The sequence below is a fragment of the Telopea speciosissima genome, chromosome 11 (assembly GCF_018873765.1).
Source record: "Telopea speciosissima isolate NSW1024214 ecotype Mountain lineage chromosome 11, Tspe_v1, whole genome shotgun sequence".
In the NCBI taxonomy this organism is placed as follows: Eukaryota; Viridiplantae; Streptophyta; class Magnoliopsida; order Proteales; family Proteaceae; genus Telopea; species Telopea speciosissima.
In genome coordinates, this window is record NC_057926.1 from 36,157,777 (window position 1) to 36,229,865 (window position 72,089).

A 72,089-nucleotide genomic window follows, 5' to 3' on the forward strand; every position below is an offset into this window, starting at 1 on the left:
GCAGTAAATGATCGCCTTACCTCCATTCGGGCAAGGTGCTCGGGCAGGGGTAAGGCAGTCATTCCTTGTCTTATTGTGTATTGACAGTAGGGTTCTGTCGAACAGCTTGACAGTAGAGGATCTAAATTGTATAACATGTGGTGCAATATAATTGAGGTAGTTGTGAAAAGAGTGACACAAAAATAATTCTTTTTACTGATCCATTTAAATGATTTAGTGTCGCTACTTAGATTAGGATCTATATATGACCCATTTGAACTAGTACCACTTTTACCAAAAAAAAAAAAAAAACTAGTACCACGAGATGTCAATTCAAGTAAAGTTGTGGATCAGAGAAAAGGTTAGCTATCCTGATCCAATTGGTTAAACCGGTCTTCCTATTTTGTTTTTTTTTTTTTTAATTTTTAGTTAGTAATTTATATTCCTAAATCAACAAATTTAACATGAGCAAAGCGAAAGCATATAAAAATAAATTGAATTAAAATAAAGAAGAAAGGGAGTTAATTTTCCTAAATTATTAACTTATATATGATTACCAAAATTAACCCAACTTACAAATTATCAGAAATCTGAAACTAAATCCTAGATTTCTAACATTAAAAGAACAGAAATTTTATTCATGTACAAAATATTCCTAATCAACTAAATAAAATAAAAAAATAAATCTACTTGTTATTGAAACATCCTAAATTCAACATTTTCTGATTCACTCTTCCCTTTTCAAAGTTATCTATAAAACCTGCCTCAAGACCTTAAGTATTGTTGACGAACGTTTGATCCCTAAATTTCTATTTCATGAATTTTCTATTTTTGGAAATTTCTTTCTAAATACTTTTCAATTATTGAAAATTGACAACCAGTTTAGCCAAACAAAAAAATGGATTGAAAAATCTTTTTGAAAGCAAAACCAATTAAGTCAAGATGAAATTTTTCATAAACTAATTTCTAAATCTTTTCATTTTTCTTAATCATTTTCAAATATTATGTATTTAATTTTAGGATTAAGTTTCCCTCCATCCGTAGAGGACTATTCACCCATCATCTTAGTATTCGTACAAACTCCTCCTAAGGTTTTAGTATGTTCCAAATACTCTCCCGATATCCTTTCCCACCTTCTCTAGCCCGTGGGTGGAGGGAAACTCGGTCTTGATCCACAGCTAATCATTAAGTTTGACCAATCAACCTTTCAAGAGCATTTTGGTAAATTTTGTCAATTTTCTCAGTGCCTTGGAATGATGACTCAAAACCATCATTTGAGTTACACAAGACCTCGCAAATTATAAGCTGGACTATATTCCTAGGATACCTATTCATCATTATTGCTCATATCTCTGAGGTGACAAAATGAGGTGTCTATGCGATTCTACTATACTTTTCAATCCAATTAAGAACCAGAAGAGGATTGGGTTGGGTCAGGAATAATGAATTGCTTCCAAACACTCCCCAAATAAGGAGAAGTAAGGAATGATAGAGCACTGACTTGTATTTGATAGCTTCACATGCATCATTCAAATCTATGAATTTAAGGAGAAAGACATTATTTATGTCCAACATCAATTACGGCTGCATGGTCAATTTAAGCACTCAAAAGGATTGATCTCAGCCGTAGATACTCACTTAAGACATCTCAACTGACCCCTTACGTTCATTCAAAACAGTATATCTGTCTATCATCACCTACCAATGTACGATGGATGTAACAGAAGGATTGATCAGACCCTTATATCCTCACCATCATAGACATTTCAACTGTTATGGAAATTTTTTTTCAACCGTCGGATGGTTAGAGTGGTTTAATTAGCATGTTCATTTGAGTTTAATCCCATCCTATTGAAAGGCATCAATCAAGTGGTAAAACTGATGGGAATGATGGGAATGTGAATCTGTCATATCGAGTATGAGAGTTCAGGGATTTGGATCCTTTGCGGTCATCGTGCTACACTCAATTCATAGGCCGTCATGTGGATTTGCTGCCAATTCAATGGTTGATAGACGATGACCTGATAATTTTATTTTTTATTTTGAGTGGTAGTTTTGAATTTTAAATTAAGCTCATCTACCAACCATTAGATTGGCATCAAATCCACGTGGCGGCCTATGAGTTGAGAACAACACGATGGCCGCTCAACCCCAGGCCGCAGAGGATCCAAATCTAAATTTTAAAGGTAATAAGATAAACAAGGAAACCAAATAAAATTGTAAGAAAGGAATACTTACCAATAGAGCCTGCAAAATCTACCATAATAACCAGTCCATTTTAGGACAAGTAATATCTACAATCTGTAGACGAAAAACCAATTTCGTGCAACCAGTGTTTTTTTGCCCTACATCGGATTAGGGTGAGTTATGCGAGCATTAGAAAGCACTTGGGCATTCTCTCGTTAATGGTCAGTTTTTAAGGATGAATTCTATCCAAGTCTCTAACAAGTAGTATTAGAACTGGGACATGAAAATTCTTGTTTGACCGAGGATTCTCGAGTTTGATCTCAGGCTCTACACCGCGTGGAGGGGGGTTATGCGGGGGTTAAAACAACACTAATGCATCTGAAGAGATTCAGTCAAAGGCGGCTAATGCCTATAGTGCCCGTAGTGCAGTATTGGCCTGCCCATTCTGGTGCTGGTTCATTGAATCTTGGGTTGACCAAGACAGACCGGTCCAGCTCTTGGGACAAAGACAGATGGTTCAAGAGAGAGAGCTTCATCTATTAACCAAATTCAGATGGAATGATGAGGTGGATCTTAAAGAGGAAAGTAGAAAATCTGAAGTATGGGGGGTGGGAGAAGGGAATGTGGGGTGAAAGGGATGTGAATCTTTTTGGATGGAGAGAAGTAGTTGTTTCACTATGAAAATCATGAAGGGTTATAAATGGGAAATAACCAAAGGCCAAGATTTGGAAATTAGAGTTATATCAAGTGAAAATTAGGGTTAAATGGAAAGGAGTACCAACCAAACTTTCAATTCAATCAAAGAGTAAGGAGAGGGGGAAGGAAGGAAGGTACCCTGGTAGGCCTTAGTAGTTGAGACTTGAGAGACATTTGTACACGTTAAAGCTTGTACTAAAATTTCCTTTTCTTTCAAAGAAAACAAGAAAAAGGAGTAAAAAGGAATCCAGTCTCAAGTTATTTTCTTTATTTCTTTTCATCTCTCTCTCCCCCTTTATTTCTTTTCATCTCTCTTTCTTTCTTTCTTTCTTTCTCTCTCTCTCTCTCTCTCTCTCTCTCCCAACCCCCACGTCCACAAAAGAAACAGCCCTCTCTCCTTTTCCTCTCTTCTTAACTCTCTCTCTCTCTTGTACACCCACGTCCACAAAAGAAAGAAAACTGTTCTCACTCTCTCTCTCTCTCTCTCTCTCTCTCTCTCTCCCTAAGTGTCATTTTCTCACATATACTTCACACAAACAAGCTAGAAACAACCATTTAACTTCAGACCTTGTCCTCCGCTCTTCTCTCTTCCTCTTTGTCCCCTCTCTTACCCCCAAACTTTCAAATCCCTGCAACTAAAACCATCTCCTTAGTTCATCAAAACCCATCTGAACAAAACCCAAATAATTTTCCATGAAATCACATCACCGACACCTTTGAAACTACCCAAGAGTAATCCTTCTCATCTATCCATAAGTGAGGTAAAAGGAAGAAGAGAAGTTAGCTGAGGAGAAGAAGGAAGGAAGAAAAGGGGCAAAAAAGATTTCAGAGCTATCTGTTCCCTTCCACTTATGATGGAGCTTTTCCCTGCTCAACCTGATTTATCTCTTCAAATTAGTCCTCCCAACAGCAAATCCACCACAGCTTGGAGGAAAACAGATGAAGAGATGGATTTTGGTTTTTGGAGGAGAGCTTTAGATTCCAATAACACCATTGGTTCCACCATAATAGATTCAAAGCCTGACACCTCTTTTGAGCTTTCCTTGGCAAATCCAAGGGCTTCTTCTTCTTCTTCTTCTTCCTTAGATTCTAACTCCAACCATCTTCATCATCTTCTTCTCCATGGTAATGGAAATCTTATTCAACCACTACAAAACCAAAGGCAACATCAAGTTCTTCACCAGCAACAACAACAAGGACTTCATCAAGAGCTTGGATTCTTAAGACCCATAAGAGGAATTCCTGTTTACCATAACCTTCCTTCCTTCCCTTATGTCCAACAACAACAACCACTAGATTCTTCTGCATCAACTACAACTACTACTTCTTCTTCAACTTCATTCCAACCCCAAAACATGATGAGATCAAGATTTTTCTCAAGGTTTCCTGCCAAAAGAAGCATGAGAGCTCCTCGAATGAGATGGACTAGCACCCTTCATGCTCGCTTTGTTCATGCTGTTGAGTTGTTAGGTGGCCATGAAAGTAGGCTTCAACCCTTTCTTTTGTTCTTTCCTTTCCTTTCCCCCTTTTCTTTACAATTCCTTTTCTCTACTCTCCCACTGCTTCTTTAATTTATCTTTAATTGATTTATTTATTTATTTTTAAATTTGTGTTGGGTTTGTAGGGGCTACACCCAAGTCGGTTCTAGAGCTCATGGATGTGAAAGATCTAACCTTGGCTCATGTCAAATCCCATTTACAGGTAAAAGGGTCACTAAATTTTTAGTTATCTCAAATTGGGTTCTTTTCTTAAGAATCAGAACCAAATAGGTTTCAAAATTTTCCTAGATTTTTAAAATTTGTTCTTGATTTTCTACTCTTTTGAGCTATATTCTTTGATGCATTTCTAGTGGTGTTTGTAAGCTGAAGACAGCAATTTTTTTTTATTTTTTTTATTTTTTTCTGGTTTTCATCACTGGAAAGTATTAATCCCTCATCACAGGCATTGCGAATTCCAAGGTTTCTCTGGGAAAGGGTCTTCCACACGAAGCTCTCTCAGCTCTTCTCTCTCTTTTTTTTGTTTCCCTTTGATGATGTGTGGGTTTCTGCAAGTTAAGAAACAGCTTTTTGCTTGGCAGAAGAAACCCATCTAACAAAAGAAAAGAAAAAAAATTAAGAAAAACAGATTTCAGAAGACGAGTAAGACAAAGCCCAAGACCTTCAAAAACGAGTCTTGAACGAGCCAACCCGATTCTGACCCTGTTTTTACTTGATTTAAAACTTGGGGATTGGGGAAGCTTCTTATGACCTGGGTTTTGTTTGTTTAAAAGACTTTTTTTTTTTCCTTTCTGTGCATGAAAAATAGCAAATATGTAGAAGTACGAACACCATCATTTCTCAATGATTTCTATCTCTTCCCTCGGGTTCCCTGACCAAACACACATAACCATGGTTAACATCATATACATAAATACATACATACATGCATGCATGCTTAAATGATACATCCATATGGTCCTCGATTTTGGAGGATACCTGCACACACTGCTGGTACTTGCACCTTCTTCTATAGGGAATTACAACTAGAGATAAAAAAATTTTTGGTTTTTTGTTTGGGCTTGTCTTTGTCTTTTTTGATTTCTATAATCTTTTTGACTTACTTATGTGGGATTATTTTTGTGGTTATGGTTTCAGATGTATAGAACTGTAAAGACCACAGATAGACCTCCTACCTCTTCGGGTAAACAATTATATATTTATGTCTCTACCTTGTTCTGATTGTTCTTATTAAATGTGTTTTAAGTTTTGCAGGGAGAAGGGGAGGATTTCATTCCCCTCCCCCTCCCCCTCCCCCCACCCACCTCCCACCCCACCCCCTCTCTTTTTCTTTATTCCTCAGTTTTTGGGACAAATAATTTGTGTTTGTTCCTTTCTTATTTCATTAATTTTCTATTAATCATCCAGGCCAACCAGATGGATTTGAAAATGGATCAGCTGGAGAAATTTCAGATGATATGATGCTTGACAATAATAATCCAAGATCTTCTGAATCTTCAGTTCAGCAGGGAAGGAGGGTAGACAAGGATTATTGTGGCCTCTGGAGCAATTCTTCCAGGTTAACCCATATTCTACTTTAACCCATTTCATTATCCTCTCTAATACCTAGTTTCCAGAAATGTTCTCTAAATACCCAGTTATTTGATCATTCTTATTACTTGCCAACTAGAAATTTAATGGTTACTTATGTCTTATATTTATCAGCATAACAACTCACTGAATAAAAGAGTGGACTTCCATTCTTCTGACATGGGTAACTTGAAGGATGAACCTTAGGAAAGAGATTTAATGACTTTCATTTTCTCTCATTCCCTTCTTCTTATTAGTATTGTGATTTTATATTTTATTATTTTATCAAATTTTCATTGCAATCAAAGTGTTAACAAAGGGTGCCACTGTAGAGTAATTGGATGAGGTTTTGTAATGTTTCATACTTTCATCTTCATAGGTTTTGTAATCTCTCTCTCTCTCTCTCTCTCTCTCTCTCTCTCTCTCTCTGTCTTATGTGCACAGACTTATACATCCATGCAAGTGATCACAAAAAGAAACTCTAGCAAGGATATATATCACAGCATTGTTCTATCTGTCCATGATCAGGAGAACAGTGAAACTTCATGATGGTATAATAATTCCTTCTAGAAGTTCAAAAAAGAAAGTGAAGAAATTATTCTCTTCTACATTCAAAGACATGAATCCCAATGACAAATACTCTTGAAATGGAGATATCTCTCTTTCCTTGGGATTTTGTGGGGGCACTGTTAAGGTAGAACCTTGGGTGCCAAAGCTAAATTTTATGAAGCTTCCTTGTAGTTTCTTGTTATGGATAATGGGCTATCACATGGTGGGGAGGAGTTTAACTTTATTTTCAATCAACACAAATGATAAAGCTAGACAAGGAGCTGTAAACAAGTTAATAGTAAAAGAGGGTTTCTTTTCTGGATTTGCTTTTTTCATGCTGTATGGCTTTCACTGATAGAAAAAATTATTCCTTTGTGTGTTGTTGGTTTTGCAGCAGAGAAGCTTGGTTGCATGGCAAACCCAGAGATTCTGAAGGAAGCACATCACCTTTTGAGGTACCCACTTAAAACCCTTCTTCTACCATAATAGATTTGATCTTGCAAAATTTAACCAAATTTGAAAACTGTCCATTGGAATATTGAAGGAATAATATCTATTATCTCTTTTCAGTTACCAAGATAAGAAAGGTAAAGAGAATAGAAAAGACAAAGACCTTTCAAAGAGTAATTTGATCACTTAAGGAGTTAAGGGGTACTTCTGTATTTTTCTCCAAATTGAAGTGATTTCATGGGATGTGGAAAGCTTTGAAAAATTTTTCATCAATTGACAGTAGACTTAGTCAAAGAGCATTCCAACTTCCACAGTCTTTAATGAACCCTACCCTTAGTACTGTACTACTAGAACAGGGAATCATCAGTGGTCATTCCCTTCAATTAGTTTTAGATTTGAAGGTTAAGATCTTCTTCCCCTTTGGATAGTTTGGGAAATGCCCATCAAGATGAAGGTGATGGACAACCCAGATCAATTGCTTTGATATTGAAGTGGTTCATGGTATATATTCTCTTGCTGGACTCTGTAAAATGTGCAATATTCACTGTCATCCGTAGTATCTTTCTTAACTTTTTTTTTTCTTTTTTCTTTCCTTTTCTTTATATTTTTTCAGAAAGACCCAAAGTGCCAACACTATGAAAGCATATCAGATATGAGCTCATCAAGTCTCTCAGGAACAAGCCCCAAGAAGCCCAATCTGGATTTCACCTTGGGCAGATCACTTTGATATCAACTTCAGTTAAGAGTACTCATTTTGAAATCATAATCTCTGAAGGGCTGGTGATGACAAATCAGGTGCCCACTTGAAAATCAGGAAAAAAAAGAGGAAAGAAGGGAAAGGAAAGGAAAAGCAAGAAAAAGAGAGTGAAAGAAAGACAAAGAGACAAAAGAGACAGAAAGCAGAAAAAAAAAAAAAAAAAAAAAAAAAAAGAGAGAAGGTTGAAAAAAGCATCTCCTTCCTAGCAAGCTGTAAGAACCAAGGCACCATATTATATTCCTACGTAAATATGAAATCTAATTGATTTTATATGTTTTCAACTTTAGAAAGAGGTAGAGAGAAAGAGAGAGGTCCTTTAATTATCTTAAAGTGGGGTGTGAACCTCGGTAATTGCAATGGGACCCTTTTCATAACCAAAAAAAAAATTGAATTCTAAGCAAAAGGATTGGGGAGCTCTTTGTTTGTTATTGGGCATTTGCACGTGCTTTACTTTAACATTTTTCAAACAAAGAGAAAGATCAGAGGAGAAAGGGGAAAAGAAAGAAAACACAAAAATGATTTCTTTAAAATCAAATGGTTTAAAAGAAAGAACCAAGAGTTTGATTGTAATATACTCATTTGGAGACATTCTTGATAAAGAGATCATATGATGTAACAGTGGTAAAGCTCCACCAGTCCTATAAATTTAATTGATGTTCTCATGATGGTTTGTCTTTGTCTGTATTGCACCAGTCCCTCTCAAGTCTTATGTGTCTTTGTGTTTGCCATTTTGTGGATTATAATTCAAAATCTTATCACCTGCTTTGGCCTAGCTACCTAGTTTCTTTTATTAGTGAAAGGATCTGAAGATGTATGACTAAGTAAAATTGTTGCTAAAAGTTCTTGAAATCCTTAAATTTCTATTTAGTTTGAGAAAGCAACCTTATATAATCTTTCTCTGTTGTGCTGCTTTAGTCACAATCTTTTTTTCTTGATGATTGATATAAAAGCTCTTGTTCTCATACTTAGAAATAAAGCTACCCTTCTGGGGAACTTTTGGTTTTGGCAAAGTTTTGAAGCAAAACCTCTAAATCTGAATTACATTACTTAGTTGATATTCACTGGCATTAAAATTTCAACTAAGTAGGATATGTAATCCACAATTTCCCCTAGAAATTTAATCAGACAATATTTAGCTTATATAGGGCTGCAAGGAAGGAAATTGACTTATAAGGCAACCAAATACTTTAAATTTTTTTACTAGTTCACCTGACACAAAAGATGGAAAGGTGATAATTCATCTACCATGTCATTAAAGATCATCACATTCCTTCAAATTTCATTCCAAACTTCTTTTGCTATTCACAATCAACAACAAAAGAATTGTATCTCCAATTGCATAAATGGAGAAAGAAGAGGCATATATCTTAACCAACTATGTACTCTTCACAAACAACCTATAAATAAATAAACAAAGGAAAATAAATGTTAACCTGTCACATGGTTATTACGTCCAGACATAAGATCGCACGAAATTATCGCCCAGTCTCCAATTAACTAAAAAATCCCATTTAGTCAAATGTTCCTGCTCGTGCTTTTATTGGAACCGGCACTGGTACAGCCGGTAAACGACCAGGCAGCGATCTCTTGTCGAATAAACAATTAGTGTAAAAGGAAATTATAAGCCATAAAGAGGCGGGAGTTGGTGCAACGGCAAGGTTACTTCATTGTGACCAAGTGGTTATAGGTTCAAGTATGGAAACAGCCTCTCTGCGAAAGCAGGGGTAAGACTGCTATGTACATTATGACCCTCCCCAGACCCTGTAGTGACGGGAGCCTCGTTCAATAGATATGCCCTTTTGAAATTATAAGCCATGACCCTCTTGAGGGAACTGAATTTAAGTAAGGTAATCCTCTCTTCAAATTTGAGCCACACATTCAATCCATAGAATGTTGTTGACAATGCTTTTTTTGTTTTTTTTCCCTCCTTCCCTTCTATGATTAAATTTACTGTGGTTATGTATGGCCTCTGCTTGATGGTATGCCCTTTTCTCAACTAACATTAGAACACTTTCTAGGACACATTTTAGCTTTGAACCAAAAGAAGGACTATAAAATATAGGTAATTTGGAGTCTGAAATCTGGTTGGTACCAAGCATATGGTGACAATTAATTATGATACAAAAATCTTTTATATGAATATAACAGGTATATTTTTTGTTTAATCTCTTGCTATAGCTCTTAAACCTGCTTTTAGTATGAATGAAGTAAGCCCTTGACCCTATACTTCATCTAAATATTGCCCTTGAGTCTACACCACTTAGATGGCAGGTAGGCTTAACAATGGTGGAGAAATAATGGGTTATGCTAAGAAGCCCTTTAGTCTAGACTTTATCTTAAAAAAGCCCCAATTAATCATTGTGAAGAAACTATTGCTAAGAACTAACATCTCTTAATGAGGAATATTGAAGGCTTAGGCAGAAGCTTTAAAGCAAGTAATTTATTTTCTAACTAGGGTATTAGGTTCCTTCAAATCCAATCTGGATGTCACATTACCTTTTGCTATTACAACCATTACGTACTTTAAATTGGTAATTAATGAACAACAAATATTAACGCACCACATGTACAACTGCTTTTAAGTACAAAGGATATTATATATTGTCAGACTTACTTTGTTTAAAACTGCACTAATCACAGTATTTTCTATTGTACTTTCTCATGAAGAACTCCTAATCATTCAATTCTTTCTGCTCCTTAGTGAATCTAATCCAGCAAAGTAATTGAAAAGCTTTCTGTGGTTATTCAGAGGATCAATACAGGAACAGAGAGCTTTCTGCAAACCAATCATGGCTCAACACATACCCAACAAGGAGATTCCATCATTGTACAAGAGTCATTTTACTACAAAACAAGACTCTATTAAACACTATTTCTTGACAAACTAGGGTTTGTCAGGATCTGTACAAGTCTCATACTAACAGTTGTACTAATTATCAAGCTAGGGACCCTTTTTTAGTTGGTTATCAAAAAGAATTCTGATCTGCTAAACTTATCCTTAAATTTAGAAAGCCTCCCATGGATGTATGTACCATTCATGTGTCATAAATACTCTTCTGATACTAGTGATGAAGGGCTATGAATTCTCTAGCTTGAGCTTTTTTGGTTCTAGGATGATAAGAGAAGACAATAGCACATGATCATAAGTGTGGTAGGCCCCATATGCACCAAAATTTTCTTATCTAGCCAAATGCTTTTGTACAAAACAGGTTATAGGCATTAAGGTATTCTAGTTATAATTCTTCTCCACTCATCCCTTAAGATTAATGTGTTTCTTAACTTATCTAATAATTGATCAGAGACTGTTCTGACCTCTAATGGGCACAACTACTTAGAGCAAATGCAGAGGCTGAACTATCCCTATCCTTACCATTGAGAAATCAGAAAAAAAAAATATCACAAACCAACAGGATCACAAACAATGAGACACCACATAAGACATAGTGGAAAACTTTGGCTACTTGTGTCCACACTCCTCATTGAAAAACTCCAAAAGGAAACATTCAATGAAAAATAGTGTTATGTTACTGTAGACTTCCCTTTATTGCATCACAACCACAATTCATTTGCAAGTTACCTAACTGTAACTTATGAACAAGTTGACAAAAAGGATCATTCAGAATCTAGAAAGGATAATTTTGCATCACAACTACAATTCACTTGCAAAATTTTCTTTTGATTTCCACTTATCTTATCCCTAAAAAAATTCAAAATTAAATTGAAAGTGATTTGTATGATTATCAAAAGATGTCATTGTTTTGCATATTTTCCAAGTATACGTATATGTGATATGACCAGATTTACTCTCATTAAAAACAAGTGTGTTATGCTAAAAGGGTGAAAATTGGGTTTTGACTGGGGCGAGTCACCCGAGTTGAGTCAAAATTTTGGAAATTCTAGTCAAAAGTCATGTAGACTAGGTCAAGGTAAAAAATGACGAGACTTGGTCATAAATCGTCCGAGTCATATACGACTCGGTATTTTTACCTGAGTCATGACAAACTCGATGAGTTTAATTGTTTTTTTAAAAACCATATAGTCGGTTCACTTAGAAATTGAGTTGAGTAAAATAGTAAATATGTATTCTAAAACAGTAAGAAAACCTCAACTCCTTGACTCCCTTCTCTTGTTCAATGGTACAAACTCTAAAATGCATTGATATGTAATTTCTTTCTTCTTTTTTTTGTGGTTTTCCCATATCTTTTCTGTATTTTTCTATTTTTTTAATAATTTATACATATTTATTGCATTAAAAAAATGACTCGCCTTGACCGGGTTTGACAAGGCCGAGTCACCATGTTTTTCTAAAAAAGGAGTCGAGTCAGAAAACCTGATTTTCCGACTATGATCTCAATAAGAAAATCTCATACTTTTAACTCCTAATTATAATGTTTATCCTAAAGGTGCTCAAAAAACATCAACCCCTCTTCAAATTCGGGTTCAGTCCTGTATTAAACCCAACCATAAATCAAACCCGGCCAAACTATTCACATTTGAAATTTTATATATATATATATATATATAATTCAAATAAAATGGTATCTCTATTATGAGTTTTCCTCTTCCCACACTTTTACATTTAACTAATTGTGGGTTTGTTCTGGTAAAAGCTAGGGTTGTTCTATATTTCTTTTTATTGTACCAGAGCCACCATACACTTGGAAGATACCTAATTACTCTCCCAATTGATGAACAATCCAGTGAAAAACTACCATTTGGAATCTAGAAAGGATGAATAACCTAACTAATGACAATACATATAACTCCAAATTAGAAGCTCTACATTAGATCAATTGAAACCAACTAAACTTTTTGAATTTGGAGTTATCTAATTCAAAATTAATTGTCTTCTCTAATCCAAGTTTTTCTTTCAAAACCTCCCAACCATCTAACCCATTTAGGATTTGTTCTGATTTAATCAATAGTGGTAATTCCAATTAGGTATTTGCCCATATAGCATTAAGTACTATCAAGCTTAAATAGATTTGAAAGGAAGAAAGAGATGAGTAAAAAGAGAAAATGACTGCAACTTTCTAAGCCCTCTTAATTAAGGGTTCTTTTGATACTTTGAAGGTGAGGTTGTAATAAAGATAGAAACCAATGGTTCCTAGGAGAACAAAGACATGAGCTGCTTATGGTATGACATTTCTATTGACACATGTGAAAGAAAACTCCTGCATGGGAAGCTTTTAGCAATAATTGCTGTCATGATTACTACCTATCAACTTTTTTTACTTACATTTTTAGACCTTCAAAAAAAAGATAGGGAGAAATTGGAATTTGACTTGGGCAATTGGTATAGGTGTGTGTGTGTGTATGGGTAATTAGTTTCTATTCTGACTCAAAACATGTGATGTCACGTGAAAGTCACGTGTGATGCTTTCTTCCTCCACATTCTTTCCCTTCTATTCCCCTTCCAATTCTTTTTAGAGCTATTTATGAGGTCTGAAAGTTTTGCAGAAAAAAAAAACTTTAATTATGCTCTATGTTTGTTAATTATACCAAGGAATGTATTAGTTTTGATAGAGGGTGTACATAATATACGAGGCTTTCGTTACTGTAGAGTCTGAGGAGGTTCATAATGTACGCAGTCTTACCCCTGTTTTTGCCTGGATCAAGGCTGTTTCTAGTAGACTTGAACCCATGACCTCTTGATCACAATGTGTTAGTTTTGATGGCTTAATTTCATGAATCGAGAACACTTTTTAAAGCCAAATTCAAGCTAATTCTGAATTTCAGTTCAATTGAAATCGGCTAGATCCAAGATTGATTGAAACCTTGAAATGGGATCAAGAAGAAGAAGCAAAATTTTTACAAAATCTATGAGTTTTTTGGAGTTTCTTATTTAATTAACTCAGTAATTTTTATTTTTATTTTTTTTGTTGATAAAAAATTTACTAAACCAAAAGGGTAAAGAAAAAAGGAACTAAAGCCTACTAACAAAAAGAACAAAAAACCTACAGGCCAGAACAAAAAACAAGAAAAAGGACACCAAAACAAAGCTCTAAAGAGTAGCAAAGTAATTATCAAAAACTTAGGCCAGCGAAGCAGGAGAACACTAGGGGTAGGAGGAAATAAACTGAAGGGGCACATCCCAAGTGGACGCAATCAGCATGTTTCTCTCGCTCTCCTTAATAGGGGCAAGGATTGTGAGAGCCTTCTGCCTAACTTTGAAGTTGCTAGAGGATCAAATTTGCCAATTATTTGAATAATGAATTTGACCATCTTTTCATGTTTTTCTTCCACCAAATATGATAGATGACAGCACAAAAAGTTAGTATGCCAATCAATAGCATCACTGCGACTTCTCCTTAAAATGAGATAGCACTCATGCCCACTCTGTAAAAAAGGTATGGGTCGGTTGAGGGGAAGGCCAACACGTGGCAAGGATAACCTCCCAGATAACTTTTGAACAAGGGCATCTAAAGAAGAGATGATTGATGTGTTGTTCAACATTTCGGAGCAATTGGGAATACGAATGGATCTACTTTGAAGGAAGGATTGAATTGGAAGGGTAGGATTGTAGGCCCTCTAAGCAATGAAACTATGTCTATGAATAAAACCATTCCTCCAAATTAGATACCCCAAGGAATCAGGGGTGGCCTAAATCTAATCAAATTTCAGGCAGAAGCCATACTAAATCTCCCTAAGGAGCAAAAAGTCCAAATTAGACAATCCCCACTACCACAGGGTCTCCCAGGGACAAGAGGAGGTCAGCCTAGGCTTCAGAAAGGACAGGGGAGATAAGGGGGACTAGGATCCCAAAAACCATCCTAATAATGGAAGAGACTACCCTTGCTACCCTATTCGACCCCCCCTCCCCCCACACACACACACCATAGAGGGAAATTAAAACACCTTTGGATGCCACAAATCCAACCAGATAAGGGTGTCCTCCCTGTCATTGATGGAGAACTTCATAGAACCAACCACTAGAGGCCTCAGTTGGAGTATCTTTCTCCATGACCAGGAAGAGTGCAGAGAGAAATGAACAATCCAAAGAGAATCTTTTTTTAGTATCGTAGAGTAAATCCCATCCAACTAGATAGAATCCTATTTTGTTGCAACTCACCAAAATGAGCTTAATCAAGGCAACATTATTCACAAATTTCGTTCTCCTAATACCAAGGCACCATCATCCTTTGGATGGCAAACAGATTCCCAACTACATATGTGTAAAATTTTGAGTTCTAGCCTTTTCACAAAAAAGAGCAAATTAATGATTTGAATTTTTATTTTTTTTATGATGGTTTTGGGAATCCCGAAGATGCTAACCCAATGTAGATATGAAGGTTGCATGAAAGACCAAATCAGCTTCATTCTACCAACATAAGAAAAAAGCTTGCTCTTTCAAAGTTGGAGCCTCTTACGGAGGGATCCAGATCCTCTACTGCTGAGCTGCCTGACAGGGCCATGCTGTCCAAACATGGTGAGGCGCACAACGACCGCCTTAACCCCACTTGAGCAAGGCGCTCGGGCAGGAGTAAGGTGGTCAGTGCATGCCTCACAGTGTCAAGGCAGCGCCTATCAAGGATGGAAAAATCATGATGCACAGAAACCTTCGAGGAAATTAATGGCAAACCTATATAAGTGACATGGAGACTCCCAAGGAAAATCTAGAGATGGCTCTAATTATGTTCCTCTCAACATTAGAAATCCCTTGCAATGTAGAGGATGAAGTTTTGAGGATTGATTCTAATCCCAAATAGCTCAGAAAACTTCTGAAAAGAGTCCATGATAGAAATGATGGAATCCGTCTGAGCTTTCGAGAAAATCATCACATTGACCGCATATATAAGACGAGTGAGATTCATAAGCCTAAACTTCCCCAGGGGCATGAGAGAGATCGTTTCAATCTTTTGATGGAAATTCCTAGGGAGCCCCTCTATAGAAAATGTATAATTGAGGGGGGAGAGGGGACACCCTCGGAGAATCCCCACAGAAGTCTCAAAATGTCCAACAGGGGTACCATTAATCAGAACGGAAATATGGGTAGTGGAGATACATTAAAGGACCCAGTGGATAAAATAAGGAGGAAATCCATAGACTCCAAGGTACTCTTAATGTAATGCCACCTGATAGAGTCAAAAGCCTAATGGATATCCAACTTAAGCAACACCGGCCAAGGGGATAGAATTTTCTATCAAGACCTCTAACAACCTCTAGACTAAGGAGAATGTTGTCCAATATTATGCCCAGGAATTAAAGCAATTTGATTGATGCTAGCAATATCGTACACCACCTTCTTCAATCTGTTTAAAGATAAACTTATAAAGAAGGTTGCTAAGAGAAATGGACCGAAAAGCAAAGACAATGTTAACATCCTCAATTTTCGCTTGAACATTCCATAAATTAACTCAGTGGTCTTGCTAGAAGAGGTACATTCCATTAATCTTTTGCTTATGGTTAATAAGTTAGAACAAACCCCAACTTAAGAAAAAAAGAAAAAACAAAAAAAAATCAAGAAACAAATACTATAGATAGAGTTTTTTGTTTTTTATGGGAGAATGTTCTCTGTGCCACAACGCAGGCTGTGTCCAGACACATGGATCTGTCACTTCAAGGGCAAGATGGTCATTACACCCACTCGCCGCGCTGCGGTAAAAAGAACAGTGCCACTTTTTTAATTTCTGACAGGTCTACATGTTGGCTTAGTTGTTCACAACAATAAAGATTGTTTTTCAATCTCCGAAGGAATCCACCTTAAAATCCACTGGATCAGAATCTTCTCTCTCTATTCAAATTGCCTAATAAGGCTTGAGAAGCCCTAATCATGAACGAGAGAGAGAGAGAGAGAGAGGGTCCGTACCCTGTAGTGGTGTGCAGAAGCAAAGGCCGATCAGGGCAGAGAGGTGGGGTAGAGTGGGAGAGAGAAAAGAGAGAATTATTTAATAATGATTACACCATCATTTATTCTGGGCCTGCGATTGAGTCACGTGTCGCATCTTAGCGTTTCCAACTTACGCTCTCTGCCAGACAAAGCCCCGTCAGATCACCCCTCTCTCTCTCTCTCTCTCTCTCTCTCTCTCTCTCTTGAATAAGACTGGTGAAGTGTAGTTTGACGATGACAGCGACACTCTCTGTCCCCCCACCTCCCTTCCTCCCTTCTTTTGTTTTTTAATTATAAAAAATTGGGATTTCCTTCTGGCAATATTGACGCCTTGTTTTCACCGAATCGTTCACGAATTGCAGCGGCGCGCGGCTCGAGGCGCTTTCATCAATTCCGAATAAGTAAATACGACTTTTAAGCAGAAAGAAAGAAAGAAAGAAAGAGAGAAAAAAAGAGAGAGAGAAGGGAAAAGGAAATTATTTTAGCTTTGCTCCAGATTTGTACGACCTACCATATGGTCCCCACCGTTGGATGCTTTTCTTATAGAGAGTCGTGCTCTTCCTGTTATAATAATACGTGATACTTTGATCTACTATCCATTTTTATTTTTTTTTTTTTATTTGGGGGATAAAATGGTAAATAAAACTCTCCATCCCTAATGTGTGGTGTGTGTCGGGCGCTAGTAAATCGGGTAGACAAAAAGACTTTGAAGGAAAGCTATATCTAAATTAAACATTCAATTGCCTTGATTGGGGGTTTAGGGTTTAGTTTTGATAATGTTAGGATTGGGATATTAGGGTTGAGGTAAACATACAATATTTTGGCCATGTCAAATTGCAATAGATTTTGATTTGAAAGAGAAGGGAGAGGTATTCATCGATTGGCGGTTGTTTTTATAATATACTCATCTGACTGCATTTAATGTTTATCATGTACATGTATAATTGTGCATAAAATGTAGAAGTATGAATTTTTTTATAAGAATTTTTCTCATAATGTAATTTTCTAATTTGTTTTTTGGTGAGAAAAGATCATAAAAACCAGGAAGAAAGAACGCCACCTGATAGGACCACACACAAGGGCATGTGAAATGATCATCACATCCTTTGATCAGTTCTGGGGTTGCATAGGGTGCAACGTTCATTTTGCACGCCTCTATGTTAGGGCACAGAAGCAGCATGTGTTGCACGACCAGATGGTGTTCTCTTTCCCAAAAAACTATTATATGAGTGGGTGTAAAACACCTTAGACTTAGAGACACTATTTCACCTTTTTTTTTTTGTTTTCACTACAAATGATGAGTAAGGTGGATTATCTATCCTATGTGTTTCTAATTGCAAATAAGGATTGAAAAAAGAAAAGGAGAAAGTGTGCCATTTCAAAATAATATCATGATTGTGATAACTAGTTTCTTTCCTTGCAAAATTATTATAAAAAAAAATAAAAATGTGGCATTAAGGCAGAGAAAGTTTATGATGGCGAAAAGGACCACTGAGAACTATTTGAAAGGGTTAAGCTAGTATATGTTCTCAAATTACCAAAAATTATTTTGATCTTTCCTTGAAGCTCTAACATTCCCTGCCATTGGTTTCTATTTTCTCCTTCGATTTTCAATTTCTCATCCTCCACAATTAATACTAGCAGGTACAATGCATCAAATTGTACTCCATTCCATCCATCCACATATGAAATGGTCCTATATTAGGGACCAACCCTTGTGGTCACAAACTCAATTTTTTTTATAGGTTGAAATTTATTTATAAGCATAAACACTAGTATATATATTTAGATGTCTATTGAATCCTTTGCAACTTTTTTTCTTTTTTGATAAATCACTCAAATATTTCTCATTAGGGAGAAAGAACGCCACCCGGTCATGCCGGACACGTCAGCCCTGTGTCCTGACACAGGGGTGTGTAAAATGATCGTCTCGCATCCCTGATCACTTTTCAGGTTTCAGGGGGTGCAACGGTAATTTCATGCGCCTTTGTGTCTGGGCACAAGGTCGGTGTGCACTGCACGACCAAGTGACAATGCTCCAAAATTCAACTTTTAAAAGGGTACTCCCATAAGGACTCTAGATTGAAGGCAATGGCTTGATTGTAAATAGTAACAATGCACCAAAATTTAACCAGACTTGTCGCCTACTTTAATTGATATATTCTAAATCTAGATTAAAATGACATGAGTCTACTAATTTTTGTTGTGGTTAAGTTTCTAATTGAAGTTGTCTTGTATAATTTTAACAAAGGAAAAATCTTATTGTAAATAACATTGGTGAAAATAAAGTCGTAACCTTTCTTTTTTTTCCCATTTCAGTAATAACATATTGTCTTTCAATGAGGGTAAATCTTATCATTTCACATGCCTACTCGAAAAATATACAAATTTTTTAAACTATTTTTTACCATCTACATTAAATAAATTTTGAGAATAAAACAAGTACAGTTGAAAGAAGGTTATAATTTCTTACTTCACTATTTTGGTGAAAACAAGGAACGACACTCTTTTAACAAATTATCAAGTTTATAAGTCCCCATATTGATTATGGAATAAATACATGAATAGAAATCTTGTTTCTAATAATAAAGTATATATTCAACAGTTGTCTAGATTTCCACATTGTTGATTAATTATATTCCAAAGTACAATCCTATGTATAGAAGGCTCTCTTAAAAACATGAGGATTTTGTAATCTTGGACAATATTGTACATATTTTACCCTCTAATTAATATATCAAAAAATAAATAAATAAATGTTCCAATCAATTGATTAGGAATGACCCTCAATGGGCAACATATCAAATTTCAAATATCACACATTTATTGGTACAGATTCTAGTTATAGTGTGCAACTTTTCATAAAACTTGAGACATCAGTAAAGGACCTTAGGCTCTACCTATCCATAAAATTTGGACCCACTTAATGGCCACAATGCAGATATAATCTTTGCTCTTAACTGTGTAAGTGATAGTCTTCTGAATATTTGAACTCAAAATCTCTCTCTCTCTCTCTCAAATTCATCGTCTAGTTAAGGGTGACAATTGGTTTGGTTTTGGTTTTTTGGTCTTGTTTCGGTTCGGTGCAAGATACAATATATGGAAATTGAACTAAATAAGAGCATGTGTTTCTAATCAGAATTTAACTGACATGGTTCTATTTTGATCCTGGATTTTATTCGGTTTAGGCCTTAATTTAGGTGTTTGGACAAGCCTTTTACATCTTTATAACAAAAGAATCCCTTAATCCGTGTCTTTGTATGCACCATTTTAAATTTTCTAGAATTTTGGATTTTATTCGGTTTGAGCCTTATTTTAGGCTATGTTTGGAACCCAAGAAAAGAAAACAGAAAAAAAAAAACAATTTTGAATTTAAGAAGAGATATAGATACATTAATCAATCATTGCATCATGATGATTTTTTTCTCAATATGTTTTTTCTTTTTTTTTCTTGGCATCCAAACATAGCCTTAATGTGTTGTACTGTAGATATAATCTTGATTGTTAACCGTGAAAGTGAAGCTAAGTTATGATCTTCTGAATATTAATTTGAAGGGTCAGTGTTCTTTGTGGGGCTAGTGAAAACACACATGTTGGCATCATGGAGGACACAATTCCCACCTTTCATGGGGGTGACGGCCCCACCAGTGTGTGGCATGGGCACCCCACATAGAACTTTCTTCCATATTTGAGCTCAAAATCTAACATCTCTCTCTCTCTCTCTCTCAAACGCAGCGTGTAGGTGTATTATTAAAACTCCAAACACATCCTTGGTCCTTAGTGAATTTAATTTTGAATCCCAAAATTATTCGAATGTGACAGTTTCTAACACTGCGTTACACAACGAAGAATAAGGCGAGAATCTCGCGGGAGCTAACGGGAGATCATTCTCTCTACTACAGCTCTATGTACATCTAGAGAGAGAGAGAGAGAGAGAGAGAGAGAGAGAGAGAGAGAGAGAGAGAGAGGGTGAGAAGGGTACATGAGAATATGGGCCCTTTAGTAGGGAGGGACAGCCAGTGGTTTTCATACTCTTTCACTTTGTAAATCAACTAATTGGGTGATGTGTTGATGATGGTGGGGGTGTTTGGCTTTTTATTTATTTTATTTATAAGGAGGAGGCCTAGACATGTGGAATGTGAAAAAGGTAGGAGGGAAACTGAGCAATGATTTTGCAATCCATTGCTTTATGATTGACCCCTCGCTGACCGGACTGCTCAGCTCAGCTCAGCACAGCACAGCACAGCACAGCACAGCACAGCGCAGCGCAGCACAGCAGCCTTGACTATCTTATCTCTCCATCTCTCTTCTATCTTTCTCTCTAATTAAGTAGAGAGTATGGTGAATGTGATGATGGCTCTCTTTTTAAAGTATATGGGATGGTGACCACACTGTCTCTTTGTTGGGCAGTGCTGTCTCTATCTGCCCGGCATTCAAGGCGGGCTCTTGTTATTAAATATTAATCCCCTTTCTTTTCTTTTTCCTATTTTTCTTCTAATTTATTTTTCCGTCAATGTACGGTCAGAAGAAAGCAAAAGGATGGTAAATAAGAGTTTCTGGCCTAACCAGACTAATGGAGGGTTTTGTCATTTATATGGTAGATGGGCAATGGGAGTATATTAACAAATTTTTTTGGGAGTATTGCTTTGTCAGCAGGAAGACCTCTTTGATTGCATGGGATAAGATTTGTCTCCTTGTTTAGTTTGGAGGTTTGGGTATCCGTAAGGTTTCAGTTACTAATCCTGCTTTAATCTTCAAATTGGTTTGGCGTCTGATCTTACAATCCAATGCCCTTTGTATTTGGATTCTCAAAGCTAAGTATTTTTTTAACTACTCGATCTTCAATCCTAAAATTATGTCAAAGGGAAGATCATGGACCTGGAACACTGTATTGCCAATATTATCCCAATTCTCAAAAGAATTTTCTTCTGAATCATTGGTAACGTATGCAATTCTTTTTTCTGGGATGATCTATGCATTCTAAATGTTTAATCTTATTTTTTACTATCCTCTTTGAATCAAACTCAAAGTAATGACAAGGTGAGTCATTTTTGTTCTACTTCTCAATAGAATCCTTCTTTGCTTTCATCTTGCATTTCATACTGATTTATCCAAAAAATTACTAACATTCCATTATCAGTTAATGATGATAGCTAGTGGTGTACTCTAGCAAAGGATGGTCAATTCTCTATGCGTCGTGCATCGCGGATTCTTTTGCTAAACAATATTTCATCTCCGTTCAATTCTAAGTGTCCGCTAGTGAACATTTTTTTTAGACACTCCCTATACATCCCAAATTTAATATATTCTTTTGATGTGTTTTACATGTAGGTATCCCTACTAGAGAAATAATTTCGAAATGGAGTCCTGACGACTCTGATTGTTTTGATTTGCAGACACTCTACGGAGTTGATGTGGTGCATATTACTCTCATGCAATTGGGCCAAGCACATCTGTTCCGCGGGCCCTTTGGGTTTGAAAACTGAGCATCTCTTATACCCATCTATGGAACATTTCTGCATATCTTTTTATTCCAAAAACCAACTTGGAAAAAAATCTCTTAAGTGGTTTTTCTTTGTTTTTATAATTACTTGTTATTGTATTTGGGATTCAAGAAACAGAGTTGTTGGGAACACTAAGACTGACCCTATTAGGACAATGACTCTCATCAACTATTGGATACGGATCTTAATCTTAATCCACCCACCCTTGATGATTGTAGTTGTGATAACTTTATGACCCTTGATATCCCGATCTCTATTAAGGATTTAAATTCACCTCATTTTGATTTTCCTGTTTTACTATGTGCAAGAATCTTCCAACAAAGCATAGATTCCTCTGCTTGGACTTTTTGTGTTGACTCAAGGAAAAGTGGTCTTAGCATATGCAGGTTTTTTGACGGTGTACCATGACTTGGAGTCGGAAGCAACAACAATACTTTTTGATCTTCATCATATTTTCAGTCTGGTATTAAGATCAAGGAAGTCTGGATTTCAAAAAAAAAGCTTCTTCAACATATTCCACAACCATCACAAAGCTCTTGGCCATGGGATATGGTACCTTTGTTGATTGATCTTAATTCTTATATCAGGGATGATATGTATTTTTTGGTAACCCCTGATAATTCTATCATAGTTTGGATGAACACCTTTGCTAGGAAAGCAGTCAAATGCCATCATGACTTTTTGTATGGACCAGACTCTAGTAAATACTTTGTTTATTCCTTAGTTATAAAGTTTTTTCTTTTCACAAAAAAAAAAAGATTTGGTATGGATGTGTTATTTTTTTATTTTTTTATTTTTTTTTTTAAATTTTCTTGGCACCCAAACATAGCCCAAGTCTATGCACTATAAGAGTACATAGGATACCTACATTGTTGAACTTTAATTCGGTTTATATGCAAACACTGCTATCTTCAGAATACACGCCATGCCTGAGAATTATGATTTAACTCTCCCCTTCGATATCTGATTAACCTGATTCAAATTTTAATGGAAAGCAAACTCATAGACCTTCATCTCTCATGATTTGAGCTACCTCAAATTCAAAATGGAAGGTAGCTCCGAAAATCTGAGAAATCGTTACAAGTTCGCAACAAGTATATTGAACAGCATAAACCTTGAGTGTGTACTCAACCATGCAAGCCCATCTCTTCTTAGCTTCATATGACATCTACCAAAGCACCAACAATACAGTGAATACTTATTCAATGTCGGCCCAGCACATTTTCTAACTTGGACTGGCATAAACACGGGCCCAATTCAGGTATAACCTTGAACCAAAATTTGTCTTGAATTTTGGGGGTTTGGGCTATGTCCATTCTAAAGCATGACAAAGCTAACTAACCATGATTTTTGAGAAATATATTTTATCAATTTTAATACCTCTTAAAACAACATGGAGACTCTGATCACTGCCTAGGGTACACTAAACACTTCTGACCATAAATAAAAGATCCCATCACATTTCAAACGAACTCCAACTCATCATCTTCCGACACCACTCCGGGCTGAGAAAATGAGGCGTCTACACTCCCAAGCGATTAATCTATATTTCAATACATTATGCATGAAATGGATAGGTTGTAGATGTTACAGCACATGCATGTACTGATTGTGTACAAATGTATTACAATTTTAATAGAGTGATATGGGCAGTGCTGGAAGTGTCAAACAATGAGATCATGACATAAGTCTCAATTTGATAGTGATACAGGGATACCCAAGCATATGTGACACTACTTGGCAATGTATTACTGCGTTATTCAATGATTGGCAGCATGTGGCAGCATTAGATGAAAAGTTCACATTATGTGATGATTTTATAAGTTCACGCTGATGTGTCAATTTTGGATCCAATTTGAGCGTGCCAAAATGGTGGATTTGGAAGGAGAAGTATTCATTGAAGCTTTAGTGCGTCGAGTTGGAACTCGACCTTTCCAACGCAACTGGAATCATGTCGATCTATTTCCGTATGAGAAGATTCTATTTCAGGCCTTGTGAGTGGTCGGGCGAACAGATTTTTTTTGTAGCAGGGACAGATGGCTAGTGTTGCACCACGTAAGTCTGATGTCAATTGGACGGTGGAGATTACGCCACCCTTGAAGCGCAAGATAGTGTCGACAACCTCTCTATTGGTTAGATACATGAAAAATCCGTGTAAGGTAAAGTTCTGTTTTCTCCATTCTATAAATTTCTATAAGCTATTTCAAAGGTGGGCCTAGGCTTCTAGAAAGCATCCTCAAGATCTCTACAGCAACGGTATCCATAGGGAAAAAAACCACTAAAGATGCTACCCAAAAAGAGAAAAAAGATAAAAATTTTAAAAACATACCAAATCCTCCTCTGCCTTCTGATTAGCGATTACCTTGAGGTATCATTGCTACTGATAAAGAAGAGAACTTCCTTCTTTGGCAAGCACAAACAAGCCGCCATCACCTCTTGAGATCCGAAGATCATCATCAAGGTAAGTTATCAGAAGCCAAGAACTGGACCTCTCCCCAGGAATTGGAACCTTGAGAGGTGGCTGGCCTGAGATTGCACTTGAAATGCTTGCCACGGCTTCTTGTACTGGAGTGAGAGACTGCTGTAGAGGTGCCAAATTGATTTTCTGCCCAAAAACCTCTACATCACCAGGAAGATCAACATTTGGCTTTATTTCCGGAGGCTGAAAAGTTCCTTCCTTGAATTGGACCTGCACACATAAGAACAGTGACAGTCAATATATCCCGAATAATCTTTTTTTTTTTTTTTTTTTTTTTTTTTTTTTTTGGGAAAAAGTATCACTCTGGTGATATTTCTCTTCTCTGCGTGAGCCATATGAATTCCCGAGTCCTGCAGCTTTCTTTTAGTACCATTTTATTTCATTTTCACCGTCGTAGACAATCACAAGAGCATACCAATAATTTTTTTTAGTAGTCCTCCCGAGTGGTCATCTCGTCTCATAGAGCATTCCAAGGGGAGGTTGCTATCATTACCTGGGACGGCAAGTGACAAGATGCTACACATGAATTAGTAATTTAACTACATGGAGGATCCCTGTGGCTAATCCAAACCTTAGGTTTGATATATCACCCTCTTGATTGGTAACCTGTCAAATTTCGTGATACAACTTTCTCGTGTATTTTTAGCGAAGCATTGACCATGATTTTTGCCACATGTAAGAGCTCATCTAGACTAAAATTTACATATGAATGGGGGTTGAAGGACCCTAACTGAGGCTAAAATTTGAGCACCAAACAACTTGTCACATGGCAGTCAGAACCTGCCCATGTAGCCTGCCCCCGCTGAGCAAGTGTTCAGCTATCCCACCTCTGCCCTGCCCATTTTTTTTATGGGAGTCTCCCAGCTGACAGATTAAAAGACAAATAAAGTACTTGCATCCCAAGGGAAAAGGCTGTTCACTCTTCCCAGGGACATGTAGATTTGATACACACGCGAGTTTGGAGCCAGTGATCAAATTTGCCACCTGGGAAATGCAGTGACTTACTAATTTCCCCAATGATTTCAACCCTACAAACAATTGGCTGTTGTTACCCCCAACGACCAACTAAATGTACCAATCACCATGTAACCATCACCTCATCAGATCGCATTCAGCAATTATAGGATGAACCAATGGAGAAAATCACATGTATGTATGAAGGTACCTGTATCCTTGAAGGACTTCGAACCTCAAAAGTAGCACCTGCGCTGAAGGAAAAAGTGGCGAAAGGGCTGGAGAATGTGACAGAGTTGTCTATGGTGAGATTTTGCATGTCAATCTTCTGGCATATCCTTTTAACCTTCAACAATGGAGTTGCCCCAGCTGCTAGAAGAGGCAACAGCTCAGAAAATGCTGTGTACCTGAAGAATCCGAAAAAAAAAAAACCAAAAGCATCAGGATCATCAGTCGTTATCATTTAAGCCTAGTCCCAACCATTTCAGTTTGGCCACATGAATCATATTTTCGCATTCCAATCCACATGATCCTGAGATGAGATTCGGTCTTTCGGTATCAATGGTACTAAAAAAAGAAGTAAATATAAGATTAAATGCTTCAGGCATGAACTACTGTCTCCATCTCAAAAGGTTCTCACCGTTGTACTGCAGGGTATCCGTCTTTGACAGTATATTTGTATATAGCAGCCATATTTATCTGTATATGTTCGCCCTATCTTGTATTTGCAAGAGATGCCATTGCCAATCCCAAAACACTCAATGCACAAGCTCTCAATCCCCCCTTTCTTCCTATTGTTGTTCGTTCTGCTTTCATTGTTATTCTTGTTTACGCAATTCACATCAAATCTGACTAGCTGTACAGTGATCAATTGAGAGAGGTGTGGACTGTGGACGACGGGATATGGTAGATCCACAACAGTCGATGGAGGCTAAAGGAGTTGCAGGGTGGGCGGATCATAGTATCGGTCTCAGTCGATACCGATACCACTACGGATCGGATGTATCTGGTCAGAACGGAACATTTTGCCCTCAAATTAGGATGAAAGTTTATTATTGGACCATTTTACCCTCAATAGATACCGACACCACCGATCTGTATCAGTATGGGTCTCAGCAATACCGATATGTATCCGCCGATATGCTGATATGCCGATATGATACCAATACTTATACCATGGGAAGGATAGCAAAGCTCCATCAGATGATTCAAATGAGGTGCCTCGCCTCAAAAGTATAGGACATATTGGACAGTGATTGAGGTGAAGGAAATTAAAAGGTTACAGGAGTGTTTGGGATTATTATAATGACACAAAGTCCCAAGATGGAAGCATTTGGAATGTGCCATTACCTCTCTGCTTGACGGATTTGATCCAAACGGGAAACAATGTTGGAAAAAGGTCAGTTGGACCAAGGGCCAAGATCATCAAGCTCCCATTACATCATGTGCTCCATGTTTTTTCCTTCTGGTGGCAGGGAGGTGTTTCATTTAAACAAAAGACATAAATTGGGAGAGGAACTGAGTGCCACACGGGGGTCAGGATCAAAAAACCCAACTAGATTAGCATGCCAATTAGGTCGATAAATAAAACCTTTACCAGGAGCACTCTTCAAATATCGCAACACACGGTAAGCAGCATCCTAATGAATTTTCTTTGGACACTGCATAAATTGACTGTAAGATAAATAAGTTTGCCAACTAATCTTCTATACCGATGAACATATGAAAAATCCTCACTCTCAATGGACCCAAGTTTTTTATGGGGATCCATGGGAGTATCTGCTGGTTTGGAAGCAAGCATTACCAATGTCAGTCAAAAGATCAAGGACATATTTCCTTTGAGAATAGCTAACACCTTTCTTGCTTCGCAAAACCTCAATACCAAGAAAATACTTGAGAACACCCAAGTCTCTCATTTGAAAATGCTAATGAAGATATGCTTTAACTTGGGCAATACCAAAAGCATATTACCAGATATAATAATGTCACCCACATAGACTACCATCACCACCACCTTTGAACTCTAACGGCGAACAAAAACAGAGACGTCAAAATAACACTGTGAGAATCCAACTTGAGTAACAATGGAGCTGAACTTATCACACTATGCTCTTAGAGATTGTTTCAACCCATAAATTGCCTTACGAAGCTTGCAAACCTTGGTAGACTCCCCCTAAGCAACATATCCTAGAGGTTGCTCCATATAAACCTCCTCTTGAAGATCACCATAGAGAAAGGCATTTTTTATATCCATGTGATATAAGGCCAATCAAAATTAACAGCTAGACAAATAAGGATCCGAATGGAGTTCAGAACGAGCAACTGGAGAGAGTCTCGAAGCAATCCACACCATATGTTTGAGTATTGCCTTTAGCAACCAAGTGGGCCTTCAGCAGCTCAAGAGAACCATCTGGATTGTATTTGATAGTATAAACCCACCGACACTTAACAAGATCCTTCCCAGCAGGTAATGAAACCTGAGTCCAAGTATTCTAAGATAATAAAGCATCCATCTCAGTGTCCATGGCAGCCTTACAACCAGGGTGAGAGAATGCCCCATGGTGGGTATGAGGTATAAAGTTAGTAGATAAAGCAGAAGGCAGTGGGTGATAATGGGAAGGAAGATGAGAAATGGAAACATATCGCTCAATAGGATAAATAGTTAAGGATTTGTGGGGTTTGTAAGTACAAAAGCGAGTATCTTTACGAACAGCAATAGGTAAGTCGAAGGAGCCGTCAGCATCAGAGTCAAATTGAGTGTCCGGCTGATCAGCGTCCGCTGTAACAGTGAGCAAGGCCGGAAGATCAGGAGCAAGGGGGATGGATCAAGTATAGTCGGCAGGACAGTGGAGACTGATATAGGAGTTGTGGTGGAGGGTGCTAGACGACGACGGTGATAGAATTGAATTGGTGAAGGGATGGGAATGGTGACAAGTATTGGTGGACCTAGAAGATCTTCATTGTTCACTGTGGACGGTACAGGAGTAAGAGAAAATTAAGAAGTATTTTCGAAAAAGGTGACACCAGCACTAATAAACTGTTCATTGGAAATGGGATCAAAACATTTATACCCTTTTTGAGTACGAGTAACCAAGAAAGAGACATTTAACAGACCGAGGAGATAATTTATCGATGGATGGATGAAGAAAGTGAACAAAAACACACAACCAAAAACACGTGGTAGAGAGAAAAATAAAGGACTATCAAGATAAAGAATAGAAAAAAGAATTTTATTATGTAAAACCAAGGACGGCATACGATTAATAAGATCACAAGTAGTACAGATGGCATCACACCAAAAACGTTTGTGGACATTCATGTGGAGACATTTTCTTCAAAGAATACTGCAGCTTGAGAAGAAAAAGTCCAATCGATCTTGCATTCAGGTATGTGAAATAACCCTAGTTTACAATTGAAAACTCCATCTAGGGTTTAAATTGCAATAATACGCAGCATAGGGTGCTACAACCCTTTACGAAAAATTAATTAAGAAACTTCAAAACAGAACCGTAGGAGGACAACCAATTAAAGGTTGTGCTCTGATACCATGTAGCAAAGCACACTAAACAGAAACCAGAATTGAGAATGTGAGAAGAAGAGATGAAGAGAAGAGAACTGTCGAACTTGACGTCTCCCTCCATCCTTGCTCGCCGCAATCCTCCCCTGGTTCCAAACCTTGGAAATCCCTTTACGCTTCTCCCCCATCCTCCACCCTTGATAGACACTCTCTTCACTTCGTCCCCCCTGTTATAGATGAATCCAAGGTTAGCTTCTGTCCCAAGGGTCTTCTCGATGATGAAATTTCCAAGTGGCAGTGCTGCCTGGTTGGTCATTTTCTTGGCAGCCGACCTCCTTTCCAAGTGGTCAAGTCTTCTCTTCTAAAGCAATGGAGAGCTGCCAGAGCTGATTTCACTTACCTGATGTCTAATGGTATCTTCATCTTCCATTTCTCCAACGATGCCGATAAGCTTCGAGCTCTTGAGGGTGGTCCTTGGCAGATTGGTAAGAAACCCATCTTCTTGCACCAATAGGACCATTACTCTTCTCTTTGTAAAATTGACCTTCAAACCATTCCCATTTGGATTACCTTCCCTGGTCTTCCACTACACTACCGGTGCCCCTCTGGCCTTAGCATTGTGGGTTCGATCATCGGGAAGCCTCTTTACTCGGACGAACGTACAAAGCGCATGGATCATCTCTCATTTGCCAGGATCAGTATTGAAATTTCTGTCGAGTCTCCTCTGCCTGACTTCGTCACCATTATGGAAGAGGATGGCCTAGAGAGTTCTCTACGAATGGCTTCCCCTCTACTGTACCTCTTGCAAGGTTTATTGTCATTCTTCAAAGCTTTGCCTACTTGCTGCCGTCAAGCCATCGGACCCCTCTTTGAAGTCATTTGCAGGTGCTATTGTTGGGGATGTCCCCTGTGATTGTGTTGCTGAGGATGCCATGGTTATCGCTGAGAATGTCGTGGGTGTTGAGCTTACTAGCAAGGTTGTTTCGAATATTGTTGTGGGTGTATCGAGTGTTGACGAGGGAGAAGCAATTGATCCGGATGCTGCTGATTGCTCTTTTACCACTATCTCTGGGGTCCTGAAGGCTACAAACCTCCCTAAAACCTCCCATGGTCGGAGAAGAGAGAGAAACCACCACCATAGGAAAAGGCCCCCAACTTCCGGCAACTTTCCCTCTGAGCTTCAAAGCTCCGCCGAGCTGTCCTCTGACCCTCCTGGCCTGCAGAGCTCCTTTTCCTGGTCACAACAGGTTCGCAGTGCTTCAGAACCTTGACCTTGACGCTGACTGCGACATCTCGCCTGCTCCTTCTGAGCCCTGGGCACCTCCACCTGATTCATCTGCTCCTCCTGGTGAACTGCATAAAGCCTGGTTACCACCATAGTTGTCAAGGCACCTAGGCGAACCAAGGCGAGTGAGGGGGTCAGAAACCAAGGCGACAAGGCATCGCCTAGGCGACCAAGGCGACACCAGAATTTAAGGCGTGACAAAGGCGCCTGAACGCCTAGGCGATGCCTTGACAACTATGCTTGCCAACTTGCCGCCTCTTGGTCGCCTCCTGAATACCCCTGCTACCCAACTCATCCATTCTCATAGCCCTGCCCTCATACCACCCTCTGCCACCCCCCTTTATCGCCCCTTTTCTAGCTCTCATGGCCCTTCGAAATCGCAACCTCAGATTTTATCAAAACTGAAAACCCTTTGACCCTTCAACCCCCTTTTAACCCTTACCCATCGTGCCCCTACCCCCCGTCTTCCTTTTCTCATAACTTAACCCTCTCCTCCCCTTCCAACCCCGACCCATCTCAACCACCTGACCCGACTCACCCCATTTCTCCTTTTAACCTTTTAAACTACTTTCCTTTGACCCGATTAAACCCCAATCCTACCTACACTGAACCAGACCCAGGTTCACTTTCTAATTCCTCGACTCCCCACCCATCCCACCCTGAGGTAACTCTTCTCCCCTCCCATTCCTTGGTTTCTCCTACCCCAGCAATGGATCAATCTCCCTCTCATACCTCCTCGACGTCCCACCTTGAGGTTTCTCTTCACCCATCTCTTCCCTTGGTTGCTCCTCCCCCTTCTTTGAGCCATCATCACATCCCCTCTCCCTTGGTATGCTCCCCCCCCCCCCACTCAAGGAATATCACCTTCGTCCCAGAAGCACTCCCTCGGCTTCTTGCTTGAGCTCCTCCATGAGTTGGTTGCCCATCCCCTCTCCCTTATCATGATTCCTTGGACCATCTGGGATGTCTGTGGCCTTAATGCCCTAGTCAAGCAATCTAACATCCATTCTCGGCTTAAGTCTTCCACGTCCCCCCTCTGCTGCCTCCTGGAAAACAAGGTTCCAAAATCCAATTCGTCCTGCATTGTCTCTTCCATCGCTCCTTCCTGGTCGTTTCTCTCCAACTACTCCCACTCCCTAAATGGTCGCATTTGGATTCTCTGGGACCCCACCAAGTATCATATTTCGGCTTCCTCCTCTTCCCAATTCATCCATCTCAGCATCTCTAACCATTTTGATAATCACCTGTTTTTTCTTCATAATGGTTTATGCCTTAAACTGTCATACGAATTGGATTCCCCTCTGGGATGACATTCGCTCCCTTTCCTCTTCTGTAGACTCCTCTCCGTGGGGTCTAGGAGGAGATTTTAGTGGTCTGGTTCAGCCATGAAAAAATAGGTGGCTCCCCTCTTGACCAACAAGTTGTAGAAGCATTTAACTCATGTCTTAAGGACTCTGGGCTTAACGACCTTAGATGGTCGGGTGCTAATCTTTCCTGACACAATAGACTCTCCGGCCCCAACAGAGTCACTTGTAAACTTGATCGAGTCCTCATCAATGAATCTTGGCTCTCCTACCTTCCACCCTTCTATGCCTTCTTTGACCTCCCTGGTCTATCAAACCACTGTCCCATCTCCCTTTTTGTCCTCCCCTATTTATCTTTCAGTCCCAAGCCTTTTAAATACTTCGATATATGATCCTCTCATCAGGACTTCCTCCCTGTTGTCAAAGCTGCCTAGGACATTCCGGTCCATTCCTTCTCCTCCCTCCCCCCCCCTTCTTTCCTTCTCCTCCCTCCCCCCCCCCCCCTTCTTGCCTTCTCTAGAAAACTTAAAAATGTCAAGGCTACCCTCAAATCCTGGAATCTCTCTACCTTCGAAAACATTTCCTCTCGTGTCTCCTCCTGTCGTGACAACCTCTCTTCCATCCAATCCCGTCTTTAGTCAGACCCTTTCAACCCCTCTCTCGCGGATGATAAAAAGTTAGTCGCCTCAGAGCTCTCCTCCCTGCTCTCCCAAGAAGAAAGTTTCCTCAAGCAAAAATCCCGTACCAAATGGCTCGAGCTTGGTGACTCCAACACCGCTTTCTTTCACCATTCTCTCAAAGCCCAATCCAACTCCATCCTTTACCTCACCTCCACTGATGGCTCAGTTCTCTCTTCTATGGATGCCATCAAACTTGAAGCTTTGTAGCCAAGATCTTTTACGCCCCCCTTCTGCCCATTCCCCCATTTCGAAGGATCTCATAAACAAATCCATCTCCAACCACCTCCTCAACTCCCTCCGTTCCATCCCCTCTGACTCTGAAATCCTCATTGTTATTCGGTCCCACAAAGCAAACAAAGCTCCTGGCCTCGATGGATTTAGCATGGGATTCTTCTTCTCAACTTGGGACATCATCAGTGTTGACCTCACTAAGGCCATTAAAAGCTTCTTCTTCAATCCTAGGCACATCCAATGCATTAACATACCTTCCTCTGTCTAATTCCCAAGAAAACGGGCACCTCCTCCATGGTCGATTTCAGACCCATCTCCCTTTGTAATCTCCTGTACAAATTCATTGCCAAAATCCTAGCTAACCGTCTCCAACTTGTCATTGATTCCCTGGTTAGTGCTAACCAATCTACCTTTATCTCTAGGCATAGCATTTCAAATAACATCATCCTTTGCCAGGAAATCGTCTGAGGCTTTGATTGCAAATCCCACTCTCCGTCCGCCCTCTTGAAAATCGACATTCATAAAGCTTTCATCTCCATCCATTGGGATTTCATCTCCAATGTCCTGCTCAAAATGTCTTCCTCCACACCCCCTCCCACCATCTTTGTCAATTGGATCTATTTTTGTATCTCCTCCCCCGCTTCTCGGTTCTGGTGAATGGCAGTCCGACTGGTTACTTTTCTTCTTTTGTTGGCATTCGCCAAGGTTGCCCTCTCTCCCCCTTCCTCTTTTGCCTTTCCCTTGAGGTGCTATCCCGTAACCTCCAATCCAAAATTAACCTCCACCCCATCTCCCCCATCCCCAAATGTAAGCCCACAAACCTGAGCCACCTTGCTTTTGTTGATGATCTCATGATCTTCTCCAAGGCTTACTTGCTCTCCATTGAGTCCATCATGTCCTCCCTTCTATTCCAAAACATTTCTGGCCTCTGCATCAATCTCCTTAAGTCCCACATCTTCCTTGTCAGGGTCCCTGACACCACCAAAACCCTTCTCTCCTCCCTTACAGGTTTCACCATTGGTACCTTGCCTGTCTGATACCATGGTCTTCCCCTCATCCATGCTAGACTTACCACTCACCATTGCTCCCCCATTTTGGATCTCCTTCACAAGAGGCTGCAACTCTGGAAAGCCCGACTTCTCTCCTATGCAGATCGTTTGGAGCTCATCAGATCAGTGCACCAATCTTATTACATATATTGGAGTGGAGTCTTCGGTCTCCCCAAGGCCATCATCAAGACAACAGAGTCTATTATGTGTGTTTTCCTTTGGAAAGGAGTGGATTCAGCCAGATTTCTCCACCCCAAGAGCTGGTCTTCTCTTTGCCTCCCTAAATCTAAAGGGGGTCTTAGTCTCAAAATGATTAAAGATGTCAATCTAGCAGGCTCTCTCAAGCTCATATGGAAGCTCCTCACCAACAAAGGCAGCATTTCGTCGTCTTGGGTTTATGACGGACCTCTCCAAAGGGACTCCATCTGGTCAGTTAGCCCCCAGGCTAATTCTTCCTGGGTATGCGTAGAATTCTCCAAGTGAGATACATAGCCATAGATGCCATCTCTTGCAAGATTGATGATGGCCTATCAACCTCTCTGGTTTGATAAATGGCACCCCTCCGGTGTTCTCTCCTCTATTGTGAGTTCCCGTGATATCTACTCCTCTGAGCTTGGCAAAGATTCTTTGGTCGCTTCCATCATCGCCAGAGGCTCATGGTCCCCCCATTGCAAATCTTTGGAGCTCCCTCCCCCCCCATCCCCCCTCGTCACCGAGGCAGAGGAGACATAATCCTTTGGCTCCCCTCCCCCTCCGGCAGATTTAGTTCCCACTCAGCTTGGAACATGGTTAGACAAAGTGGGACCCATTGTCCTTGGCACAAAGTCGTCTAGTTCAAACAGCATATCCCCCGTCATAGTCTCACCTCTTGGCGTGCTATCTCCAACTACCTTCCAACTCAGGCATTCCGCATTCATCGTCACATTTAGGTCTCCTCCCGCTGCTGCCTTTGTTGGAACGGTCATGAAGATACAGATTACCTATTTTTCTCTTGCCCTCTGACTTCTTCCATTTGGAAATGAGTCCTTTGCTCTTGTTGGTTGGGTAGCAAAAGACCCCTCCCTCTTCATAGGGAGTAGATTTGGATAGACATGACTTTTGGAGGGAAATCTAGTTGTGACTGTTGGCAAGTTGGCCTTTTGCAGCCATCTCCCACATTTGGATGGAACGCAACCTTAGAAGATGGACTTCCAACTCTCGCTCTCTAGACAAGATTTGGAATTAAGGGTGTCAATTGTGACGGTTCTCGGTATTTGGGACGGGAACGTAACGGAATCGATACCAAAGGTGCCAATCCCAGTACCGTCCCATTTAGTAAACAGGATCAAACCTAGGTCCCGGTCCCAATTATTAATGGGATGGGACGGTACCAGTTCCTAAACAGTTCTAGGCCCGGTAAAAAAGGGAGAAGAACTATAATGGTTCTGAAATGGTTCGATTGCTAGAAAGCAACTTAGAATACAAAACCCAGATGAATTTCATGGTTTTACTTCTTCAAACTACCTAAGATCACATGTAAGCTTCTCAAAACAACGTCTAAGAATTACTGATGACGAAATAAACAAGCCCTTTATATGGTTTTATTGCCATCACTAAATGATATTATACAAATAGAATTGAAGGTCCATTAGCTGAAACCTCTATAAGAGAAAATACCACTCAAAGACATCAAACTACAGCTACAAAACTTCAACACAAGAACGAGAAATATACCCTTTGAAAGGGTACAAATTGATTCAATACCTTACCGGCATTTCAGTACTGGTACCATTGGGAATCCCATCCAAGAACCGTCCTGTCCCATTTGTTGTTCGGTACCAAAATCAGATCCCAATACCATCCCGTCTATTAATGGGACGGTTCGGTACCGGGTTTTAGTGGGACGGTTCCCGGTTCTGGTCCCAAATTGACACCCTTATTTGGAATGCCATCTCGTTCGATGTTTCCTCTAAAATTAGTTCGCTTCCTCTTGCTGATGTAAAGGATTCCCCAAGGAACAGGCTCATTGTTGTATCCTGGGGTCTTCCTCTTTCTATTTTGCAGTCTAGCTAGCTCTAGGCTTTCTTGCTCTCTCTCTTTTTGGTCTTTCTTTGCCCTCGGGCCTGTTTATTCCGTCTTTTTTCTTCGTAATATAATTTTTATTCATCCAAAAAAAATTGAAGGATTACATTACATACAGTCTATCCCAGTTGTAATCGACATCTAAAATAGAGTTCAAAGCTAATTTGGACTTTCACATCTACGTAGCTAATAGCTTTGGAAATTATGACTTGTGTCAGAGAGACACAGACCACTCTTTATTTATAATAATAAGATATGTAGTACAATGACATTAAAGTCCCTAGGGCAACACAAGATAAAACCCTATGGACAATTATACCCTTGAACCTCATATTACAAGGCAGAGTTCTCCTATCAATTACTAAAAAACAAGGCAAGGATGGTGTTGTTGCGAAGTTTAAACTATAGCAGAGTTCCCCTATCAATTAAGGAAATCAATGGGAGAAAAATAGGTAGAATTAGCAACAAAATCCAGACTTGAAAACTGAAGAATTGATTGAGGAAACAAACAATCTAAAAAGCAAGACAAAACAATAGAGAAGAGTATGCACATGAAGAGAACAGAAACTGACCTTGGAAGAAAAGAAGAAATGAAAAAGATAGAGTAAGAGAGAAAGATATGGAATACGGGAAATCTAATAAACTTTTATGATGACTTCCAACTAATAGCTAATAGACCTCACTACTAATACTAACTATTTAATTAAAATACTAATTTCGTACACCCCTTTAGAGCCCTAGGCCTTATAATTCAGCCAATTGCAATTAAAACCCAAGGAATTAAAAACCAATACCCCCTAGATATAAACCAGTTTTGGACCCAGCTTGCATTAAAAAACACCCTTCAAAAGAATAAAGGAAACCAATCCTACCGACTTCATTAACGACACAAGACTAAAACTTTAATTAAATATCTCTCATACCAGAACCAGAATCAAACTAAAATTGTCTCCCCCATGGAATATTGGCTTTTCTAAAACTGATAAAGAGGAACAATATGGAGAAAAAGAAACACCAGTAGAATCAGTTATTAGAAAAGGAGTACAATTACTTATTAGAAGACGGGGTATAATCTAAGAGGGGAGCTAGAAAGCAAGAAAAAAAAAAGTTTGATGGGGCTTGTCCCTAAATTGCAAAGTGATCGCCATGCTATTGTTTGCCTACAGCCATGCCTCAACAATATGGGCATAAAGTCATGACCAATGGGTGAAATGAATCATATTGCCATTCAGTTATAGGCAATCAGAGGGTACAATAAGTTCAAAATCACCTCAAGAACTATGTGTCTAATGTTTGCTGTTGTGCATAGTAGATGACTAGACAACCCAAGGTGTTGGAGGTGCACTTAGGCACTTAGGCAACATGGCGCCAGCTTAGGCATCGCCCAGGCACCCTAGGCATGCAGTATATGTAATATAGCAATGATAATTGTATATAATTATGCTTATATACAACAAAGCCATATCAATGCAGTATGATATAACTATGCTAGTAATGACCTAATATGAGAAAACCAATATATAATAAACTAAACATAGGATATAATATAAGCATATTCATCAAAAAAATAAAACTACAAACATAAATCAACGTAAACTCGTGAAGTTTCAAAAAACTGGTATGATATAAGGCGTGTTGTCATATGGACAAAAGGCGGCACCTAGGCATCCAAGGCAATCGTCTTTCTTTGCATCAAACAAGGTGTGCTGGTGCCTTGGACCCAAGGAGGCATCTAGACACCTAGGTGCGCCTTGACAAGTATGCTGCTGTGTGAGACGATAAAGTTGGCAAGCAGCATTACTTCAGCTACAACAGTACAACCACTAAGTTGCAGCCTATGTGGAAAGAAAATGGAGAATGGAACCACCCCCAATTAAGAATTAAGACACCCATGGGATACAGCAAGAGCACCACTATGGCCAGGTTACCCTTAAGAGGGTCCACCTCGGTTAACCTTTATATAAGGCATGTTTTCACATGCATGAATGGCAGAATTTTAAAAAGTGAATATAATTCAAGAGAGGGAATAAGTAGATTGATGGTGGTAAGAGAGGCCCAAGCAGATGACTGCATGGGGTAAGAGAAACAGATCTCGTATAGAGCTCAGTTATAAGTAAACCAAAGTTACTATAAGATGAAGATCGGAACAGATGCCAGTTGAGATCCTGTGAACCTGTTAGAGGCCCCTACAAACCACTTAGTCCATAACAAGCTCGCAGACCAAATGAAGGAATGGCCCCTCTTATGAAACCAAGTCTGCTAGTAAATGACAACCAGATAATTCTATAATTAGCAGATACTGTTTTGGTTCTATTTCTACTTCCCTTTAGTCGGCATACCTATGTTTAGTTTCTCCTTTTGTGTAGTTTTTCGTGTTAAAATATAAAAGTTTGAATAGGTGTAAAGTTACTCCTTATGGCGGACAAACAGATTAAACCGATTCAAAGAACAATTTCCCCTTCCAATATACTCTTCCATCCACTTGGATGTAAAATGTTGTGAAGCAATGTAAAGTTAAAACAAAATTTTAAAAAAAAAAAATGGGAATATTTCTAATCATTACCAACAATAGTAAAGTAATTTAACAACTTACTGAATACAGTTATTAAATTCTCTTCCCTTTCAGCCAAATAACTTAGATTTTAGTAGCAAAGCATTTATGAAAATGCAGAATTCTACTTCACTTTACAACTACTATCTGAAATGTAGCTCTTCTCCTTCGTCACGCCATTAATCTTTACTCAAAATATTTCACATTGGCTTTCATAAAACATCAAAAATTAAGTAAAACAGTTAAAATCCAGTAAACCCACTTACAGTAAAACCCAGTTTCCGTCAAGCATAGACGGTGCCGTCACCGGAGCCAAAGTCGGATTCGAAACTTCTAGCTGATTCACCAACTCCAGCACCTCAGCCCTAACTTCAGCTGATGCTCGAAACCCCAATTCAGTCCCATAAACCGTATCAACCAAAGCCTTTTTCAAGTCATCAAGCTTATCATACACCGCATCACTAGTCGGACTTCCATTTCCATACATATAATCCTTGGCTTCCTCTTCTTTCCACTCGTCCTCATTATCTTTCGGAGGATCAGCATCCGAGAACTTCGTGTATGAAGCCTCTGGTTCAGGTTCGGGTTCGGCTTTCTCTCCCCATTCATCGGTGATAGCAACTGCCGATCCATCGTCGTCTACAGAATCTTCGGAAGATTTAGCAGCGGATTTTTCGTCAGAATCTTCATTTTGCTGCGGTTTATTGATCGGAATTCGAGCAGAGAACGAATCTGGTTCGCTGTCATCACGAGAATACGAAGAGTAGATGCGAAAAGATGAGAATTTAGAGTTTGTTGAATGATCGGAGAAGGAGAGAGAAGGGTTTACGGATCGAAGCGAGAAGAGGTTAATGGGTTTAGATCTTTTGAAGCAGAGTAAGGGTTGTGAGGTCAGAAGCAGAGCCATTTTTGTCTCTGCGGCCTGTGAAAGAGAGATTATTTTGCTAATGGGTACCCTACCCTTCACATTCTGATCTAATCGTGCAGTGGATTTTATAAACTTACTGCCGCCTCTCACGACAAAATTTAAATCTCCGAAAAATTAGAGCCCAATATATTATTTGGGCTCACATCGGGTGTGTGAGTGTGGTGTGTTGTGTATATCCGTCATTCTACGATCCTAAAAGCCAGTTAATCTATTGAGATTGGTGTATGGTTTGTGTGATTATATTTTCATAAAAAAAAAAATGGGAATCAGTTTTCAGTATGAGAGTGTGGCCTATGCCAACACTCCCATGTGTCTATCTCTCTCCTCCTTAAAACAAGGGGGCAGAGGTGTCTTTTCACATAGGGAGGAGAGAGATAGACTCATGGGAGTGCTGGCGTAGGCCACATACCCGAACAGAGAACTTTTTCCCAAAAAATATATATCGGAAGCAGTTTTCTGTATGGGAGTGTGGCTGACGCCAACACTCCCATGTGTCTATCTCTCTCCTCATTAAAACAAGTGGGCAGAGGTGTCTTTTCACATGGGGAGGAGAGAGATAGACTCATGGGAGTGCTGGCATAGGCCACACTCCCAGACAGAGAACTTTTTCCCAATATATATATAATATTTGGGAATTCTATCTTAGTGGCAAAATGTCCAAAGTTCAATGCAATGCCTTACTTCAAAGAGTAACTATGCCTCTCTATTATATGTTTTGTTTTCAATTTCCAATAAACATTCATAATGACTTGGATTCTAAGAGTCACTAAATTTTTTTAGTCAAGAGAATCTAATTTGTTCTTCACGATTAGTTGGAAAAATATATGTCAACCTAAATGAAATTAATGTATCATTTTGCAAGCTCTTGTAGCCAAGAAAGGCTAGGAGTTATTAAACCCTTCGATTGTGTTTGGTTGGAGGTTTCTTCGGAGACGGATTTGACAGGATCTAGATTTTTTATTTTTTTTTGTGTTTGGTTTCTCGGAACCCGGTTCCATGGTGGATTCTAAGGGTATGTATGGTAACCTTCCAAAAAAAATGGATTCTGGTGTTTTTCCTGATTCTGGGGGCAGAATTGAAACAGATTATGTATGAGTTGTCCGGTCCATTTTTGTGATTTTTTTAAACGAACCGGGTGATAAAATGGATTTTGGCAGGGTTTTGAGAAACACCAAAATGGTGTTTCTCATATTGTAGAATCGATTCTACCAATTTTTTTGGTGAAATGCGTTGTGCTTAAGTTACGAGTAAGGGTGTCAATTTGGGACTGGAACCGGGAACCATTCCAATACCGTCCCGCTACATCCCGGTACCGGACCGTCCCATTAGTAAATGGAGCGGTACTGGTATCTGATTTTGGTACCAAATGATAAATGGGACAGGACGGTTTTGGGACGGGATTCCCAATAGTACCAGTACCGAAATACCAATTAGGTATCGGATGGTACCGAAACTGCTAGTACCGTCTAAAAATAAAGAGTATATAAGAACCTTTTTAAAAAAAGAAAAAGAAAGAGAGGGTATAAGAATTACGACTCATTAGGGTTTCAGTAATTGCCTTTTGAATACGAAGAGGAACAACAGGTCAACAGTCGTAGCTTAAAGTCTCTCCTCACATAACCTGCTATAGTGCTACTCCCTCTTCCCTCAATCAACTACATCTACTAGGTTCTTCCTTTTTGCACTTTGTACTTTGTACCATACTTCCATGTGACACGTGCGATAAATAGAGTTTTATTTGGGATAATCAAAGAGGAAACACAACAGGATTCTTCCATTTCGTAGGACTTCTCTAGATTTAAAAAAATGAGAAACTTATTACATGTGATCTTAGAGAGTTTGAAGAAGTAAAACTATGATTTCATAATTTAAGTTGTTTTATAAAAAACAGTAGACAACTTAGATTTCATGATAGTGAAAAAACTCTATAACACTAATAAATCCGCTTTGTTAGAAACAATTAAACTTCTCTTTTTTTCTATAGTGCCTAGAACCGTTTAAGAACCGGTACCGTCCTGTCCCGCTAGTAATCGAGACTGGGATCTAGGTTTGGTCCCGTTAACTAAATGGGACGGTACTGGGATTGGCACTTTTGATACCGGTACTGGTACTGTCCCGTCCCAAATACTGGGAACCGTCCCAATTGACACCCTTAGTTACGAGGGGCATTTGATGGAATTTACCATCAAAACACAAAAATAACCTTAAAACACATTTCTTCGTTGACAGACGAGAGCGACCTCCTTCTTGCGACCTCCATCAATCCACTGACGACGGCTCTCTTTCACTCTCTCTCTCTCTCTCTCTCTCTCTCTCTCGTCATTCTACAACTTGATAAAAATTTTCTTCCGGGATGTGTAGTGGGGATTTTGGAGGTGGACAAAGCAACATAACCTTTTGGAGGTTGAATCATCTTCTTCAATCCGTGAAAGGAGACGAACAAGTAAGGTTTTCTATTGGTTTCTTTTTGGTCATGTCTAATTAGTACTACACAGGTTAATCTGGGTTTAATATAATCTAGTTTTTATATATTTTCATATTCCCTCAACTTGGTTCAACTTCCATGTTATCACGGTTTCATGTTCTTCCTTTGCAATCTTATTTCTTTATTGTTGCACACCTGGAGAAACTACTGTTGGAAAACACATTCCTCCATAAACTAATTTTGATGATAACAAACATTAAGATTAATACTAATATTCCAATCTTTAAGCAAACTTCATAGTCAGACGTTGGGAGCATCAAGCATCCAGGAAAGACTTGATCAACGGAGCTCACAATGTAAGAGTTAAGGAAAAGAAGAAATTTGAAGATTGAGGAACATCCTCTAAAGGAAGCCAAGACAAAGACTCTCCAAGAAGATTCAAGTGCATTAGAACACATTTCATTACATGTGCATATCACATTACACACACATTGCATTCACATGTAAGAGACCCTAGGAGGAACTCATTCCCATGCCCTAGACTCAAGAAACATGGCCATTAAAGTGTTAGACAAAAACCTATGAAGTCCCCAAGCAAGTGGACCAAAAATCCCCTTGACTGACAATCAAAAACTAGGATAACTATCGTTGGCCGACCTACGAATATAAAAATACAGGCTGTTTCAGAGTGCTCGCGGTTGCAACCGAGCAGATCTATCGGTCGACCGACACTGTAGGTCGATCCATAGGTCGACCGACAATCGACCTACACCCCAAACTTGGGCTCAACGGCTAGTTTTCAACGGCTAGTTTTTTGATGGTCGACATCGACAACTTTTATAGGTCGACCGACGGACTAAAAATATGACAGCTTTATATCCGTTGGAGAACAAACAAACTCCAACTTTTGGCTTTATAAAACACATCCAAACAAGGAACAAAATACATCCTTTGATAGAAAAAGTGCATTGTACATTTGAGAAAGTACAAAAGTGAGAATTTGTCATTGAGCTAAGTTATTCAATTCAAGCTCTTCAAAGAGATATTACCAAGCTCTTAACTCTCCACTCTCTCCAACTCATGCCATCAAGGAGAGTCATCTAGAGACTCAAGGTGCATCACTCTCATTCATATCATTGAGCACCATCACTCAAAGGGTAAAAGTGTCACTACTCTTTGATAGGTATTTATACCAAACCTCTATTGTATTTACTTGTTTATGCTTTTGATTTGATAAAGCATTGTTGTATTAATCTAGATCAGACTTAGATTAGTACAAGGACTCTCTCATCCTTAAGAGATTGAAAGGATACTCTTGTCCCTGGAACTAAGATTGTAAGGATCCTCTTATCCCGTTAAAAAGAGTTGTAAAGGTGTCATTTCCCACCTATTGTATTGAAAGGGAAATACTAGTGGAATTCTCTCTCAAGGTTGAGAGGAGTGGATGTAGGCTAAGTTAGCCGAACCACTATAAATCTTGTGCCTCATTTACTCGCTTTTTATATTTAATATAAGTGTGCAACCAATCGAAAAAGAGTCAAAATCCACTAGTGGTAACCTATTCACCCCCTCTAGGTTACCCAACAATTGGTATCGAGCGGAGCTCAAAACTAAGACCATATTGTCTTTATATTGTGCTAAAAACGATCCATGGCATCATCATCATCTACACACCAAATTGAGGGCTCAATACTTCTAGGCCACCATACTTTGATGGTGAAGGATTTGCCTACCTGGAAGTGTAGGTTCAAAAATTATGTGTGTGCTCATGATATTGATGTATGGATGTGATTGAGGAAGGTCCCTTCCAAATCGCAAAGAAGTTGGAGGAAGAATTGTACCTAAGGAGAAATTCGAATGGACACCATCGGATAAAACACACATACAACAAAACTACAAAGCTATTGCATTCATGCAATGTGCTCTTAGTGAAAAAGAATTCAATAGAACTAGTATGTGTAACACGCTAAGGAAATGTTTGATACTCTTGTGGTTACCTATGAAGGAACATCACAAGTTAAACAACTCAAGATTGACAAACTTGTTCATGAATATGAATTGTTTAAAATGCTTGATGATGAAAGTATTTCTAACATGTTTACTAGATTTACTAACATTGTTAACAAGTTGAAAAGCTTAGGAAAGGAATACACCAAAGCGGAGAATGTAAGGAAGATCTTGAGATCACTACCCTCCAAGTGGAGACCAATGGTGACCGCCATCAAACAAGCAAAAGATCTAGAGGTTCTACACATGGATGAATTGATGGGTACTCTACAAACCCATGAAGTTGAACTCCTTGAAGATGATAAAGTCATAGAAGTAAAAGAACCAAGGAGAAAGTCCATCGCACTCAAGACCTCTTGCGAATCCGAAGAAGAAGAAAGCGATGAAGAGGATATAGAGAAAGAAATCTCTCTAATCACAAGGAAGTTCCAAAAATTCCTAAGAAAGAGAGGAGGAAGATTCTACAAAGGACAACCATCAAAAGAAAACAAAGGTAAAACATACACAAAGGAAAAACCCTTCAATACTAACAAGGACATTGTGTGTTATGAATGTAGAAAGCCCGGACACTTCAAAACCGAGTGCCCCAAGCTAAAAGGAAAGGAAAGTAGAAAGAAAAAGGCTTGCACCGCCGAGATATCATGGGATTCAAGTGATAGTGAAGAAGAAAATAATGAATCCGATGAAGAGACCGTCAACTTGGCACTAATGGCTCACAACAATGATGATGACGAGGTAAACTCTCCCTATCATAGCTCAGTGTCAATTTACAATGATGATTTAGAATATGAAGAACTTCAAGAGGCCTTTGAAGAACTTTATAATGTAAGTCTCCAAGAGGAATCTTCTAAAAAGGCCTTAGAAAAAGAAGTAGCCAATCTTCTACACAAAATTGATGAGTTGACTTCACATGCACACAACCTAGAAGAAGAAAATAAGAATCTAACTTCCACATTGCACACCTTTACTAAGGGCCAAAAGACCTTAGATACATTATTAGGAAATCCATAAAAGGGACCTCATAATAAAGAAGGTCTAGGCTATGATGGTAAAAGACCACATCAAGCCAAAGGAAAGGGAAAGATGAGAACTCCAAGATGGAGAAAATCAAACCAAGGCCAAACCTCACATCCCATTGTATGTGAAAAATGTCATTTACCCGGACATGAAACTTGCATCGGTGCTTATATTGATGGTAAGGTGATATATAAAGAACCGGATACAAAAAGGAAGCATCATGCATTCTACTATACTTCTCAAAAGAGGACCAACAAACCTCAAGAGAATTTGTGCCCCAACGGCCACAAAGACAATATCCCAAGCCTAAGCCATTTCAACCATATAGGCAAAATGCTTCATATATGCCATATGCACCCCAAAGACCTCAAAATCACTATAGACCAAACACATACACTAGGCCCTATGATCACCAAAGGGCCTACATCAACAATAAGTCTTACACATCACAAAATTACTATATTCCATATAGACACTATGAATTTCAAGGGCCAAGAAGAACCCAAAGATCATATGGACATCGAAAACCTACATCTATCACACCTACAATACAAAGTCAAAATTTCAGAAGAGCTTGGATGCCTAAGGGTATGATCGATCCTAACCTCAATGGACCCATGAGATTATGGGGACCAACATATAATTGATTGCTTTTGTAGGTATGCTTGAAGAGCATGAAGCAATTGAATGGTATATTGATAGTGGATGCTCCAAGCATATGACGGCCAACCCCAATCTATTCACCAAGCTAAACAAGTACAATGGAGGAATGGTGACATTTGGGGACAATAGCAAAGGAAAAATCATTGGCATCGGTGAAATCACCATTGGAGGTACAATCATATCCAATGTATGGCTAGTTGACAATTTAAAGTATAATTTGCTTAGTGTGAGTCAACTGTAATATAGGATATAGTGTCATTTTCAAAACCTCTCATTGCTTAGTAAAAAATTCAAATGATAAGACTATCTTGAAGGGAATTAGGAAACATAATATCTATATCTGCTTATTGGATGAAGCAAACTCTAGTAATACATGTCTTGTGACAAATGATGTTGATCCCTACCTATGGCATAGGAAACTAGGACATGTTAATGTAAAAGTGATTAAGACCATTGCATCTAAGAATTTAGTTAGAAACTTACCCAAACTCAAATTTGGAAAAGACCATGTATGTGATGCTTGTCAAAGAGGAAAACAAACCAAGGTATCTCATAAATCAAAAAATGAAGTGTCTACCACTAGACCCTTAGAACTACTACACTTGGACTTGTTTGGACCTATTACTACACCTAGCCTAGGCGGTTCAAGATACACCTTTGTAATAGTTGACGATTTCTCTCGCTTCACATGGACTCTATTTTTAAAACATAAAGATGAAGCCTTTGATGAATTTGCATCTCTATGTAAGAGAATACAAAACCAAAAGGGATATCTCATAACAACCATTAGAAGTGATCATGGAGGAGAATTTGACAATCTCAATCAATTTGGGAGTTATTGCAGTAAACAAGGCATAACCCACAACTTCTCCGCTCCTAGAACACCTCAATCCAATGGGGTGGTTGAAAGAAAGAATAGATCACTCCAAGAGACCGCTAGAACAATGATAAATGAATACTCTCTTCCAAAATATTTTTGGGCCGAAGCGGTCAATACGGCTTGCTATGTGTTAAATCGTGTATTAATTAGACCTATATTACTCAAAACACCCTATGAACTCTATCATAATAAACTACCTAAAGTTGATTACTTTAAAGTGTTTGGGTGTATATGCTATATATTGAATACTAAGGATAACTTAGGAAAATTTGATGCTAAAGCCGATGATGGCATTTTCCTTGGATACTCTTCAAATAGTCGAGCCTATAGAGTCTTCAATAAGAAAAGCTTGATTATTGAAGAATCAATGAATATAAAATTTGATGAATCTCTTCCTAAAGATAGAAACAAGCCATTGGTTGATGATGATGATACACTTGTTGAGATTAGGGAGAACATAAAAAATCTCTCTCTAAGAGAACCCGAAAACCAACCAAAGGATCTACCCAAAGAGGTTAGACCTTGGAAAGACCATCCCTTGGATCATGTCATTGGAGACTTAAACAAAGGAATCCAAACTAGATCTAAAACTCAAGACATTTGCAACAATGTTGCTTTCATATCCAAAATTGAACCTAAAAATATAAAAGAAGCATTGGAAGATAGTGATTGGATAGTAGCTATGCAAGAAGAGCTCCATCAATTTGAAAGAAACAATGTTTGGGAGCTTGTCCCAAAACCCAAGAATCATTCTATTATAGGAGCCAAATGGGTGTTTAGAAACAAACTTGATGAAGATGGATCAATCATTAGAAACAAGGCTAGATTAGTTGCCAAAGGATATAATCAACAAGAAGGGATAGATTTTGATGAAACTTATGCACCGGTAGCAAGACTGGAATCTATTAGAATGCTACTTGCTTTTGCATGTCATAAAAATTTTAAGCTATGTCAAATGGATGTCAAAAGTGCTTTTTTAAATGGCTTTATCATGGAGGAAGTATATGTTGCACAACCTCCGGATTTGAGGATACACAATATCCGGATCATGTCTTCAAACTTAACAAAGCTCTCTATGGACTCAAACAAGTTCCTAGAGCTTGGTATGAGAGATTGAGTGAATTCCTAATCCAAAGTGGATTTCAAATGGGTAAGGTTGATACAACCTTGTTTGTGAAACATAAAGGAAAAGACTCTATCATCGTGCAAATATATGTTGATGATATTATATTTGGATCCACCAATGAAAATCTTTGTGTTGAATTTAGCAAATGCATGAGTGATGAATTTGAAATGAGTTTGATGGGTGAACTTAATTTTTTCTTAGGACTTCAAATTAAGCAAACCAAAAATGGAATCTTTATATGTCAAACTAAATACACTAAAGAACTTCTCAAGAAATTTGATTTTGATAGTCAAAAGTCATCTAGCACCCCCATGAGCACCTCTCTAAAGCTATCTAAAGATGAGGAAGGTACTCCCATAGACCCTACACGCTATAGAGGCATGATTGGCAGCCTTCTATATCTCACCGCTAGTAGGCCAGACATCATGTTTAGCGTGTGTGCTTGTGCTAGATTCCAAGCCAACCCAATGCAATCCCACTTTAGTGCCGTTAAAAGGATCTTTAAATATCTTAAAGGTACTACAAATGTAGGATTATGGTACCCAATGAACCAAAATTTTGATTTAATAAGCTTTTCGGATGCCGACTTTGCAGGGTGCCATCTTGATCGCAAGAGTACAAGTGGCACATGTCACTTCTTAGGATCTTGCTTAGTTTCATGGTTTAGCAAGAAACAAAACTCGTTGCTCTTTCCACTACATCAAGCCGAGTACATTGCGGCCGGCAGTGTTGTGCCCAAGTCCTTTGGATGAGGCAAACTCTCATGGACTATGGGATACATTTTAGTTCATCTCCAATTAATTGCGACAATACAAGTGCAATCAATTTAAGCAAAATCCCATTCTCCATTCAAGAGCCAAACATATTGATATTAGGCATCACTTTCTTAGAGACACAGTTCAAAAGGGGAAATTGTTCTAAAATACATTGAAATCGAAAAACAACTTGCGACATACTCACCAAGCCATTAAGTGAAGAGAGATTCGCTATTTGAGGAGAGAACTCGGGATTTGCAACCCTTTTGAGTAAAGTGAAGTCCTCAAAAAGCCCAAAAATCAGGTTGTTAGAGAATTGGCTAAAATCCCATTAATCCCTGTTTTTGACTGTGCGACACAGACGACTCGTATAGGTCGACCGACACGGAAAAATTTCGTTTTTAAACATGAACCGAGAGGATTTTTTCATTTCTCTCCTCTTATGTTCGAGACCTCTCCTCTCCAAAACCCTTTTTCTCTCGAACTCCAAGGCAAAACCCTGCAAAAACCCTTGAGATTTCACCAAATCCAAGCCCCAAATCACTCTTCCTACACAATCTACCCACTTCCAACCCAAAAATCTCTATTCTCTAAAGCCCTAGGTTTCAAATGGCTCCAAAGCAAAGCAAGGGCAAGCAACCAAAGAAGAAAGCCAAAGTTGGAGAGAGCTCTGCAGCATATGACAAGTCTCTCTTCATCTCGTAAAAGCCTCCATTCTCTGGGGAAGATTTGAGAAGAGAAAGGTTGACAAGGAAAGAACATGAAGAGCTTCTCAATTTCTTGACTATGACATTGAAGAATATTTCAAATATTTGGGTTGGGAAAATACCTTAGTTTATGTTGATCCCTGCTATCCCGACCTTGCTAGACACTTTTATGTAATCGAGAACCCAAATAGTGGATGATAGGCTTGCCATCACATCCCTAGTAAAGGGTGTTCCCATCATGTTCACTTATGAAGATCTAGGAGAGATCATGGGGATTCCCACCGTAGGAGATATGAGCTATCTTCCTCCCAAAGGGGATGCCAAAACCTTTATGAATGTTGATGAAATTTATGGTGCCATCATGAAAGACTATGTTGGGTTTGAACCAATGTTAAAGCTATAAAACTTCATGAACTACCCAGGATGATCGACTTCATTGTCAGCTACAACATCTTGCCCAAAGGAGGCCATAGAGACCAAGTCAATCCCTTTCAAGCCTACATTACTTGGTGTCTTGTCACCGCCAATCCTATCAATCTTCCATATGTAATTATGAAGACCATGGAATACGTGCGATACCTCATTATAGGGGAAACCTTCCATATGGCGACTCATAACTCGCCATCCTTAAGTTCCATGAAGTGGATCTCTCTCGGGAATTCATTGACCCAAAGATGATTGACATCGACTCATCCACCATCAAGAAGATGAAGTTGGGATTTGTTGCGGCTCCTCCTCACACCAAGCCCGAAGGAAGCGAGCTACCCAACATGTCACGGTGACGGAAGGAGTCACAAGAAGAGGACGACAGTGAGGATGAAGACTATCTTGGTGAACCCTCGGGACTATGTCACCAGAGAAGAATTTTTAAGTTTTCGCCAACAACTTGACACCCGCCTGAAGGGCTTTGATGATCACTTCACCTCTATCCACAAAGATCAAGAAGAGATTCTTCGCATCCAACAGGAGAACCAAGTGATCTTACGACGTCTCAATCTGCATTTCTTTCCTCCTCCTCCCAGTAGAGATAGTTAACATCACGACTTTATATTAGAACTCTTGATCTGTACTTTTATGGCATACTTTTAAAACATGGAACTTCTATTTTGAAGTATGTGATGCTTTTAAAATTAACACTTTATTGGGCTTCATATTATTTGCTCTCTGTTCTTCTAACCATGCGGGACGTCATTTTCTTAGGGGAGCCACCCTAAGATTGTTTTTGTTTGCTCATGGTTACAAAGACTGGCTTAGGGGAGCCACCTAAGATTGTTTGTGCTTGTTCATGCTCTACACCTCCTTTTTGTGTTGACAAAAGGGGGAGAAGTTATTATGATTCAAATATTCATATTATGTGATAATGCGATTCAAATATTCATATTATGTGATAATGCATACCTTGAATTATGATGTATGATAATACAAATTCATCTTGAGTTACATGCCCACATGAATAATGCATATATTTATCTTAAATTGCATATTTTGAATCACATGTTTGTCATCATCAAAAAGGGGAGATTGTTGGAAAACACATTCCTCCATAAACTAATTTTGATGATAACAAACATTAAGATTAATACTAATATTCCAATCTTTAAGCAAACTTCATAGTCAGACGTTGGGAGCATCAAGCATCCAGGAAAGACTTGATCAACGGAGCTCACAACAGAAGAGTTAAGGAAAAGAAGAAATTTGAAGATTGAGGAACATCCTCTAAAGGAAGCCAAGACAAAGACTCTCCAAGAAGATTCAAGTGCATTAGAACACATTTCATTACATGTGCATATCACATTACACACACATTGCATTCACATGTAAGAGACCCTAGGAGGAACTCCTTCCCATGCCCTAGACTCAAGAAACATGGCCATTAAAGTGTTAGACAAAAACCTATGAAGTCCCCAAGCAAGTGGACCAAAAATCCCCTTGACGGACAATCAAAAACTAGGATAACTATCTCGTCGGTCGACCTACGAATATAAAAATACAGGCTGTTTCAGAGCTCTGTCGGTTGCAACCGACAGATCTATTGGTCGACCGACACTGTAGGTCGATCCATAGGTCGACCGATAATCGACCTACAGCCCCAAACTTGGGCTCAACGGCTAGTTTTCAACGGCTAGTTTTTTGATGGTCGACCGACAACTTTTATAGGTCGACCGACAGACTAAAAATATGACAGTTTTATATCCGTTGGAGAACAAACAAACTCCAACTTTTGGCTTTATAAAACACATCCAAACAAGGAACAAAATACATCTTTTTGATAGAAAAAGTGCATTGTACATTTGAGAAAGTACAAAAGTGAGAATTTGTCATTGAGCTAAATTATTCAATTCAAGCTCTTCAAAGAGATATTACCAAGCTCTTAACTCTCCACTCTCTCCAACTCATGCCATCAAGGAGAGTCATCTAGGAGACTCAAGGTGCATCACTCTCATTCATATCATTGAGCACCATAACTCAAAGGGTAAAAGTGTCACTACTCTTTGATAGGTATTTATACCAAACCTCTATTGTATTTACTTGTTTATGCTTTTGATTTGATAAAGCATTGTTGTATTAATCTAGACTGTACTTAGATTAGTACAAGGACTCTCTCATCCTTAAGAGATTGAAAGGATACTCTTGTCCTGGAACTAAGATTGTAAGGATCCTCTTATCCTGTTAAAAAGAGTTGTAAAGGTGTCATTTCCCCACCTATTGTATTGAAAGGGAAATACTAGTGGAATTCTCTCAAGGTTGAGAGGAGTGGATGTAGGCTAAGTTAGCCGAACCACTATAAATCTTGTGCCTCATTTACTTCTGCTTTTTATATTTAATATAAGTGTGCAACCAATCGAAAAAGAGTCAAAATCCACTAGTGGTAACCTATTCACCCCCCTCTAGGTTACCCAACAACTACAACCATATAAACTATAAATGCCTTTCTCTTTCTCAACTATGTTTACAGAATGGTTGGCATACATACCCCAGGTTTTTGGATTTGGTTGCCATATAAACTATAAATACCTTTCTCTTACCATCCATTTTTTGATACCATTAGTTAAGAGTTAAGACAGCCTGTTTTGGCAGAATCTTTGGGTTATCCACGAGGGCTAAAACAAAGACTGAATGAATAGATGAGGCCTAGCTAGCTATAGAAGCAAAGATGCCTCCTGCCTTTTGCTTTTTGATTTGGTTTGCCAATACAAGGCTATTGTAAAAGCCTAAAGGGTCATTGTTTTCCCAAAACCATGTGATGTGTTTGGCTCTGGCAATCTATATTTGCCATCTTTGGTAGAACACCCATCTCACCTCGCCTCATTTCTCATCCTTTTCCCTTTTCTTAGTCCAGCAATAATCATAATCATGCATGTGAGGCTTGAAGATGTGACTCTCTGTGAATTCTTGTGAATTTTTCTGTGAATGCAACCTCCTTTCTCTTCCTTTTTCTCCCTTCTCCCCATTACCTTAGCATAAATGATAGATGTTGAGGAAAAGTCCTCATACATAAATTCCAATCATCTATCATAATGATATATATGTTTTGATGATAACAAATAAATCGAATTGTACTAACTCTTATCTAAAGATGCATAGATAAGAGCATGGCACCAAGTGAGGGGGAGCACTCGATTCAAGAGATTGATGCTCAAATCAAATTGAACTTGTCCAATCTTTCAAGACATCAAAGAATCATGAAAAATGAAGAACAAGTTTTGAAGATAAAGATCAAGACAAGTTAAAGGAACTCACTTTAAAGACACTCATGTAAAGAAGTGAAGTTCAAAGACTTGAAGAAGAGTGAAGACGACTTAGAATTGTACTAAGTTGTAAAATCATTTGTTAAAGTCACAATTGATGTAATGCACACACATGCATGCATTCATTTAAATGGACTTTAGGAGGTTTAAATTAACCCCAATCTATGTGACCAAACCCATTTGGAATCCCCCAAGTAAGTTCAATAAAGGACTTAACAAATTTCAACAGAAATTTGGTGAAAAGGTATACTGGATCATGAAAAGGTATACCGGATCATGAAACAGCATACCGGATCAGCAGTTGATCTCAGTAAATAAGTCACAGTAGCCTTCCAGCCCACGCTGGATTGTGATCCAGCATACCGGATCAAAAGGCTTGCTATGTTCTACCCTGAACCGGAATACCGGATTGTTATCCAGCATACCGGATCACTATATGACTGTTGTAAATTGACCGTTACACCTTGTTTCATATATGGAAATTTGGTGAACCGGCATACCAGATTGGGAAATGGTATACCGGATTATGACTGTCTAAATCAGTCTGATATTAAGACAGTTTCCATATTGATTAGAACTATCTAACCTATAAATACCCACTTGTTTAAGGCTCTAATGACTATTAATAATTATAATTAAGAGACTTCATCACAAGCTCTAATTGCAATAGCCTAAGTGAGCATTTAAGCACAAATCATCACAAGCTCACACACTCAAGACTACTCTACCTCAATTAGCTTCAAGCTTCAAAGGTGGAAGATAGTTTTATACATCTAAGGTTGAGGTAATCCTAATCTTAGTACACTTTTCATTTTATGTGTAATTGAGTCCTCTTGCTCGGAATCAAGAGTAGTTTGAGTCCTCTTGCTCTTAATCAAGATTAGTTGAGTTCTCTTGCTCTTATAAATCGTGTGTGTGTTATCTTTGTTATTTATATTTCATTGATAACTTGTTTATTTTCCGCAATAAGTTTTTATTCCCTACTTTCACCTATTCACCCCCCCTCTAGGTGAATTCACAATAGATGAGGTCCCACTTTTATAATTCAATCTGCCGACACTGATGTTAATCAATCACAACACCCACTGATAATCACATTAAGTAATCAATCTCACTCTCATCAAGAACTTTAAATCTATAGAAAAAGAAAAAAAAAATTGATTAATAAAATAAGAAAGATAGTAGTCTTTCAAAAGGGGACTTATAATTCAATCTCAAGTGTACAGAGAAAATCTGAGATTCCACTTTGATTCCCATTTGGGGTATTTTTGCTACTAATGTGAGAACAGTGAGAGATAAAATAAACCTCACTCTGAGATTCTCAGTTAGCTATAAACATGTTGTAAGTACCTCGGTCCCCGGTGACGGGGTTTCCTCAGCCTTATTGACGACAGAATATTGGATAAAAAGTGGGGTATCATTTTGATACATCATCATGGGGTAAGGGTCATACTTCATAAAAATATTAAAATAAAATGATGAGTTGCTACCTAGGGTTAGGGCCTAGGACCCAATGGGTGTAGCCCTATCCGTTATGAACGAAAACAGGCTACATGATTCCATATGGTCTGGTCAAAGATTCGAGGAAGGGGTCAGGTTACAAGCATGGGAAGGTGTTAGGCACCCATCTTGCCTGGTAAAAACCAGTCTTTCTATTATAGATGCTGAAAGGGCAAATATTCTCTCTTTCTATGACGTATGACTACATAATGTACATTCTATTTACACTATATACATTAAAATAGGAAAACATAAAAGACTACATTGTAAAGACAAAAATGCAATGATTATACCTTTACACGAATATTCCTCGGATCTTGGCGATCCCCTGGCTCAAGGGGAGACAGATGGATGGATCAACACCGGTTCTTTGAATAGGGTAACAACTCTTTTGGATATCTCTTTCATTATCTGTAAGCCGACATAATAACGGCTAATAAAAAGGAACTTTCATTATCCGTATACAGATGGAATAACGACTTGACTGGAATAGGATCGCTCTTCGCTCGAGTGGGTAATCGATGGATCTACCCACAACTCAGAACACCGCTCAAAACTCACTCACAAAGGCCTGAAAGAGGGCAAAAATTGAATTGGAGGGGTTTCCCTAGGCTTGGAATCCATGAAATGAGGGGTGGGGGACCCTCCTATTTATAGGGGTGTCCCACACCCACGGCCCCGGATAGGTCATCCACGACGTCGTGGAGGACTTATCCATGGCGTCGTGGATGATGTCATCCTACTAACGTCGTAACTCTCTGCAGCGGCGTGGTTCTGTACCCTACTACCGTAGGAGGCTTCCACAGGGCCGTGGGGCACTGTCCACGGTGTCGTGGACAGTGTGGTCCCCTTCTTTCCACTTTTTAAGCCTAAATGGGCTTTTTTGGTGTTTAGAGTGTGTCTGGGCCTATGGGCCCTGTCTTTTTTGGTGCTAGGAAAAGGAAAGGGGTGCTACGTCCATCGTCCGTGTCCCGTCGTTATCATCGCCAGGGGTGGTGGCAAAATTTCAATGGCTACACATGTAACAAACAAATTCCCACAATGAAGTTTTCAAAATAGGGAGGCTTTTTTTGTTAGAAGTGGGTGTTAGTTGGACTTGATCTCTGTAGACCTTTTTTTTTTGTCATATTGTTAATGAAAAAAAAAATGATGTGATTGGAATAAACCTGAATATTGCCTTTCTGTAGGGAATTATGAGATTGGTTATTGCCTATGTAAGGAATGATTTTTTTTTTTTTTTTTTCGTTATGTTGATAGAATGGTTCTGGTTTGATAGTCAAACAGTAACATCTCTCTTCCTTTTTACTATGTCTATGGTTTTTTGTCAAGTCACATGCTTATGAGTTGCACATCATGAACTTGAGGCATGGAAAAGGGGGTTATCTATCATTCATGCCATGTTATTCTAGAATTCTATAATCCCTCAATCCCCACAAGCATTTAGAACTCTTCCTACATACTGATTGTTGAATGCACATTTCTTTTGAAAATATGCTGATTTTTTTTCTTATTTGTTTATATTTGAAAGCGGTAAAAAATTGTCCAGTTCACAAGGTGTCACTGAGAATGCTAGGTGGACCCAAGAAAATGTCAACCTTTTTGTAGAGTTAATGGTAGGAGAGGTTAGAAAGGGGAATAGGACTACTCAAACCTTTAACAAAGCAGGTTGGAGAAACATTTCGAATGAATACAAAGCAAAAACTGGTATATCTTATACTATGCTCCAGTTTAGGAATAAAATGGCAAAACTGAGGCAGGAATATACCAGTTTCAAAAAATTGATGGATACAACTGGATTTGGGTGAAATAGCTTGACACGAACTTGCACAGTTGATGATGCATCTATATGGGAAACACACATACAGGTTAGCTTATAATCTTTTAGAAAATTTTGTTGAAGGGGAAAGAAGAGTACTATGAGAATTACTGATTGCAGGTGTTTTTGTATGTCAGGCAAATCCTAAATGGGCAAAGTTCAAGAAGTATGGTCTCCCACAATGGCCAAAACTGTGCATTATATTTGGAGACACTTATGCAAGTGGTGATGGGAATGTGAGTAGTCATAATGCTTTGTCATCAAATGTTGACTCAAGGAGTACGGAGAATATGGATGAGGAGATTGGGGACTCTAGTGATGCTAAGGAAGTCGATCCATATGTAGACTCTGAACCTGAAGCTACCCCCATACATACACGAACCCATAATCATAATAGGACTCCAAATACATAGAGAAAAAGAAGGGAAAACTCTGATTTATCAATGGCTTCCAAGGCCATTCAAGTGATGGTCAAATCAAGGTTGGAGAGGGATGCTAGTTTGTCTACCACATCCAGGAATACTGCTGAAATGCAATTTAGCATTGCTAATGCCTTAGAGGTACTAGAGACAGTCAACAAGTTGATGAAGAATTATATGAGAAGGCAGCTGTCAAGATAATGGCAGACCCGCAATGGAGAGAGGCTTTCATTTCATGCTCAGCACACCTCAAGATCATATTTCTTAGACTTCTTTAATCATTGATATCATGTTCCTTTTTTAATGGTGGATGACTGTAATCGTACAATTTCGTACAATTTAATTATGTCGGATGTTTTTAATGGTGGATGACTGTAATGGTACAATTTAATTTTGTTGGATGTTTTTAAGGGTGGATGATTGTAATCATATATGTTGGATGCTTGCTATAATTTCTACATGCTTGATGACTTTCTTATTTGAGAATATATGCCTAATTTTTCCTTCATTAGATTCTAATATTTTATTGATTGATCGTATTTTACATGACACTCTAGGATGTCTGGTGCAAACTTGGAAGAACTAGATAAGGAAGAAACTAAAGAAGATTTGGTTATGCACAAGAGAGTTCACCACACACTAGAGAGCCCATTCGTGATAGTATATCGACAGGCCCAGAACGTGTACGTGAGTCTTGGAAGGTCATGTAGATAGGTGTTATGAATAATACAAAATGGAACAACATGTCTTCTTTAACCTCTGTACACTAATGCAGGAACGAGGATGGTTGGAAGATAGTCGATATGTTAGAGTTGACGAGCAGCTAGCAATGTTCATAACTATGGTTGGTCGGAACCAGCAGGTAAGAGATATAGCTGAACATTTTCAGCATTCATCAGAGACCATTGGTAGGCATTTTAATACAGTACTGGAGGCTTTCCTCAAGTTAGGAGAAGTTAACATAAGACCACCACCATTTGATAAGATTGCCCCAGAAATTGAGAATGATCCCAAAAAGTATCCTTTTTTCAAGGTAAGAACAATTTGAATGAAAATTTTACATTCATATTATCATTATTTATTTTACTGTGATACCTTTTTAATTCAGTGTATATGATGGATGGTATTAGGATTGTATTGGTGCTATCGATGAAACTCATATAGATGCACGTGTTCCTCTACACAAACAACACAGAACGTCATGTGTGCGTGTTCACATGACATGAAATTCACTTTTGTGAATAGTGGTTAGCAGGGATTCGCAAATGATTGTCGAGTATTTGCAACGGCACTCACGGATCCAACCTTACACTTTCCTCATCCTCCTCTAGGTAAATACAAAGCCGTTATCATTTAGTAATATTCAGTTGGTAGTATTATCACAATATTTTTTTTTTCTTTAATAAAAAGCATTATCAAAATATTATATTGATATAATCTTTCACCAATTATATTGTAGGCAAATATTACGTAGTCGATTCTGGATATCCATCTACTATAGGGTTTTTAACACCATTCAAGGGCCAACGGTATCATCTCCGAGATTTCAAGTCAAGAAGAGCGCAGACCGCTAAAGAACTTTTCAACCAAAGGCATTCGAGTGTTAGGAATGTTATTGAACGCAGTTTTGCTTCATTGAAACAACGGTTTCCTACACTAAGCAAAATGCCACGTTTTCCTCTTTCGACCCAAAGTCGTATCGTCATTGCATGTTATGCCCTACACAACTTCATTCGGGATGAACAAAAAGCTGACGCAAATTTTTCGTGGTTTGGAGATGATAACAATTTAGAGAGACCCCCTGATGATGATTTTATCCCACCTGAGTATGGTAATTCTAGCCAACAAAATAGGGCAAGAGAGATGGATGAATTTCGAAAGTACATTGCAAACGAGTTGGCTTCATCAAGAAACATGGCTCCAATTGAATGAAAATTAATCAATAGTTTTTTTGATGTGTAAGAACATTATGTTTAGTATTGGAATTATTTTTGGACATGTTGAAATTAGTGATATTTTCTCATTCATTTGTATTATGAAAATTATGCCAAGAGATGAGATTTTATGTAATTTGATAGAATTAGAAGAGAAAACTGTTTCTGTTAAAATGACAATCCATACATGTTTCTATTTCTTTGTATAGCAGAATCAAATTTTTACCATACAACATTTGTTGGTACAGAATTACTCCAAAAATTCATAAACAGAGAAAATTGATTCTGACTCAGAATCAATTTTTTGAATCAGAATAGTTACCATACATATCCTAAGAATCCATGAAAATCCATTTTACTGTGTAATATTAGAATCCACTAGAATTCACCCCAAGGAGCGAATTCTAAAACGAATCCAGGATTCTGGACCCAGGTATGTATAGTGAAAGTAAAAATGGATTCTCTCTTTCTCGACGCTGGGTTCTAAAATATCACGACTCAAACTTCACAACGCTGCTATTGCCTGATCGTCCCTAACCTAGGTAACCTTCCTCCCTCTCTCTCTCTCTCTCTCTCTCTCGGTAACCTTCCTCCGGTGGTGGTTCAAGGAAGGAGGAAACTGGGTTTCAATGGAGAGAAGAGAAGATTCGGTCGATGGATCTTGGAGGGGAATGGAAGGCCAAAGAGAAATGGGATTTGTGGTGTTATGAGATGGAGGGTTTTGAGATATGGGATTTGGGTTTTGAGAGAAAGGGGTTAGAAGAAGAAGACGACAAAAATCCATTGCTCCATTTTAGGGTTTTTCCAGGCCAATCGACAATACCGTTTCCATCATTGATTCCATCGCTTTTTGGGCTTCTATGAAGAAGAAGACGATGAAAGCTTTCTCGCTTCTGCTTCTCTGCTTCACTGATTTCATGACTCGTTGGATTCGTTGATCTTCATGCTTCTTGCAGGAACATAACCAGTTGTGCTATTTCAAATTCAACTGTGTTTATCCCCAAATCGAACAGAGCAAGATATCATCTCTTGAACCACCACCGGAAGGGGTAGTGAAATTCAAACGATGAACTGCCGACACTTTTTCCACAGTGCAGCCCTGATTTATCAGGGAACGACTGTCAAAAATGCCTTGTGGTTGCCATTGCTTATCTTCATAGTTGCTGTAGCAGCAAGCGAAAAACAATCACTATCGGTCCAATCAATACAGAGATTTTTCCGAATTTTCTTTCTTTCTTATTATTGGAGGTGATAAGAAATTGCTTGGTGTTGTTGGACGGTGGCTGTTCAAAATGTTTGAGCCACACATACTCTTCAACCTATTTGTTGTGGTGTGGTCTATTAGGCTCTGTATGGTAACGTTTTTATTTTTTTTTAGTGTTTTTGGGTCCAACACACTTTTATGTGTTTCTGTGTTTTTTGAGCGTTTCTTGATCCTGAAATGCTGTATGGTAACCCTTAAAAAAAATGTTTCTGATGTTTAGAAGAAACAAAAATCTGTATGGGTCGCACTTAACAAAATTGTTTCTATTATTTACCAAAAATTACGTAATTGCCACCTACACCATACTTTTATACTTGTGGGTTTTTAAGGAAAAAAAATAAACAGGCTTCTTTTTCGCAGCTAGCGAATATGATTGCCTCACATCTCGATTGACAATCACCCCTCGCTGAGTTAATTGACCCCCTGCAATGCAACCATGAGATCCATATTCTGCTCAGCTTACCACAATGAAGAACACAAAATGAACACTTGGATTCATTGGCCTCCAAATCCCAACAATCACCCAATCGGTCAGTATTTTGCTCACCTATGCAGACATTGTATGATGCTCATGATTGTCTCAACTGACTATGCTATGAATAGTTGAATAAAATAGGTCTTGCTGGATTCGAATCACCATCCCCTTGGAACATGTTTGAGACATACTCATGTTCCAAGTGCTCTACCAATTTGAGCTAAAGACCCAACAAATAAAGTTTGAAATTTACAAATAACCATGAGACCATGCCACAAACCATACTTCAATGATAATACCCAATGGGGGACATTGCCACAACCCTTCCTAATGTTCTCACATATATTGAATAAAACAAGAGATCATGTAACAAAACATGGAAAAGAAAATTGAAGAGGAAGATCAAAATCAATTGTTTCTTCATTAGATAACAAGTTAAAAGGCACCCACACTGAGAAAGATATCAGTAACTATTCAAAAAAGAAACCAAAACCAAAAATGACATCAGTGAGATAGTTTTCTCCTTTTTTCCCCTAGTTGGGAGCGGGGTGTACTGCCACCATCATCAATAATCATATATTGGATCAGACAATGTTAAGTGGACATCACTAATCATATAACCATGAAGTTGTCCTCAGCAAGTTCTGCACAAATAGACAAACAAAGAACTAGACAGCATTTGTGAGTGTTGGTGTTACATACATGAGTTCAAAAACCCCTTCCCCTTGTAGACCACTTGAAGAAGCAAAAGGACGAAGAAAAAATTAGAATAAAAACTAGCAGCTTAAGTCTATAATCCACAAATATGCAATTAGATGTCAAAAGGTAATAATGCGTTCAATAATAAAGATGAATGCTCAATAGACTACATCAAGAAATTCAAGAATATTCATGGTTGAGTTAAAAAATAATAATACAATGTACCTGAAAATTGAACTTGAAAAAATAAACAGTTGAAACAGATACACAAACTTCAAAGTTACAAATCTTCAGTCTCCATTTGTAAATGAATGAGCCTAGGCTACAAATGGTTCACCTAAAATTTTCAAAAGTATCTAACTCAGAGTTTTATGTTATCATGGGCCTATGACATCTTTTACCATGACCAATTTGTTTTGATAGAACTGGGTTGTGCGGACAGACCAACAAAAGAAAACCTGACTCAAGACAACCAAGTGCGAAATCTTTGGTAATCAGTTTGTGAAACAAGTCACACTTTATTGGGCATGTTGTTTAAATCACAAGTAACATTAAAGGTGGATAATGGTTGCTCAAATTGTTGGACTCTGCTACAAGTCTCCTGCTTTTCCATTCTCCTCTAGAGAAATCGAATTATCTTCTTATTGGAAACATATTCCATCTATATAATGCATAGTTGAGAATTTTGTATAAGGAATGCTATTAAACAGGACAGGATGAGAGAGAAATCAAAGAGGAAGAACACATAAGCAGCAACAGCAGGAGAAAGGAAAGACTTTTCTCATGTGATCATGCCATTCATTAAATTGGAAAAGTAAATTGGAGATTTGCTTAACTTTCAGGAAATCAAATGGTTGACCTGAACAAGTGCATAATCAAATCTAGACTTCTCAAAAACGCAGAAATTCCATAGTTTGAAAGACATCTAACATTTCTTTTTAAAAAAGGAGCATTTTTGGAAGAGAATCAGATACAACCTCTTCAATACCATGATTCTAAGCTACATAAAACTACTATAACAGAAGCTGTTCTACACATTTACTTTTAATGGTCAAAACCATCGACCAAGGGATGCTGACCAATGCGGGTCAGACACCACCCGATTACCACAGAGAGAAAAAAACAGAGGTCCAAGCCCATCTCAATAGGATCAATTTCAACAATTAATTTCCAAGGGCATTTGATTGCCCAAGGGTTTATACATTTCACCCAAAATAGAGGCTTGTTTAGGGATTCGAAAAACACAAAAGGGTTGATTCACCCACACCCACAGAAGCAGAAGAAAATGCACAAGAAGATAAAGGGAACCAGATCGCAGGGAAGAGGGAGAGAGTACCTTCGAAGAGTCATTTCACCCACACCCACAGAGCTCTGACCCATCCACAATACCGTGAACTGGTTTTGATTGCAGATGACCTCCAAAGAAGAAGATGTGATGTTGTGTTTCTCCAAAGAAGACGGTAGAAGAAGACGAAGAAGAAGACTACTTCGTTTAGGGCACAAAATCATGGATTTTATGTTTTAAAGGTCAAATCCCATAAATACCCCTCGTACTTAAAACGGACGGTTGTTTCTCCGACTTTTTAAAGAAGTGTTTTTACCAAGTGAGAAACACCAATTTGGTGTTTTGCAAATGTGTCTTAAAAGTGTGCCAAATGCCCGGTTCATTTAAAAAAAACAAACCGGACTTACCATACAGTTTTTAGCGTATTTCTATTCCAAAAAAACGAAAAAACACTAAAAACATTAAAAAAAGAACGTTACCATACAGAGCCTTATGTTCCCATATCTGAATCGAGTTTTCTTCTATTCTTGAAATTTCCTTGTTTTCTTAACTCATGGCTACCATCCTTGATTGAAAATTTTCAAATCACTTTCTTTCTCATATGACAATGACCACTTACGATAAAGTATCTTTATCTTTTCTTGCTTAGATACTTTTTCTTAATTTTGATTTGTCATTTGAGCATTTTTATTTCTGCTGACATAGAGGAAGTAATTGTTAGGGTTAGGGTTTAAGTACAAGGTTGCTTAAAGCATTACACCCTGAGTATCTAGTTTGGAATACCCAGACTGCTGCCTCCAGCTAGTATTTATAGGAAACTAGGGTTTAGGTTAGATGGGCTAATTATTAGATTGCCCCTCACAGCTTGGACATTAATACAAATAGGATTATATTAGAACATATAAAGAGATATTACATAAATACCCTTACAATCTCCTCCTATGTTCTACATATATCCACCACACATGTATAGAAAACCATTGTTCAATCAGTAATTGAATCAATATAAATTGAATATCAATAATCCAAAAAATCAAGTAAGCAATAAGTAAACTTCAAGAGATAAAACTAAGGTTTTAGATCAAAACTAAATCCAACAACAAATCCGGAGTTCCACATGCAAGTGGCTAAACCAAAAGAAGTAATCAAAAGGCAAAGCCCTTGCAATCCATGTGACTTTACTCATCAAGTAAGTCATTCTCATCGAGATTCAGGTTCAACCGTTCTCCTCCATCTTCGTCATTCTCTATAATTTGTCAAATATGAATTTCATAAGATAATATAAATTCAATCATTTGCACAATAGTATCTAGTTCAACAATAAGAACTTAGTACATTTCATATTTGGCTGAAGGTAAATCAAAAAACAATAAGCATCATCATCAAGTTTCTTTACAGGAACTCGATCCTATATAGTCTCTATCGTAAGGACCATACCATGTTTTCATTTGGAATACTATGTTCGTCATATCAGTCATAGATTTATGTTGTATCATCAAATTTGGAATGGTACACCATACTATGAAAGACATGTCATCAAATTTAGAATGACATAAAGACTAGCACAATATCATTGAAACATATTAGACATTTTTTATATTTCTTTGTGGAATAACAAAGTAAGGAAACTTCACATGAAGATTTGCTACACCATCAAGTTTGGAATGGTTTCACAAATCCCCATACTTAGTAACCTAATTAAGTTATCTGAAACATGTAAACTGTCCCGAATACTTACCAAGGCTAGATGAGATTCGAATAATTCAAAATAATACTGGGTTAGGTTAAGACCTGACTAAATGGTCTTTAACCCCATCTCCCCCGTAGTTTTGAATGTTTGATCTTTGTACAATCCCTTTGTAAGGGCATCTACCGTATTATCCTTCGATCTCACATCAATCAAAATGATAATCCCTTGTTCTGTTCTATAATTCAGCATGACCTGTTTTAGCCTGATGTGTCTCCTCTTACCATTAAAGAGTGAGTTATTCACAATCGTCTTTGTTGCTTGATTATCACAGAATACAGATATAGAGTTTAACTTAAAACTCCTCAATGGAATATCCATGATCAGATCCTTTATCCATTCTGCTTCATCTCTCGCAGAAGCTAGAGCATAAAGTTCCGATTTCATAGATGACAGAGCAATACTAGTCTGTCTCTTGGATTTTCATGCTACAACTGCTCCTCCTAGTGTAAATACATAACCACTGGTGGATCTGCTGTCTCCCAAATCTGAGCACCAAGATGCATCAGAATATCTTTCCAAAGCTGGAGGATGTCCAGTATAACATAGAGCATAACCTTGAGTACCCTTAAGGTATCTCATCAGTCTCGATAGGGCATCCCAATGCTCTTTTCCAGGATTACTAGTGAAACGACTCAGTAAGCCTACCGTAAAGGCTATGTCTGGCCTAGTACAACTCATTACATACATGAAACTATCAATCAGTTTAGAATAATCTAACTGATTCACGGTGTCACCTGTGTTAGGTTTTAACCGTTTGTTATAGTCATAGGGTGTCTCAATTGGTTTACAATCACTGTATCCCCAACTAGAAAGTAGCTTCTCAATGTAATGAGTCTGACTAAGGGTGATCCCTTGCTCACTGAAGCTTACTCTCATCCCAAGAGTGGTGTCTACCACACCAAGATCTTTCATGTCGAATTTTTTGGACAAGGTTTCTTTAATATCACTCACTACAGAGAGATCAAAATCTAGAATCAACATGTCGTCTACATACAAACAAATAATCGCAACCTTGTTTGACTCAGACAAAAAATAAAGGTACTTTTCCGAGTTGCTGATTTGAAAATCAAGGCTCTTTACTATCTTGTCAAACTTCTCATGTCATAATTTAGGTGTTTGTTTAAGACCATAGAGAGATTTATTTAATTTACAAACTCTTTTTTCAGAACCTTCCATAACAAACCCTTCAGGTTGATTCATGTAGATTTCTTCTGTTAAGTCTCTATTAAGGAAAACCGTTTTTACATCCATTTGATGCACAACATAGTGATCAATAGATGCTATGACAAGAAGAATCCTTATCGTTGCCAAATGGCAGACCGAGGAGTAGATGTCAAAATAATATATCCCTCACCTGTTTATAGCCCTTAGCTACTAACCGTGCTTTATACCTGGCTATAGACCCATCTGGATTAAGTTTCGTCTTCAATACCCACTTACACCCTATTGTCTTGGCCCCTCTAGGTAGATCAACAAAGTGTCAGGTCTCATTCTGCATTAAAGAGCCCATTTCCTCATCAATGACTTCTTTCCATAGCAGTGAGTCCCTAGATCTCATCGCTCCCTTATAGGTGGATGGATCAGCCTCTAAATGGTAGGTCACAAAATCCTCACCAAAATCTTTGGGTACTCCATCTCTAGTAGATACTCTTCTAGGTTCTAATTCAGGGAGCATTGTCGGAGTAGTGTCAGAACAGTTGGTTCAGATCCCAAAGGTGATTCTATAACCATTTCAGTCAAACCAGGCAAGGTCATGCCTTTATCTCTGAGGAATTTATCTTCAAAGAATATGGCATCCCTAGATTCTATCACCACATTGGTTGATAGATCCAAAAATTGGTCTGCAGCACTGTCTTCTGCACAACCTAGATACACACAAGTGTTTATTCTAGGTCCCACCTTAGGTCTCCTAGGGTCTTGTATCCTAACATTAGCTATACAGCCCCAAACTTTAAGAATGTCATATTTACAGGGATGGTTATGCCATAGTTCATAAGGTGTAGAAGTCAGTTTTGAATGTGGTATTCTATTTAGAATGTGATTTGAAGTCAACACTGCTTCTCCCCAATAGCAAGAAGGCATGCCAGCTGTCAATAACATGCAGTTTAATATCTCTGTTAACGTCCTATTTTTTCTTTCAGCTATGCCATTTGATTGAGGTGAGTAAGAAGCAGTAGTTTCAAGGATTATGCCCGCAGAGGCACAGAATTCCTTGAACTCTGTCAATTTGTATTCTCATCCCTATCACGTCTAAATCTTTATTTTTCAAGTTCAATTGATTTTCTACCATATTCTTGAAAATTTTCAAATTTTCAAATGCTTCATCTTTAGATTTTAACAGGTATAAATGACAATATCTAGAAAAATCGTCTATAAATGTTATCAAATACTTCTGACCTCCTCTAGTTGTGTAGCTTTTAAAGTCACAAATGTTAGAATGTATAAGTTCAAGAAGTTGAGTGCTCCAAGAAACCCGTCTGAAAGGTTTTCTAGTTATTTTGGTTTGAGCACACACTTCACACCTGTTAAATCTAATTGAAGTGTCTAGTGGTAAATTATGAGTTTTAGCTAGTTTGAGCATTTTCCTGTAGTTCACATGTCCTAACCTACAGTGTAGTATTTTGGGATCAAGTGAATTATGGTTAACCTGGTTTATTGTCTCATTAGCTAAACTCAGCCTAAACATACCATTTAAATTGTAAGCACATCCAAAATAAAAAGAGTTAACAGACAGTGTTACTCTACCACTATTAAAAATAACAGACATGCCAGCATTAAGCAAAATTCCAATTGAAATTAAATTCTTTTCAAAATCAGGAAAGACTTTAATATTTTTCAAAGTAAGTAATTTACCTGATGAAAGAACCAAGTTTGATGTCCCTTATTGTATCACTTCCATGACGTCTCCATTTGCAACAGTGACAGTCTCTGCTACTTGAACAGTATCAGTTAGCAGGTCCTTGTTATTGCAAACATGACAGGTCGCCCCAGAGTCTAACCACCAATCTGAAGATGTACTGGCCATCCCTTTACCCTTGCCAACCATGGCAACAAAGTTAGTAGGCTCAGTCTTGTCCACCAACATGTGAACTTCCTTCTGTGGTGTGTCAGTGTTCCCTTTCTTAGGACTCCTACACTCAGATGCATAGTGGCCCCACTTTCCACAGTTGTGGCACTTACCCTTCTTTTTAAGGTTAGTCTTTTTTGCCTCCAACTATTGGGGTTCTTTCTTAGGTGGCTTGGACTGCCTAGGATATTTCTTGGGTTGTGAAACAAAATTGACAGATGCCTGTTGTTGTTTCACCATCTCCAAGTTATTCCTGGCTCTGTTCTCATCTTCGATTCTAATAAACCGTTTGAAATCATCCAGCCCCACTTGTGTTTTCTTTCTATGCATCTCAGTAGTAAAGGAATGCCAGGTAGAGGGTAACTTAAAAATAATTGCACCCACTAAGAATGCATCAACAACAGGGATATTTTCTTGGTTCAGTTTTGTTCTCAAGTTCTCAAGGTCTGTAACTTGGGGAGTGATTTCATTTTCTTTTTGAAACTTGAAATCCATGAACTTATCAACAAAATGGGTCTTTGATAGGTTCTCATCTTTTTTTGAATTGGGCTTCAAGGTTTTTCCAAATCTCTTTTGCAGTCTCATATTTACAATAGGTCTCTGCCAGTCTATCTGACAGGCAGTTCAATAGGTAGTCTTTGCAAAAGTCTTCATCACTAATCCATTGGGCTTCAGTTAGGTCCGTGCAATCAGAAAATGTATTTACCACAGTGTAGAAAATATTGAGGTACTTCAGTCCAAACTGAGTCTTCCTTTTCCAAGAACTGAACTCAGAGCCACTAAAGCTTTCCAATTTGATCATCTTAATTGGAACAACATCTTTATCCATTATGATGTGATTTGTTTATATGCCCAAGAAGAAATTCAAATAAATATAAAAGCTCCAAAGAACAATCACACCTGAGATGAAGAACACTGGATTTGAGCAGCGAAGAAAAGGATCGCGATAATGCGACGATGCCGGCGCTGGTGCGATGATGTCGACGCTAGTACCGATCCGATTCAGTTATGTACAGCCGAAACCAAAAGGAGAAAATCCGTGCAGATGTTCTTCTTTTACTTTTTTTTTTTTTTAATAAAGCTTTCTGTCAAATCAAACTAAAGTACAGAAGCTTTTCAAAATGGACCGGGATCCTCTGCAGTACTGGCGGGGCGGCAGTGCACATCCGACAGTACAGCAGAGGCCACATGGCACACATGGCCCACATGGTCTCTATTGTGCCGTCCGATGTGCACCACCGCCCCGCCATGTATTGTAGAGGATTTTAATTCTTTCAAAATTTGATAAGAGTTTTGATTTTGTCTTCTTCTCAAATCAAATAATGAACCAATTCTTTAAAAAAAAAAAAAAAATGGAAAAAAGCAATCAAGTACTCTGTTTCGTCCTTTTGCTTTTGTTTTGTTTTGTTTTTTTTTTTTCAAAACAAAACTAATCAAATCAAAAGGAGTTAAATAAAAGCTTTGGAAATAGTGTTCTGCAAACCTATCTTTGGATCAAATCAAAGCTTTAAAAAACTTCCTTTTTTCTTTCGATCAAATCAAAAACTTATGATGAACGTTCTCTCTTCACAAAGTCGATCGCAAGAAAAGCTTATGAATCAAAGCCGAAGCCGATCGCAAAATCGATCAGCAAAACCAGAAGCCAAACGTTGATTCCAAAATCCGACGAACACCGAAGCCAAACGTTGATTCCAAAAACCGACGAACACCGAAGCCGATCTACTAGAAAATTAATCTAATGCTTTAAGATTGTTAGGGTTAGGGTTTAAGCACAAGGTTGCTTAAAGCATTACACCCTGAGTATCTAGTTTGGAATACCCAGACTGCTACCTCCAGCTAGTATTTATAGGAAACTAAGGTTTAGGTCAGATGGACTAATTACTAGATTGCCTCTCACAGCCTAGGCATTAATACAAGTAGGATTATATTAGAACATATGAAGAGATATTACATAAATACCCGTACAGTAATTTGGGTATATGATTCTTCTTATTTTTTATTATAGAGAAGTCAATGATCCTCTTCAGTATGTAAAGAGAGCTAAAGCTATGATTGACAAGAAGAAGCTTTCTTTAGAAGCACACTTCTCATACAGGCTTGGAGCATTAGCATTGTCCCTTTTGGGCACAAAGGTAAAACATCTTTCTAATTTCTAATCAACATCAGAAGACTTATAGACCAAAATCACAAGATGAAAGAAACACCATAAACTTCCAATTTTGTTCAGTTTTATTTTACTTTCTCTGGTTGCTGTTTCTGGTAGGTAGAGTTGTATCTCAACTACAGGATTATCTGTAATACTACATTCACAATGTCAAATGTTCTTGGGCCACAAGAGGAGATTATGGTGGCTGGGAATCCTATCACTTACATTTGGATGAATACGTCTGCGTTGGCTGATGTAAAGCTTCCAACATGTTTGCTCTTCTCTACATTCCTTCTGTTTTACAAATTTATATAGACATACATCCCCCCCCCCTCCGCGGCGACACACACACATACACAGAGAGAGAGAGAGAGAGAGAGTATTTTGAAGGGGAAGCTGAGATCACTATCATATCATTGCTGCAGGCAATTACAATGCACATGGTGAGTTATGCAGGAAAGGCAAAGATGCAAATCCTTGTGGCCAAAGACATCATTCCTGATCCTAAGCTTCTGGCCAAATGTTTTGAAGATGCATTGCTTGAAATGAAGGATGCTGCTGTCAACACCATCAAAGTCCAAGAGGTCTCTTGAATTATATGCCATATACTGAGGAGGGGAAGATCTTCAATTACCTGTTCTAATTGTTATAGAAAAGTTCAAAATGATCTGGTTATTAATTAACCAAAGTTAGCTCACCCTCCCCCCCAATCTGAGGATTCCAAACCCACATGGGATAATGTACAATGGAAATCTTGTAAACTTGGGGATTAGAGAAAAGATAAATATGATTTTTACCTTCTGTGTGAGGTTTCCATCTCTGAAAATTTAATGGCTAGCTTACAGACCCATCACAAACTGCAAGCATATACCAAAGCTACCTCTGTTATTCTACTTGTGTTGTTAATGGATTTGATCAGTAGGGTCTGATACCCGATCAGTGATCCAGTTAAAATATGTTACTAGCACCTGAAAATTTCACTTTTATTTTTTAAATTCTTTTTTGTTGGGATACTCAAAACACCACATTTCACCATGGAACAAACGAATCCAACTCATCTGGCATGGAAAAGAAATGTTTCACAGTAGAAGTAGTCCATTTGCTTAAAAAAACAATTGACCAATAAGGGTGAAGTCAACTTAGATTGAAACTGTAGTTTGAAACTTGGAACAGGAATGGTTCAAATAACACCAGGTTCTCTAAACATTATCAACAGAAGGGAATACATTCTTTTCTTAATCTTCTTACATCTCAGCGACATGTGATTGGGTGCTGCTTAAAAGCTTAAATAGTGGTTCATTGTAATCAAGTGGCTGCTCTATCATCATTTTTGGACTTATTGGACCGATGGTTCTTGTGATCTGTGGTCTTCAATTCAGAATTGGAGAATTAACTTGGAAAGGATTTGAATGAGTATGGTGGTAGCATATGATTTGTTTTCTATTAGTCTTTTCTTTTATTTTAGTTATTTGTAAATTCCAAGCTCTACTTGATGGGTCTTTAGCTCAAATTGGTGGAGCACTTGGAACATGTGCATGTTCCAGGGATGATAGTTCGAATCCACCAAAGCCCTTATTATTCAACTGTTCATAGCATAGTTAGTTATGGCAATAATCTACACAATTTCAAGTGGTGTTTTCCATTATCTTTTTTTTTTTTTTGGTAATTGTTTTCCATTATCTTTTTCTCTCACATAAGTAGTGGGGGTAGTGTTATTATATATATGTACTTAAATTAAATGGATATGGATTTTTAACCATATGTATATACTTAAATTAAATAAATATTATGAGTTTTGCTTGGTTAAAGTAACATAACACCAATTAGTTCTAATTTTGAAATTTGGAAACATGACAAATTGGGAAAGACTATTTATTTTGACAATTATAATCCAATTTTTTAATAAAATCATATTAAATGTATGCATATGTTGTATAACAAAACAAGGTTAAAAAGTTTTTTTTAAGGCAAAATTCAAGTAGAATCCAACTGATAGACTCAGGGTAACCAAACAGTTTTTAATATGGATTCAACAAGAATCCAATTAACAGACTCTGGGTAACCAAACAGGTTTTCAGAAGGATTCCATCTGACAGAACCATAGTAACCATACAGTTTTTTTTTCTCACCTACGAATCCACTAGAACCAAATTCATAAGAATCCGATCCAAAATCAGAATCTGTCTCCGAAAAAACCTCCAACCAAACACAACCTTCAAGTTCCCTTTGGAGTCGAATGATGAAAGCAAAGGACTTTCCTCATTTAAATTTTTCTCCATTTTATTGCTCTTGCAATGTCTCATGGGGTTGGAAGTCCATCATTTAAGCAAAGATCATCGCTCAATAAAAGGCTTGTTTATTCAAGTGGATAATGGGAGAAGTATCAATCCACGGTTCAATAATTGGATTCCAAGTTTTTTACCATCTTCAACTCTGTTCCCTCTTCCTCCCAATGAGTCGAGATCAGTGCTAGATTGTTGTATAACGGTAGTGTGCCAAGCCTTTTCCCTAAAGTTTGTATTACCAAAAAAAATTAAAGATTAGAACGTATGAGTCTATAAACGAACATTTTTAACTGTTATATTGGAATCCTTTTCCAGCATTTTTCTCTGTCCACCCTTCCATGTGTTGCTTTTGTAGGTACAATAGATCAGATAGATCTGAATGCATCCAAATTGGGTGAAGTAGCAACGGGGATGTTTTTATGCAATGGGGAGTCGCCACCTGGAGTTGGGGTCTAGGACCCATGAATGGTGTCCCTCTTTTGCAAAAGGGACGCTAAATTAATTACAAGACTCAATGGTTGGTCTATCTAGATCGTGTCAAGTTATGAGCTGGGAAAATGTTAGGCACCTAGCAACCACCAGGACGAAAGCTGGTCTTCCGAGACCACTATTTGTTATACACTTATTGTTTATGCCTATTATGTGCCTGATTAAACTAGTTTTGAAAGATTAAACCTGTATTGGTTAAGATGTATGAAGTTAATTATTCTAATCAAAATTACTGTTTTGCTCTTATTTACTACCTTTAAGTTAAGTGATTAAGGACATTATGGATCCCAATTGATCTAATAAATGCATTTTTTAAGTAAAAAAATCCTAACTCCATGGTTAAAGTCCTAAGATAAACTTAAATAATAATTAAACATCTAATATAGGTTTAACATGTTAGATAATGACAAAAGATACAACTTACAATGAAATCAGATGCATAATTAATCAAAATGACAAGATTGCCCTTAAAAGGCCAATATACATGGGAGATGCATGAATTCTGCTAAGATATCCAAAATGGCTACAATATGATTTAAAAACATCAAATATTCATAAATAATCTAATAACAGAC

The 72,089-nt window shown here is 38.2% G+C and overlaps 3 protein-coding genes across 6 annotated transcripts; 2 read left to right on the forward strand and 1 right to left on the reverse strand.

Moving 5' to 3' along the window:
* The first annotated feature begins 3,295 nt into the window (after positions 1–3,295).
* LOC122645815 (probable transcription factor KAN2) lies at positions 3,296–7,953 on the forward strand. Of its 4 annotated transcripts, none has more exons than XM_043839185.1 (6): positions 3,296–4,344; positions 4,487–4,563; positions 5,496–5,541; positions 5,766–5,916; positions 6,874–6,931; positions 7,543–7,953. In XM_043839185.1, exons 1-6 carry the CDS (start codon positions 3,714–3,716, stop codon positions 7,651–7,653), a joined length of 1,074 nt encoding a protein of 357 aa, XP_043695120.1. In that variant the 5' UTR covers positions 3,296–3,713; the 3' UTR covers positions 7,654–7,953. The 4 variants fall into 4 exon arrangements, with proteins under 4 accessions (XP_043695120.1, XP_043695118.1, XP_043695117.1 ...); XM_043839183.1 differs by having other exon boundaries at positions 3,298–4,344; positions 6,871–6,931; XM_043839182.1 differs by having other exon boundaries at positions 3,299–4,344; positions 7,540–7,953.
* On the reverse strand, positions 3,433–39,078 carry LOC122645814 (plastid lipid-associated protein 3, chloroplastic). Its single transcript, XM_043839180.1, has 5 exons — positions 38,395–39,078; positions 25,662–25,857; positions 24,374–24,706; positions 5,675–5,679; positions 3,433–3,445 (listed from the first exon to the last, which is right to left on the reverse strand). Exons 1-3 carry the CDS (start codon positions 39,033–39,035, stop codon positions 24,395–24,397), a joined length of 1,149 nt encoding a protein of 382 aa, XP_043695115.1. The 5' UTR covers positions 39,036–39,078; the 3' UTR covers positions 3,433–3,445; positions 5,675–5,679; positions 24,374–24,394.
* Positions 39,079–56,144: 17,066 nt separating this feature from the next.
* Positions 56,145–58,052, forward strand: LOC122645037. Its single transcript, XM_043838392.1, has 4 exons — positions 56,145–56,261; positions 56,896–57,153; positions 57,251–57,323; positions 57,580–58,052. The coding sequence occupies exons 1-4, from the start codon at positions 56,145–56,147 to the stop codon at positions 58,050–58,052; spliced, it is 921 nt and encodes a 306-aa protein (XP_043694327.1).
* Positions 58,053–72,089: the final 14,037 nt, after the last annotated feature.

Bases quoted from the DNA above. Each gene is read 5' to 3' on its own strand.
- LOC122645815 (XM_043839181.1), top strand. From the start codon at position 3,714: ATGATGGAGCTTTTCCCTGCTCAACCTGATTTATCTCTTCAAATTAGT. The intron at 5,917-6,870 runs GTTAACCCATAT...TTGGTTTTGCAG, and splicing joins CTCTGGAGCAATTCTTCCAG to CAGAGAAGCTTGGTTGCATG. The intron at 6,932-7,539 runs GTACCCACTTAA...ATATTTTTTCAG, and splicing joins GAAGCACATCACCTTTTGAG to AAAGACCCAAAGTGCCAACA.
- LOC122645814 (XM_043839180.1), bottom strand. From the start codon at position 39,035: ATGGCTCTGCTTCTGACCTCACAACCCTTACTCTGCTTCAAAAGATCT. The intron at 25,858-38,394 runs GTAAGTGGGTTT...CGGATTCTTCAG, and splicing joins GACGGAAACTGGGTTTTACT to GTACACAGCATTTTCTGAGC. The intron at 24,707-25,661 runs GTACCTTCATAC...TTATGTGTGCAG, and splicing joins GAAGTCCTTCAAGGATACAG to GTCCAATTCAAGGAAGGAAC.
- LOC122645037 (XM_043838392.1), top strand. From the start codon at position 56,145: ATGGCTTCCAAGGCCATTCAAGTGATGGTCAAATCAAGGTTGGAGAGG. The intron at 56,262-56,895 runs GTACTAGAGACA...ACACTAATGCAG, and splicing joins GCATTGCTAATGCCTTAGAG to GAACGAGGATGGTTGGAAGA. The intron at 57,324-57,579 runs GTGTGCGTGTTC...ATTATATTGTAG, and splicing joins CAAACAACACAGAACGTCAT to GCAAATATTACGTAGTCGAT.